The 71,576-nt window shown below is 44.3% G+C and overlaps 1 protein-coding gene and 1 long non-coding RNA gene across 2 annotated transcripts; both read left to right on the top strand.

Annotated features, from left to right (window-relative positions):
- The first annotated feature begins 15,258 nt into the window (after positions 1-15,258).
- On the top strand, positions 15,259-59,754 carry LOC116587166. Its single transcript, XM_032337902.1, has 4 exons — positions 15,259-15,737; positions 20,541-20,786; positions 25,792-26,027; positions 57,067-59,754. Exons 1-4 carry the CDS (start codon positions 15,546-15,548, stop codon positions 57,836-57,838), a joined length of 1,446 nt encoding a protein of 481 aa, XP_032193793.1. The 5' UTR covers positions 15,259-15,545; the 3' UTR covers positions 57,839-59,754.
- Positions 59,755-62,446: 2,692 nt separating this feature from the next.
- On the top strand, positions 62,447-66,971 carry LOC116585957. The gene is made up of 3 exons (XR_004283818.1): positions 62,447-63,193; positions 64,278-64,376; positions 65,901-66,971. It is a non-coding gene; the product is annotated as an uncharacterized LOC116585957 (long non-coding RNA).
- The last annotated feature ends 4,605 nt before the right edge of the window (positions 66,972-71,576 follow it).

The raw sequence follows: 71,576 nt of genomic DNA, 5'->3' as shown, positions 1-71,576 counted from the left end.
ACAGCCATGTTGATGTTCGTGCTGCTTGCTATGCAATGAGTAATAAGCCCTTTATCTCTGGGGAAAAAAATTATCAGACCCATTTTCTACAGATAAGCAAAGGGATTGTCAAAGCAAAGGGACCATCCCAGATGACATGGTCATTTACTGGTGGAGACAGGAGAGCCCAGACTGAGAGTCTATCACAAAACACAGAACACCTGGATAAGCATTTTGAGCGGGAAGGATGGGAGCTGCTCTCATCGTCAAACTTCATTTAGTTCGTTTACATCATTTGCTCTGAAAATATCCACACTGTTGCCCACCCCAGCTACCAGATTACTCTCTAGGACAGCAGTTCTCCAAGTATGATCTCCGGGACCAGGAGCATCAGCATTCTCCGATAAATTGTTAGAAATTCAAGTTCACAGGCTTTAACCCAGACCAGCTGAACCTTTGCAACCTGTGTTTTAACAGGCCTGTGGTGATTCTGATGCATGAGAAAGTTTGCAATATACTGCTCTGTGCACAGTCCTACCCCACCTTCTCCAGCTGGGTTTGAGGGTCACTAAGGGACTCCTGGGTTTATTCCCACACCTGTTTGTGCTGGTGTACTTGTCATTCCATTTACATATTTTCATTAACTATTGGGGCACCTGAGTGGCTCAGTCGTTAAGTGTCTGCCTTAGGCTGAGGTCATGATCCCAGGGTCCGGGGATCAAGACCCGCATCACATTGGACTCCCTGCTCAGCGGAGAGCCTGCTTCTCCCTCTCCCTCTACCCCTCGCCCCCTGCCCGTGCTCTCTTTTATGGTCTCTCTCAAATACATAAGTCAAATCTTTAAAAAAAACTTTAATATTACATTTACCAATGAAATATGAGGGCAAAAAGAGAATTGCTATTTCTATGAAAACGAAACTGAATCTTTGAGAAAGATTCAATGAAGACCCATCACTAAAGAATTGTTTTTGAAAGAGGGAGAAAAGTAGCAAGCACCCACTGATTTGAACTCAGTCTGTGTCATCCATATCTTTAGGTGTTTATTCCACTTCAGATCTGGAGATGATAAAAAATGGATGTGGTTTAGGTAAGAAGTAGGGAGCAGAAAACCAAGCAATGATTCCATACTTTTTTATTTTTTAAATTTGTATTTATTTATTTTAAAAAAAGATTTTATTTATTTATTTGTCAGAGAGAGAGAGAGAGAGGACAAGCAGGGGGAGCTGCAGGCAGAGGGAGAAACAGACTCCCCACTGAGCAGGGAGCCTGATGCAGGACTTGATCCCAGGACCCTAGGATCATGACCTGAGCCCAAGGCATATACTTAACTGACTGAGCCACCCAGGCATTACACTATCTATCTCTCTATCTATCTATCTATCTATCTTTATTTTAAAAGGCTTAAATCTACATCAAAACATTTATAAAGATGTGGTATTGGGATTTAAGTTAAAATGTGTATAGTATAAGTGTTTTTCATAATTTCCCTTATAAATAATGTTTTTCCTCTATTAACTGACTGATTTCTGGCTTGCACTTTGTAGGGTAGAGAGCATCCCTTGGATATAATTTAGACCCTGATATAAAATTACTAGCTAGAGGGAAGAATGAGACCCACAATATCTCCTAACTGCTTTTTCTTTCATTCTTGACTCTCTAAGAAAGAGGCTTGAGTCTCCCCTCTTTGGTTCTCCTCTTCTGCCTCTAAAGCAAGAGGGCACCATGGCTAAAATGCATACCCTTGAGCAGCTCTTCCTAGGGGCATGTTTTGTGAGAATATCCAGGACATGTCCTGGAGTCCATCATTAAGCCCAATGGCTGATCAGTTTGTAGCGTGGGCTTTAGTCAGAAAATTCTTTGTCCTGCCAAAAGGTACAGAAGCTCAAAAGACAGAACAGGCAGAAGGAAGAGGCTTCAGGAAACCCCTCATGCCCCTCACATCTGAGAGAAGCCATTTGTCCCAAGGCTCCTCCTCCAAGAAACTTCCTCACCTCCTTCTCAGTAATCTGGCTGCCATGTTGGCCCACTCCCTACGTTCCTTGAACTCAGGGCGGAAACCTGATTTCCACCCCACCAGTCTCTTCGCTCTCCTGCAAACAGGGATGTGGCATAAAGAGACTTAACCTCTTCGCTGAATGAATGAATTATAAGGGGTACACAGCTGGGGCGGGAGGGGTGCCAGGATGCTCCCTGGTGCTGGAAGAAGCAGAAAAAGCCATCCCGGAAGAGAGAAAAGAAAGGGCGTGCCTAGAGAGAAGCAGAAACGAGTAATCCTGTAAATGGGGCCAGAGTCATCTTAGTTGGTTGACCAACTGAGATTATGAGAAACAGTGACCAACAGAAAGTACTTAGCCCAGACATCTTCAGGAGCCTATTCAAAACAAACATTGGCGATTCTATGGTAATAACTCTGTTGTTGTTTCAAATATGAACTTTAAGCAACTGCAGATAGAGGGAGTTTACTGATTAGGAACAAGAGCCCTGACACAGACAAACATGACTTTCTGGTAAGACATGGGAACAGCCTTAGTATCATTTAAAAAAAAAAAAAAAAAAGATAAGCAGACTTTGGACAACATATTACAGAATAGACATTTAGACTAGAGCAAAACAGAGGCAATTCTCTTAGTCATTCCTAGCAAAGGCAATTTTAAAGCAATTCTTGCTTGATAAAGATATTAGAAATTAATATCAGGAACACTTGAAGTGTTTGTTTTATTGTACGTGATTATGGTTAAATTCGTTCTTATTCTACAGCATGGACTGAGTAGTTTCTCAGAAACCCTGTAGCTATTTTAATGAAAGCTGGAATTAAAGAACCTTCCTGCCCTTCTCACCCCTTCACCCAGAGCACTATGGAGTCAGGACATAGTCATGGGCCTTACCTGCCTAATATGGTCAAAGCTCAGGTGCCCAGAGGGGTAAATGGCCCCACTGGCTGAATATTCTTTTAGTGAGACTTCTCTCTATCTGAGAGTGAAAAACCACTGAAATGACACCACGGTTTCCTCCTGCACCCTTTCCCTTGTGTTCCCTCCTGACCTCATTAAGAAAAGAAAACAGATGGAGAAGGTATGCCGGGAAGGACCCAAAGGAAGAGGGTGAGCCACAGTTCAGAAGAAAACAATGCTGACATTGACTCAGGGAATCTCTGCTTAGGGGCTTGGAGAGGGGCTTTGGGAAGGAGGCAAGAAGGCTGCTGGGGAAGCAAGGATCCTCAGCCAGGATGCATGGAGGCTTGGCCTGGCTGGGAGAGGCGGCTGGGAGGTTCTCTTCTCTCACGCCCCAACCCCACCGCCAGGGGCTTTGAGAAGTAATGGAGGGATTCAAGTGAAAGGGTTGGGAAGAGCTGGGCTGGGGCAGAATCTGATGGAAGGGAAATAAAGGAAGACAGACCATAAAAAGGCAGAGAGAAGGGATTCACTCACGACTGGAAGTGGCTGGGCGGAAGTCAGTAAGAGCCAGGTGCGTGTCTGTGTGTATCCGTGCGTGTGTGTGTGTGTGTGTGTGCGCGCGCGCGCGGGTGTGTATGCATGCATACTTCCACCAAGGAACAGACTTCTAGTGTAATGATTCAAGGGAAACAGCATATCCATTTCACCTTCTTGTTTGCTTTTTAAGAAAATATTTTAAGATTTTATTTATTTATTTGACAGAGAGAGATCACAAGTAGGCAGAGAGAGAGGGGGAAGCAGGCTCCCTGCTGAGCAGAGAGCCCGATGTGGGGCTCCATCCCAGGACCCTGAGATCATGACCTGAGCCGAAGGCAGAGGCTTTAACCCACTGAGCCTCCCAGGTGCCCCTTAAGAAAACATTTTAAAAAGCCTTATAGGATGAGGAGTGTAAAATCTGGTGTTAGACAGACCTGGTTTCAAAAAATGGGCTTTACGCCTAATTAACTGGGTGACTTCAGTAAACTTAGTTGATGTAGTTAACCTCTCTAAACCTCCCTTTATTCAGAGTAAGTCACCTTCGTTCCCAGGGACTAGGACTGCCCTAAGAAAGAAACAAGATAATGAAGGGAAAGCAGCTAGGTCTTGGCACACGTGAAGTGCTATAAATGGGCTCCACCCGCTGACTGATCAGGAAGTGAGTGTGGAGACCTGCTTATGCCAGTTCCTGTTTATACCTTTAATACCTCCCCGCGATTAGAGCTCCCGTTAATGACAGCGTTTACACCAAGATTTGTAACCTCATTCCTGTATTCTGTTTCCTGATGACTTTTCTCCATTTCCAGAGTAGACACGAACACCATGAATGTGTTCTATATGAATCAAGCACATAAAACCTGTAGTCCAGATTGAAACTAGTTACATATCCTATTTTAAGAACAACCTGGTTTTGTGATTTTTTAAAAAAGATTTTATTTATTTATTTGACATACAGAGATCACAAGTAGGCAGAGAGGCAGGCAGAGAGAGAGGAGGAAGCAGGCTCCCTGCTGAGCAGAGAGCCCAATGCGGGCTTGGTCCCAAGACCCTGGGATCATGACCTGAGCTGAAGGCAGAGGCTTTAACCCACTGAGCCACCCAGGCGTCCCTGGTTTTATGATCTTGATATAAATATCTGAGAGGTGCCTGGGTGGTTCAGTACCTGAAGCGTCTGCCTTTGGCTCAGGTCAGGATATGAGGGTCCGGGGATCAAGTCCTGCATGGAGCTCCCTGCTCAGCAGGGAGCCTACTTCTCTCTCTCCCTCTGCCCCTTCCCTCCGCTTGTGTTCTCTCTCTCTTTCTCTTAAATACATAAATAAAATCTTTAAAAATATAGATAAATGTTTGAGTCGATGTCCATTACACAGAGGAACATACATATATGAGTTGTATAATGTAATGACTTTTTCATAAAGATTTTATTTATTTATTTGACAGAGAGAAACACAAGGGGAGAGGGAACACAAGCAGGGGGAGTGGGAGAGGGAGAAGCAGGCTTCTCGCTGAGCAGGGAGCCTGATTCAGGGCTCAATCCCAGGACCCTGGGATCATGACCTGAGCCAAAGTTTAAGGACTGAGCTACACAGGCACCCCTGTAATGATTTTACAAGGGCGGCTACCACCTTTCAGCATGCAACACTGTCACAATACCATTGACTGAATTCCTTATGCTTTAAATGTGATTATTTTAAAATAAATTTGCCAGCATGTGCAAGAAAATAAGTCTCATGATTTTATAATCTCCCTTCTCTTTCCCTGTCTTTCTTAAAAAAAAAAAAAAAAAAAAAAAAAAAAGCAATACTTAACTATTCACATTCCAAAGATTTTTGGTTCTTTTTTAAAATAATCACCCTCCATGGGGCACCTAAGTAACTCAGTCCATTAAGTTTCTGCCTCAATTTTGGCTCAGGTCATGATCTCAAGGTGGTAAGATTGGCCCCCAGTGGGGCTCTGCCCTGGGTATGGAGCTTTTTTGGATTCTCTCTCCCCCTCTCTCTCTCTTGCACTCCCTCTGCCCCTCCCCACCCACACGCATGTTTTCTTGCCCTCCCCCCCCAAAAAAACCCTAAAAAATAAATCATCTCCTTTCTTAAATCTAAAGCTTTTCCATGCCAGTATAGTCAAAAGAATCTGCCACGGGCAGTAACAAAGGGGACACCTAAGAGAATCTTTTGCTTTCTGGAGCACTGGCTCCTTAAGGCTACAGCTTTAAGGTTGAGGGCGGGGGACCACACTGATGTTTGGCATGTGAGTTAAATCCAGGCTTTTCCTCATACGTGTTCCTTGGTTTGCCTTCTGTACCCAACTTTAATTCTCTGTTCTACCTTGCCCAAAGGTTTATAATCCTCTATGCTCCTTGCAGTCCTGTGTCATTTTGTGGTAGGACCTCACAGGGTGACCGAAATTCCTCAGAAAGCGATTGCTGGTTTGGTTTCTGTCCCCAGGGGCTAGTCTACCTACTATAGTATTTATTTTTACATTTAGTCCTTGGAAGCATGGTTTCTTTTTTTTAAAATCTTTTTTTTTTAACTTTATTTATTTATTTGACAGAGAGAGATCACAAGTAGGCAGAGAAGCAGGCAGAAAGAGGAGGAAGCAGGCTCCCTGCTGAGCAGAGAGCCCCATGTGGGGCTCCATCCCAGAACCCTGGGATCATGACCTGAGCCAAAGGCAGAGGCTTAGCTGACTGAGCCACCCAGGCGCCCTGCATGGTTTCTTTTTATAAATAAGTATAAAGTATCATAATGGGTGGGCTCGGGGAAAGCATAGGATTATATAGTAGCATAGATAGGAAAATGTTATCTAGACCTGTACTATATAAAAATAACATATTATCTTCTATTCCTATGCAGTAAGAAAGCCCAGGTGCGATTTCTCTCTGGACTCTAGCCTTTTCTCTATCATCCTCACCTTTGATACACTATCTTGCTGTTGTTTTATTCTCCCTTGTCCTACTTCTGCTGTGAATTTTTCAGACCAAATATGTACATATGCATGGTAGAGGCTAATTCAGAAACTGCATCCTACTCTATTTTTAAAGACCTATTTAAGGAGCTTCTGGCTGGCTCAGTGGGTTGGAGTGAGTGACTCTTGACCTCGGGCTCGTGATTCTTAAAAATATTTTAAAATTATTTATAATTATTTAAATACTTAAAATTTTTAAAAAATAAAATTTTTTTAAAAATAAAAAATAAAAGCCACTTAAAAACCCATTATGGTTTGAGCATTAGGAAAGCTCAACAAATTTACCTCATCTCCAGATGAACATCATGTCCTGGAACCAGGGAGCAAGGAATGAAACCTTAGTTAATTTTCATCACAAATGATGTAACTTCAAAATAAAAGCTTTCCCTAGTCTCCATTGGAATTAAGTTAAATATATAAAATATGAAACATGAACTCAATATTGCATATAGCATTGGTGAAATTCCTGGTGAAAATTTTTCTTCTTCTTGCTTAGTTGGCTGAGAAATCTGTATTTTGGACAGATAGCCACTCACTGCCGTCCGGGCATGGCCAAAAAGCAGAATTTTTTTTTTTCCTGCAGAAAGGTCTGTGTGCAATTTGTCTAATGATATTTATTTTCTGAAGGTGATTATCTGAGCTACATTACATGATCCTTTTGTGCTTTTTCTTGATGGGGATCAGATTCTAAGTCATACAAGTTGAAGAAATTTAATAAGCTTTCATTAGCATAAAGCTAAAAGAAACAGAAGCATGAGTCATTAAATGATCAGAGTTCTTTTTAATTTATGGATATCATATTCTAAAGTGAAATGAATAAGGGCAATTATGAGATGAACTTTCTGAGCACATGTTATCAGAGTAATAAGCAATACTTTCAGAGGGATAGCCCGTCATCATTTTGTCAGGACCTTTGGAGACAAGTCCAAGAGCTCATATATAATCAGCATAAACATTAAAATGCCCAATAACTTAACATGCTATTCATTTGTGTTTTAAAGATTTTATTTATTTATTTGACCGACAGGGATCACAAGTAGGCAGAGAGGCAGGCAGAGAGAGAGGAGGAAACAGGCTGGCTCCCTGCTGAGCAGAGAGCCTGGCGCGGGGCTCAATCCCAGGACCCTGGGATCATGACCTGAGCCGAAGGGAGAGGCTTTAACCCACTGAGCCACCCAGGCGCCCCTATTCATTTGTTTTTAATCACAAGCCCCAGCTCATCCAAATGATTAACTAAAGTATATTTCATTCCTATTTCCTAAAAAGTCAAACGGGTGAAGTGACAAAAATTTAGATTCTGGGCTGCGAGGCTGATCGCCCACGGAATGCAGTAGTGGGATAGCGAATGTCTGGGGCAAATGTCTAGGGTACAGGTGGAGACCTGTTCTTGAAGGAAGCAGGTAATACAGTGAAAGACAGCCCCATTCAGATCGTAAAACGTTTCCCTCAAAGCACGGCATGAAACTCTAAACTTTTCCATTGCTTGATTAAAACCAAACCAGAGATTAATTGGAAATTAATCTGAAAACCAAACCAGAGATTAATTCTTGGGCTCGCCTTATTATAATAGTTGAATTCAGCATCTCTCCGTGTCTTTTAAGGAAATCAGGAAGACAGTGTGGGAAAATGAGGATGCTGATGGCTAGAAAAGCAATGATCAGGATTGGAGAATCCAGGAGGTGCCCCCCCACCCCGATCTGAAATACTTGTTCCTGCTTACCTTTCCTGAGGCTCACCTCCCTTACAGAAGAAAGTGAACAGTCCTACAGGAAGTCCCCACTGTGGTTTGGCTGGTGACCAGAATTCAAACTAAGACAGAGTGAGGTATAGAACCAGAGTAGGGGAAAAATAAGAGCTTTACATTACAGAGAATTGCAAGAATTTACTAACTCACGTCATGTAAACTTCGGAGAATGTTCGTGGAAATGGCTTTGGAAGGAGCTCAGTTTTCCCATACCTTGTATTTCGATGTGGGTGTTGCCGTTCTTTGGGCTGGTTCAGGAAATCGCCTCTGATTCTCAAAGTTTGATGGCTGCACAGGCAACTACAAGCTGGCCATGAACCAATGTATCGAAAGGCAACAAGTTCCTTTGCATGAGGCTGTGGAATGAATTCAAAGACTTCAGAGGACATCCATGTCAGATTTGGTATTTGAAATCATCCCTCCAAACTCCCCTGTCCCCAAAGCAGCCTTAAAGACTGCAGCCCTGCCAGGAAGGATAGATTGGAGAGAAAATAATCTGCACTACTAAAGGATGCCTTACTGGCTGTCCTAGTCAGCTGGGAAGGCTGGTGGGAAAAGCTGAAAGAAAATGGGCTCCCTAAGCTCATGGGGTCAGAAGGGTCCCTGAAGACAGTGCCCTACAGAGTATCATTCTGCTCTGTATACTAGGCAACAGATCGAGCTTGTTAACTGCACCTAAAACCGGGTGTCCTATGCGTAGATTTCACTGTGGTTGATTCATGGCGTCCACAGGGATAAAACCAATAAGCAATATATGAAGTTCTAATTGATTTATGTAGTCACAGCCACCAAGTAGGATCAATGTTAAGAGCGACCTTCATCCACTTCCAGACCTGAATCTGTTCCCAACCCTAGAAAGTCTTGAGTAGGTTGTTGGATATCCTTCGGAAAGTTTCTTTCCGTGATCATATTACTAGCCTCTGTCCTTGGACCTTGGCCATTTTACCTTGGAAACATACACTTGGAATAGTAATTTCAGTTTTGAGGATTATTAAATACTAGCTATCTAACACTCATTCCAAGGTCTCCAAACATCACTGTGATTCATCAGTCAGAGCAGGGGTGTATGGGGTCAAGGGATACAGGGCTTCGATTCAAGTCGGCCTCACCCGAAGCCCAGTTGAGCCCAAGATATATACATTCTTTTTTTTTTTTTAAAGATTTATTCACTTATTTTTAGAGAGAGAGGAAGTGTGAGTGGGAGAGGGGCAGAAGGAGAGGGAGAGAATCTCAAGCAGACTCCCTGCGAAGCATGAGCTTGATGGGGGGGTATGGGAGAGGGAAGTTGGATGCTTGATCTCATGACCCTGAGACCATGACCTGAGCCAAATTCAAGAGTCAGATGCTCAGCCGACTGAGCCACCAAAGCGCTCCTCGAGATACATTCTGCAGTCATTTTCTCAGCTCCTGATTATAGGGCTGGTGTAGCAACAACAATTGATAACATTTCCAGGTTACCTTCTGACCCACGGAAGGAATATTGGCAACATGGCAAGAAGCATCAGATGGAAGTTATCAGAGCTCCTTCTCAATATCAAAATACTAAGTCAAGGGGTGCCTGGGTGGCTCAGTGGGTTAAAGCCTCTGCCTTCGGCTTGGGTCATGATCCTAGTGTCCTGGGATCGAGCCCTGCATTGGCTCTCTGCTCAGCGGAGAGTCTGCTTCCTCCTCTGTCTGCCTCTCTGCCTACTTGTGACCTCTCTCTGTCATATGAATAAAATCTTCAAAAAAAAATTTTTAAAAATACTAAATCAAAATAATACCGAGGAAAATAGGGAAATCCTGGATGATTCCTAGATTTCTAGATAAATAGATGTGACAACAATAGAAGGAGACCATTGCTTAGAGACAGACTAGCCTTCTCTTTTCTGTTTAATGTATTTTATTTTTTATTAAAGATTTTATTTATTTATTTGACAGACAGAGATCACAAGTAGGCAGAGAGGCAGGCAGAGAGAGATGGAGAAGCAGGCTCCCCGCTGAGCAGAGAACCCGATGCGGGGCTTGATTCCAGGACCCTGAGATCATGACCTGAGCCAAAGGCAGAGGCTTTAACCCACTGAGCCGCCCAGGCACCCCTGTTTAATGTATTTTATATAGTAGTATAATACAGAATAGATTGTAGGTTAAAGGCCCATAGACGGTGACCTTATTGAAGGTAGTGTCTGCCTTGTTCGGCAAGACCACGGCCAATGTTATTTTCCAAGTGCCAATGTTAAGCTAAATGTTAAGCTAAAAGACATTGTTTTATTATTAGTTCTTGCCACCCAATTATACAATGTGATATAAAGGACATTGAATGTTGTTAGCCTCGCTAGTTAAGCACAATGCAAATGAACTAAGATTCTCTTCAATTACTTCCTGCCCTAACCACCCATTTGCAACTGTTCCTTTCCATTTGTCAATGTAATTTTATTTCCAACCACGATATTCCTACATATGAAAAAGACGTTCATATCCAATTAAGGGTAAGCCAGTAAACACAGTTGTTTGAAAATGTAATGCTCTATAATCCTAGCATTTTCCAGTAGTTAAAATAAGATTGCCAGGGGCACTTGAGTGGCTCAGTTGGTTAAGCCCCTACCTTCGGCTCAGTTCATGATCCCAGGGTCCTGGGATTGAGTCCTGCATCGGGCTCCCTGCTCAGTGGGGAGCCTGCTTCTTCTCCTTCTGCTGCTCCCCGGGCTTGTGCTCTCTTGCTTGCTCTGTCAAATAGATAAATAAAATCTTTAAAAATAAATAAATAAGATTGCCATGTGTAACAATACAAGAGGGAAGAACTGGGACCTGAATGCTGGGTGCTCTGTATCCAAACACTTACCATTCTTATTCTCCATCCCTCCACCCACCCCTTTCACCAAGATTTATTTAACACCTATTATGTGCCAAATAATGCAGCAGAGAAAAGGCAGTTTTCTGTCTTTTAATGTGCTTATTTTAAAAAGAAGAAACTATAATAAAAATAAAGATGCTTGACTTTTTGGTGTTTCAACCCAGTATTTCCTTCCTCCGTGGGTCAGAAGCCACACTGGAAACGTTGTCAGTTACAACCTTATAACCAGGCACCCAGCACAGTGCCTAGAAACCCAACGTTCTCATTCACAGAATGCCCCCTGACAGTTTTCTCCATGATAATTGCTCTCTGCTCTACTGCCAGGCAGTTCCAGCTTCTTGAACATCACCAGGATGTCGTTGAATTCCTGAGTATTACTATGAAAACTTGAGTAGGGCTTCATTTAGGGAAACATTTCCTTAACCTCAGGAAAAGTCAATGAATCAAATCTCTCTGTCTCTCTCTCTTCCCCAACCCCCTCTCCATATTTGTCCCCCAGCATCTTTTATATGCTACTCAGTCACCCTGGCCAGTAGCTTTTCTCCTCCTCCTGTAGTCAGTCACTCATACAATCTTCCATCCTACACCCTTCCCAACAGGTGCCCCTCAGCCATCAGCCGACATGCTTTGGTTTCTGGTCCCCACCATCTTTTCTCGGGGACACCGTACCGGTCTTTCAGCTGGTGATACTTCACCTTTCTCATCCAGTCTTCATAGGGCAGTCAGATGCTCTTTTTACAATACGACCCGAATCCCAGTAAGGGTCCTAATCCTAATCCTTATTCTCTCATGCTTCAGACTTTTCAGGGTTTCTTTGCTGCCCTGGGAAAACATCCAAATATAATCACATGGCTTTCCAGAAGCTTTGTGATCCATTCACACTAACCACTTTTACCCTAATGTGCTAGGACTGCAAATCCCCCAGGAGAAAGGAACGCGGCGAGTTTTGTGCCTGGGCAGAAATATTACAAAGGCTGCAGCACCCCCTGGCGCCAGCTTCGTGTTGCTGTGGCTAAAGACTAAAAGATGAAGGGGAGTAGGGACTTGCAGAGCCCTGCGTGTGCACAGTGACACCTGTGTGCTTCCATGTAGAAGGCATCTTCCTCCATTCCTTCCCACATATGGGGTAGAAGGCAAAACTGATGTTCTCAAGGAAGGTGGTGTGTGGATGACTGTCTTCAACTTCAATTTTTCGAAACACAAAAACATTTTCCCTGTGTATTTAAAATATCACGCCCTAAGAGTGGGCTCCAAACGTAAAATCTTAACTCTACAATGTGGAGAAACGTCTCCGAAGAGGGGAAAACCTGGCCCTGGCTTCTGTGCTTTCTGATCGCTGACAGTAAGGTGGAGAGGATTTCTGGCCTCCAGGCGGTCTGTCATTGCATCTCCCCTGGGGAGAGACGTCTGAAGACTAGGGGCTTCTGAGTGTCTGCCTTTTTCTTGAGATACACGGGAGACTCGTGTGATTGGCCAACATCAGGGTTTCCTTGCAGGTGAGTTCTTACCAGCAAGTAGGCAGTCACTGGCAGCAACATTATGAAGAGGTCACACCAATTTATTCTATAGATTTAGTGCCGCCTTGGAAAAATTATATGCTGTGTACAATCCTGGCAGATTTGGGAACTCGCAAGAGTCTGGCTGTGCGTCCTTGGGGACAAATCTGTGGCTATCTCTTCAGATAGATTAAGGAACAATAAAGAATAACAGATTAATATCCCCCTCCAAGTCTTTACTAGGGAGCTTTCTGTGGGGAGCTGGGCAAAAGCGCAGGGATCCCTCAGTTTCTGAATTCTCACCATCTGAGAACTGCAGACAATTTTACTCCAAGTTCACTCTAAATCAAAGCTCTCTCTAATGAATCTGCAGGTACCTGCCAACCAAAATATGTATTCTAGGGACGCCTGGGTGGCTCAATCAGTTACACATCTGCCTTCAGCTCACGTCATGATCCCAGGGTCCTGGGATGGAGCCCCACATCAGGCTCCCTGCTCAGTGGGGAGCCTGCTTCTCCCTGTCCCACTCCCCCTTCTTGTGTTCCCTCTCTCTGTATATCGAATAAACAAATCCTTGTTTATGTGGTTTGTTCATTATGGGTATCAGCTCTGGATTATTAATGGCTATGGAATGAATGTTTCTGTGCCCCGCCCCACCACCCCATCAAAAAAATGCTTATGTTGAAGTCCTAACCTCCAAAAGTGATGATATTAGGAAGTCGAGCCTTTGGGAAGTGATTGGGTCTTGAGGGTAAAGGCCACATGAATGAGATCAGTGCTCCCTTGCCCATTCCTTCGTGTGAAGACACAGCGAGAAAGAAGCACAGGCTATATACAGGAAAAGGGTCTATGCCAGAAGGCAACAGGGTGTAACCTTGATTTTGAACTTCCTACCCTCCAGAACTATGAGAAATAAATTTCTGTTGTTTATAAGTTTGTTGTATTTTATTAAAGCAACCCAAAAGACTAGGACATTAAATAAAAATGTCTTCTGAGAAATTGATCCTGCTCTTTAGTTGCTGGCTAACAACATTTCAGGGGTAGAGATCATCTCAAAGTCAAAAGTCACAGATATCGCTAACGTGAGAGTCCTGTAAATACACATGTAAATATAAATATATATACACTATAATTATATAGGGAAAATGTGAAAGAACGTAAAGTTCTGGTTCACCTTAATGCTCACTGTTGGTCAGCAAAAAGAGGAAGGGGAAGGAGAGTAAATAATCAGTGCCAAATGTTTAAAAGATAGGTCACGCACAGGAAATGATCGTTGGTGTCAGTGACCGTGATCGTGACACGAGCAGAAGCATCACATCAAAACTGCATTTCCAGGCACGATTTTGTTCCTGGGGACTGCCTAGCAGGAAGATAAGGAAACGCTAGCCATTTTGAGGAGCTGTTTTATTGGCTGTTTGGGGTTTCGTCCTAGTGTTTCACGCAGCGCTTCTCAGTCACTGACTCAGCCTTAATTGCCAAGTTGAGAAGAATAACTATTCCTTGAGTTTCGACCCAGATAAACCTCCAGCAGGCACCTACTGCCCACTTCTCTGTTCACTAGCCCATTCTCGCTCAAGCCTCACCAGTTGCCAGACCTCCACCAAGACCATAGTCCCTCTTCCCTCCCACCCACAAACCTCCCTGGGGTGGTTAGAAAGTAGCTATTTTTTAATTTCCTCGCTTTATCCAATTTTCTTTTCCTACGTGTTATTACATATCTTCAACAGAGTATGTCCTTTCTTGACCTTGCAGTGCGCCGTTCATTGCCTTGTAAAAGGAAAGCACAATCCATATCCGATACCTTATAGTCTCCTTGAGTGCTGCATACAAACATACTGTTCATGAGCTCAGGAACTGTCAAATAACTGAAAAATAAGTATTTTATTATTTTTTTAATATTTTATTTATTTATTTGACACAGAGAGAGATCACAAGTAGGCAGAGAAGCAGGCAGGAGAGAGGGAGGAAGCAGGCTCCCTGTTGAGCAGAGAGCCCAATGCAGGGGCTCCATACCAGGATCCTGAAATCATGACCTGAGCCGAAGGCAGAGGCTTTAACCCACTGAGCCACCCACCTCACCCTATTTACTTCTCATAAAGCCCTCTACCACCTTCTGCTGATCATCTTTGAGTGCGTGAGCCTCACCATGGTCATTTCTTTAAAAATGGCATAATCCCTAAGATGTGTTCATATGCACAAGAAAATGTATAATTTAAGAAATCAACACGTTTGTTACTATTACCTACAGTTTTTTTTTTTTTAAAGCTCTCCAGTACAAACCAGGCTATGACCATAGGCAAGTTACTCAACTTTTTGGATCCTCAATTTACTCATCACGAAAATAGGTGACATCATACCTGACTGCGCAGAAGGACTTGTGTAATACTCTTGGCACGGTGCCTGATAAGGAGCGCTCAAATGACGTTTATTTTTATTTAACAAAAGCTTATTGAGTGCTTAGAATACCAAAAAGTAAGGTACTCTCTGCAAGTACTGAAGCCCTGTAATAATGCTGTGGGTAAGGCAGTACTGTCTTCATTGTACAGATGTGAACGCTGAAGCAGAGCGGTCGACGTGGTACCTGCGGGCGGCACGCCCCACCTAGACACCGGCGGGACACACCCTTCTCTCTGGCCCCGCCCCGCCACGTTCAGGACGATGGCCCCGCCCCTCGCCTCCGGAGCCGGCGGCCCCGAAGCCGACGTCTCGCGAGCTTCCACGTACACACTCCAACGCCTCTCCGCCTCTGCGCGGGGAGAGCACATCCGGGTTGCTGGAGCAGGTGCCTCAGGCCCCGCCCCCTTTTTCCAGGCGCTCGCCCTACTTCCGGCCATCTCAGGCCTTTTCCGCCGGTGCCGTACCGGCCTTATCTCCGCTCTGTAGGTCGTTCCCGGCGCCAGGCCCCGGTCCCTGCGCACCGCTCGCCGGCACCCAGCGGCTCGCTCCTCCTCCCGAATCTCTCCGAGGCTCGGAGCGACTCTGCCGTGCGTCTTCGCGGGCCGCCCGGGCCGAGGCCTGCGCGCGCGGCGAGTCGGCGCCCACCTGACCCCGCGTCTCCCCGCAGCTCGGTTGAGGCCGCCGCCGCCGTCGCCTCGGGATGCCGGGGCCGGGGTCCGCGCAGCGCTGGGCGGCCGCCGCGGGCCGTTGGGGCTGCAGGCTGCTCGCGCTGCTGCTGCTGGTGCCGGGGCCCGGCGGCGCCTCCGAGATCACCTTCGAGCTGCCGGACAATGCCAAGCAGTGCTTCTACGAGGACATCACGCAGGGCACCAAGTGCACCCTCGAGTTCCAGGTACTCCGTGCTCTCGAAGTCCAGGGGCCTCAGCTCGCGGTTCCGGGGTCGGGGCTGCAGCCTGCTTGCTGCCTCCCTCCTGCCGTGGTTTTTCCGTTCTTTGGCCGAGTCAGGACTCACCCCTAGGTAGCCGGTGCGGGGCATTGGCCTTTCCTGTTCTCAACCTGGCGCGAGAGCCATTTTAGACCAGATAGGAAGATGCGTGGATTCCAGAAATGCTTGTAGCTGTGACTTGCCCTTCCATGCTCAGGTGGCCTGCCTTTCAACGCCCATCGAACTTCCCTCCTTGAAAGACTCTCCTTTCTTAAGAAAAAGTTCTTCCTGTTCTGTGGCGCTCAGTGTCCCGTCCCCTGCTCTCCCTGACCCGCACCTCCACTTTAATCAGATTTGAAGGACTGCCAGTATCTTTTTCCACTGATGTTACTAGGACTCTAGGTGAATTCTGCCCCCTGTCATGGGAAGAGCTCCGTGGGAGGCCTGGTGAGCACCTGCCAAAGGTGTAGAACGAAGAGGTGTGATCAGTGAGAGGCCCCTTTTTGTCTTGGGGATTTTATAGAAAACGGACTTTAATTCACAGAATGTACTTTATTAAGTTTGTTACAATAGTCCTTATTTCTATTTTCCTTGGTAGGCTGACTTAACATACAAGTAGCTGTTGAGTGGTAGGTGCTGGTGATTACAGAAGTGGTTCAAAAAGCTTGGGTCACTGCCATCATGCTTGATTCCCTACCCATCCTACTCTCCCCCCCCCACCCCCATCCTATGCTTTTCTTAGTAATTGCTCATTCATCAACACTCTGCTAAAAAAAAAAAAAAAGACTCTGCTTTAAGAGCAGAAAATAGGAGATTAAATGATCTATCTTTGGGAGCGAAGAGGGCTTCCTTTAGGAAGTGATTTTAAACTCAAGTCTAAAGGATTAGTTGTACATACTCTGGTATGTACCAAGAGTGACTGCGTCTTTGAGGACCACTGAGAGATCCAGTATGGTTAGGAATAAGGAGCCAGAGGAAGGGAGGTCAGGGGCCAGACCATGTGCCTTGCTGGCCTCGTTAAAGATTTTAGTTTTTCTTAAGAGTATGGGAGAGCTCTCAGGGTTTTAAGCAGGCAGTGCTGTGATCCAGGTGTTTGGGGTAGTTATATGGATATTTATTTACTTGTGCAGGTAGAGATATTAGAGTGTTGGAGAGTGGTTGTGGAAGACTGATGCGGAGAGTACTAGAGTGGGCCAGCCTTCTAGGATGGGAGCTGTGGGGAAGGAGGAAAGTGAAGGGATTGGAGAGAAGTTAGTAGGTGAAATCAAGAACTTGGTGGTGATTTGGCTTTTGTGAGTGAAGGGAGGGAGGCTAAGGATCACCCTTTGGTTTGTTTAACTTCATGGACCAGAGCCAGGGGACGGAAAAGAAGATAGCAAGGGTGGCATTATGGAATTGTGAGTGTGTTTCAGGTGTCAGCATCAGACACTGTGCTTGGTGCTGAGAATACTACCACTACTATTCCAGGCTAAAAAAAAAAATTAGATCTTTTATGTAGCAGAATATAGATACAGTTCTTTTTTACTTATAAAGCGGAGGCTTTAGAAGCTTTAAACAGGGTCACAAAACTTAGCCAGGAGCAGAATCAGTATGCAATTCTAGGTTAAATTCTCAACTCCTTTAATAATATACACCACTTCCCAAAGATCAACAAGACTAAAATTGACCTCCGGGAGCTTCCACGGACACATTACCATCAAGCACTGTTAAAAGCAAGAGCGAAAGTGCATGCTTGGTACAGTGCTGGCCAAAGGAGGAGGGATCCTCAAGGGAAAGGTAGCTGAGGGGTTGATGTTTGAGCTGTGTCTAGGAGATACAGAACTTACTCTACCAGATGGCAGAGGGGGAAGGGCATCCTAGGCAGGTAGATTGTGAGACTCAATTCCTGAAATCAGCTTGAGCCCCCACGAAATACAGTGAGTAATAGTGTTGCTTTGTAATTGTGGATCCAGTAGCACTAGTGGTCTGTCCTACCAGTTTGTCAACACTGTTTATGGGTAACAGATCGATGATGAAACACTTGCTGAAACTGCCCTCCTAAAAGGCTGTGTTGTCAAGACTAGTTACTAGGTAGGAATATCTCAATGTGACCAGCAAAATAGGAAAAAAACCCCAGGCAGGCCTCCATTTGGGGTTTACTGGCTCACTGGTACTTTGCACACTTGGGTGCTTCCTCATCTGAGAGTCTGTGTCCGGCTTCAGCCCTCACAGAGGGAGGACGAAGGAACCCACACCTAACTTCCCAAACTCTTTCTGTGAGACAGCTTTTGACTCTCGTAGTTTCTATTTTTCTCCTGTAATAAGCTGTAGATTCGTAAGCATTGCCATTGCGGGTCCTGATTCTTTAACAGACAGGACCTGTTTAACCTGTGGCTGTTCATGCAGGTGTAGAACAGATTGGTTCAGAGACCTTCTGGCCCTCTGCTATTTCTGGAACACAGAATGAGGAAGGGTATAAAAGAGGTGCCAAGGCTACCTTGAAGGAGGTGCAGAGGAGTGTTTGGCATTGTTTGCACTTTCTGGAGGTCACAGGAATTGAGAAAAGGTTTTAAGTGAATGAGGGATGGGGAGGTGGGGAGGTTGCCCCCCCCCACACGTGGGAAGTGGGGAGGCTACTGGCATCTGGGGGTTGGAAACCAGAGAAGCTGCTCAACCTGCTGCGGTGCCCAGGGCCACCCAGTCCCCTCCCATGAAGAATTATCCAGCCCTAAGGGAGCTGAAGCTGAGAATGAACCCCTGGGTTGGAGGGAGGAGAGATCGGGTTGTGGGAAGACCTTTTAGGAAGTTGTGCCTTTAGTCCTGTCTAGGGTAGGCCTTGGATTAGGAATGGAAGAGATGGGATGAATTTGAGAGAGGCAGTAACGACAAGAGATTTCTGTGAGAACTGGACAAGTAGGGACACTTAGTTCGGGATAATTCCCAGTTTCTAATTTCTGTGACCAGACAGATTGTGAAGGGGTACTTTTTAAATCTGAAATAAGATTATTTGTTTTAAAGCTTGGTGGAGGAGAAGTGGCATGATGATCAATTCTGGCCCTGTTCCATTTGTGTACACATTTGATGATCAAATACAGCGGCCACATGTGAACACTTGGATTTATAAAAAACTGCTTCTGCCTTTAGCTCAGGTCATGATCTCAGGTCATGTCGCTCTGCTGAGCAGAGAGCCTGCTTCCCTTCCTCTCTCTGCCTGCCTCTCTGCCTACTTGTGATCTCTGTCTGTCAAATAAATAAATAAAATCTTAAAAAAAAAAAAGTCATGATTTTCACTTGGAGGAAAGGTTGACATTTGGAGGAATGGTAAATGTCTAATTGTTAAGATGCTTTTTATGTCAAAACATTATATCCTTATGTTAATATATGCCTATTTTTGCAGTTCCCTCAGTACACAATTATACTTCATTTAATTATCAAAATGATCTTGTAGTTAGTTCAGTTATCCATCTTGTCTTCTGTGTGACAAAAGGTCACATTAGCAGCTAGGCCTTCTTTGAAGTGCAGAGTTGGATCGCTGTCCTACAAATCTATAAAGTCAATATTAAGCTAACCAAGAGGGGTCAAGCCTGAAAGTACAGGCTTGTACCCACCCCCGTTCCCATCTCGGGTGCTTGGGAGCCCTCAAACGCTTGCCTCATATCTTTCCCACCTTTGCAACTTGCACCCTTTCTTTCCTATGTCCCTCTCTCTATTCCCGCTTATTTCTCCCTCCTATAAGGAGGCCTTTCTCCTCCCTAATCCTTTTCTGACTATGCCCGTCCCATTACCTCGGGAAAAATTTCCCTCCCCTTCTGTGCAACCCCGATGGCCTATAAACTGTAACTGATTAAGCATAAGCCTTTGAAAACAGCTCCAGAATCCTCTTCAGAACATTTCATTTACCTCCCCCACCCCAGCTTTCTTTCCAAATGTGCTTGCTCTAAAATACAGGCTTTCCAGATAAGCAGAAAATTTGTTTGCTTTTGTTTTGTTCTGTTTTGTTTTTGCTTTAATCACAGGTGTACAGACAATATAGTTTAGTCCTTAATGTTTCTTTGGAGAACAAATTCGTAAAATAGTGATAAACTCTTAAATACCCCAGAAGTCTATTCAGTTCATAATGTAGTTCAAAACAAAATATGTATCACATTCCATATAACTGACTTATAGAACCACTTATGAAACAAACCTGTCTGTAATTCGTCAGTAAAATGAGTTGAAGTTCTGTAATAGAAAAATGCTCGGGGTGTCATGCCAGGGGCCGGGCTGCTTTCCTACTTTACTGAATTATCCGTGTGTGTGCTTGGATGGTGCTGAGAGGAAACCACGGGAGATTTGGGAAGGGAGAATATTACGTGACAGTGAGCTTGAGGGACAAGAGTCTGACTTTAGAATTCAGGTTCTGCCTCGGCCTTTTGCTAGATGAGCACTGTTGGGTAGGTTGCTTATCTTAACTCCATTTCTCAGCTTGTCAGATGGAGAGCAAGATCCCTCTCTTGTAGGGTCATTGGGAGAATAGAGTGATTCCCTCCCTTTACTAGAACGTTGCCTGGCTGGTTAGCTAGTCCCTCTCTTGTCATAAGGAAATTTGTTTGGTTTCTATAAAGCTTCAGTTGAACTGACATCTGCCTCCCAAACTCCATCCCCTGCTGGATTGAAAAAAAAAGTAAAATTGCCTGTGGTAGGGAAAATCCTTTGCCAATAGCCTTATTGTCATTTTAACAGGAAATCTGGTTACTTTCTCAAACTCATTAGTTGCAATGATGTCTTCCTTTCCCCCCCTTCTCTCTACAGGTGATTACTGGGGGTCACTATGATGTAGACTGTCGACTAGAAGATCCTGATGGTAACGTGTTATACAAAGAGATGAAGAAACAGTATGATAGCTTTACCTTCACAGCCTCCAAAAATGGGACATACAAATTTTGTTTCAGCAATGAGTTTTCTACTTTCACACACAAAACCGTCTATTTTGATTTTCAAGTTGGAGAAGACCCACCTTTGTTTCCTAGTGAGAACCGAGTCAGTGCTCTTACCCAGGTAAATAAAACGTCAGCAATATAGCGGTGTGTTTAAAGAGGGGGAAGTATAAATTAATATGCCTTAACTTACTGACGAACACAGAAGTTTGAGGCTTTTACATAGTCTTTAAGATCTATCTTAGTTCTTACAGTAGATTAAGCCCTTCACAGAGAACTTTGGACATTTTCGGTGAAAACCACTGTTAAAGGATGTTATGAACTTTTAAGGTGTAAAGAAAATAAACTTTAAAATAGGAGGATCACTTCAGTGGGAAAAGAAGTTTAGGAAGACTGGACAGTGCTCACACATTGTGAAGGCGTGGGGGGATGTGATTTCATTAACTGGAAATAAAATGATGCCTTAATTGATGCATAAATACGCCACAGGCAGTGTTATACCAGTGTTTAGTGTCAATTCACGCTGCTCTTTGAATAGTGTTTGCTGTAACTTAAAGTAAAATATTAAGTAAAGTAAAATATTAGTGGTAAATTTAAATAAAGTAAAATATTAGTGGTAAATCATCTAACAGAAAATAGGTAAAGGGCGCCTGGGTGGCTCAGTTGTTTAAGCAGTCGACTCTCAATTTTGGCTCAGTGTCTCAAGGTCTTGGGATTGAGTCCTGAGTAGGGCTTTGCACTTGGCTCAGGGGTCTGCTTGAGGATATTCTGTCTCCCTCTGCCCCTTCCATCTCTAAAATAAATCAATCGATCTTAAAAAAAAAAATAGTTAAGGAAGATAAAGGTAGATTGGATTTTATTTTGAAGAAGACCTTAAGGAGAGAAAGATAAGGAAAGAAATAGAAAGTCAATGAACAGATGCTGCTCAGGTGATGAGAAGGGCTCTTTAATTTGCAGTTTAAATGTAGTCTGAGCTTAGTTTGTATCTAAAAGATACTCAGTTGGGTATCCGGAGGAATTGTTTACTTTCTACTTGTTAGGACTTTAAACTGGTACTTCATTCTACTTGTTAGGACCTTAAACTGGTATTTCATTCTTCCCAGGTTCTAGTTAGTCTGTTGGCCAAAGTCATAGAGGCAGTTTTGAATAATGTGTAAGAACCTTAATTCCTAAACCTACTGTAAGCATTAACGGGATGTATTTACATGCTCGTGCTTTTAACATTTTAGCATCCCGTAAGAATGGCACTTTGTTTTGTTTTTTAAAGATTATTTATTTATTTGATAGAGAGAGAGAGCACAAGCTGGGGGAGAGGCAGGCAGAGAGAGAAGCAGGCTCCCAGCTAAGTAGGGAGCCTGATGTGGGGCTCAATCCCAGGACCCTGGGATCATGACCCAAGCCAAAGGCAGGTGCTTAACGACTGAGCCACCCAGGCATCCCAGCACTTTGCTTTGTAAAAAGATTTATCTTTGGGGCCCTTGTTTATAACTTAACCTTCATGAATTTTAATTTGTATAGGAAGGTAGCTTGCCCTCAAAGCCTGAATAGATAAATATAAGAAATACGTGGTAATAAAGCAGTTGGTTTTTTTTTTAATAGTATAATGAGGAATTACTTTTTTTTTTTTTTAAAGATTTTATTTATTTATTTGACACAGAGAGAGAGAAATCACAAGCAGGCAGAGAGGCAGGCAGAGGGAGATGGGGAAGCAGGCTTCTTATCGAGCGGAGAGCCCGATGCGGATCTCGATCCCAGGACCCTGGGATCATGACCTGAGCTGAAGGCAGAGGCTTAACCCACTGAGCCACCCAGGCGCCCCAACAATTGGTATTTTTTTTTTTTTTAAGATTTTTTTAATTTATTTGACAGAGATCACAAGTAGACAGAGAGGCAGGCAGAGAGAGAGAGAGGGAAGCAGGCTCCTTGCTGAGCAGAGAGCCCGATGCAGGACTCGATCCCAGGACCCTGAGATCATGACCCAAGCCGAAGGCAGTGGCCTAACCCACTGAGCCACCCAGGCGCCCCAACAATTGGTATTTTTTATCCATTTATTCATCTCACATTTTTTATTTTTTCTTAGTCTTAACTTTCCTCCTTTCAAAGAGCTAATAAGTCCCTCATACAGTAGTGATACTTACAAAGCAGCTGTTCACACCTTAAAGTGAAGAAAAAAAAGCAGCTGTTAAATGCAGAAAAATTATAGAGTTGTTGTAAATTCTTGTTTTTCACCTGTTAGGAAGGCGATGGGTTTGGAGTAGACCGTGATTACGGGTCCCTGCTAAACCACGAGGTGAAAGGCTTGAGGGGAGGTTTACAGTGACTGGATCACACTGACAGCACCTCAACCTAATGACCAATCCCGGATGGAGAGATAACTAGGCATTGTGTGTCTTCTATGTGTCTTTGCATTGAGGACGTACATAGCGTTGTCTGGGAAGTGTTCCTATCCAGAACATTGTGTCTGAATCCCTTCAAGTCTGTTGCTCCAATACCGGTTTACAGGAAAAACAGGATGGAGGAACACCATGAGGATACATGGTCAGCATAATCCAGGATGTTGGAATTGCTGCAGGATGGTGGGTGGACCCATTTCTTCCAACAGACAGGAAGAGTCAGAAGCAGGAAGAGAACCTAAAGATTCAAGTAGACTTAAAAGACACACCAATCAAGTGACTGTGTCCAAGTTGTTTGGATTCCGATTTGGAAACAACTCTTTTGAGATACTTGGGGAAATTTGAACATTAACTTTCAATTGAAACATTTTAAAAACTATTTTTGATTATTTTATGGGCGATAATGCCCCTGGGTTTACAGTTTTCAGGGTTGCCTTTCAGAAATGAGTATAAAGTGTTAGAGTATCACTGAAATGATAACACACAGGGGATTTGCCTTAAGTTAATTAGAGCGGGGAGGAAAATAGGTGAGGAATACTTGTTGGTGAGACAAGATTAGCCGTGGGTTCTTTACTGACATGAGGTTTCATTGGACTGTGCTCTTCTGAATGTGAACTTGAACGTGAATGCTTCTGCTTAGCATTTCCCTTTTTTCCCTACATTTTCTGTCTCAAAAACTATATGAATCCATACAGTTGGTCCCTTAATTTGTGTGATTTTCTTTTATCCAGCACTTCTTAACCCTCACTCCATGTCAGGCTTCAGGGAATCTTTAAACATTCTGAATTTGTGTGAGATCCTTACTTCTATGCATACTTCCAGGGTTAGCCCGCATACCACTCTGACAATGTTTGGAAAGTAGAGATTGTTGGAAGCACATCTGTAGCCCCCTACCACAAATTGGAAGGCATTCGTTTTAGCACATTTTTGCTAGTCTTTGATTCCTCGATGCCTAAACAAGAATAGCAAAGATGTCGGGTATTCTAATAGACACCTGCAATTTGTGAACCACATAATTTCTCACACTTACTAGAACTGTTTTAATGGAATATTTTTATAAATGATTTCTTTCATACTTTGGTAGAACTTAATTAAATGTTTGAATTCTTTTCCAGTGTCTATATTCTTTCATTAAAATTAAGGCAGGAAAAAAATATTCTCAGAATCTCTGGAGAGATTCTGTGGATTTATTAGTAAAAAGAGGGAAGAAGCTGTAAAAGTTATAAACACGTTAGGAGACATGAGTCCAAATAACTTTGTAACGTAGAGGTATTATAGTGACTGAGTTAGCTTAACGATTTTGGGGTCCAAAAGGAGAGAGAGGAGCAGAAAGGAACGTTGGAAGGTTGCTAGGATGAACTTCACTTAGTGGAGAATATTCCAGAATCCAGGAAAGTAGTAATCTTCACCACCTTCCTCCCCATGCTTCCCACACTCAGTGTTCCTCTGACCTCTGTCATAAAAATATTTTTCCTTTGTATGGCTATGCATAATACACGTTCCTTCTGTAGTGATGAGGGAAAAAACCCTCAGATTATTTTAAAAATTCTTAATATATGGTTTGTGATATAGAACAAGTATAATTTAATAATTTAACAATTAATAATATATAATAATAATATAATAATAATTTAATGATTGTATAATTATATACTTGTATATATTATATAATATTAAATAATATATACTAATATAGATAGATAATATATGTTATATAAAATAATATATGATAAACATAAAAATAATAACGTGTGTATTTCTTTTTTTTTTTTTTTTAAGATTTTATGTATTTATTTGACAGAGAGGGATCACAAGTAGACGGACAGGCAGGCAGAGAGAGAGAGAGAGGGAAGTAGGTTCCCTGCTGAGCAGAGAGCCCGATGCGGGACTCGATCCCAGGACCCTGAGATCATGACCTGAGCCGAAGGCAGCGGCTTAACCCACCGAGCCACGCAGGCGCCCCTAAAGTGTGTATTTCATCACTAAAATTAAGTTTTCAGCAGTAGAAGAATACTAAACTCTGCCATATAAAAGAAAGTTCAGACATTCAACCCTTCTCGAAGCAGATCACGTGACGGACGTGTAGAAAGGTGAGGTGCTGTCAGGAGACGGCTTACAGACTATGACATGGTGAGGCTGGAACTTCTTCCTATCAAGAATGGTCCTATAGGTTCCGTGGAATGGCAGGAGGAAGGAGACATATTTAGCAAATGGATAAATTAAAAAACGAAAGACTTTGATGCTCTGACCGATCACTCTCAGACTCAACTTCTTTTAAAATCGTTAACTCTGACTGATTCAATCTATTTTTGTGTCATACTTGGTTTATTTTTGTAGACATTTGGGTTTTGATTTGTCCTCTTACTCATCAAATTTACTGACCTGCCATTCTCATCCTCCTAAGTCTTCCTCATGGAGGAACCTGAACTTGAAATTCTGTCACCACCAACCATAACTGCTAAGTGTTCCTGCTGCTCTTAGCTCAGCGTTCCATCTAGCACCTGAGCGCTGCTACAGCTGTGACTTTCCCAGGTGGCGCAAGCCACCTCCTCCCTGAATCTCCGCCTCAGGAGTTCCCCTTGAGGGGCATGGCCAGGAGGGCGGCATGGCCAGCACCACTGGCCTGCACGAGTGAGCGAGCCAGAGCCACTTCAGTAGCAGCTAATCAGATGAGGAATGGAGATGAAATTAAAAGATGAGTTACACATACTAACTGGAAATCTTTCTCTTTAGATGGAATCTGCCTGTGTCTCCATTCACGAAGCTCTAAAGTCTGTCATCGACTATCAGACTCACTTCCGTTTGAGAGAAGCTCAAGGCCGAAGCCGAGCAGAAGACCTAAATACCAGAGTGGCCTACTGGTCCGTAGGAGAAGCCCTCATTCTCCTGGTGGTCAGCATAGGGCAGGTGTTTCTCCTGAAAAGCTTTTTCTCCGATAAAAGAACCACCACAACTCGAGTCGGATCCTAACTACGGTTTGAGAGTTGACACACCATTGCCACCATAATATTGCTGTCCTCTAATTAATTGTAGGTACCGAAGAACTTAATATTGGCAACATTTTTAAACCTTCCTCATACACTTGTTGGGGGGGGGATGTACCGTGCATATCCCCAAACTGTGGAAAGGACACCTTTTTTTATTTGTAAAGGTAGAAAAACTTTGGAACTTATTTTGGGCTCCCCTCGTTAAATAGTCAGCACCAGTGATCTTTTCTTGGTTGTTTCTATCTACTCTTCGCACACTAAACTTTGGTATTTTGATTCCTTTTAGCCATTTAAAAGTACTTTTCTTATAGGTAGTGGATATTTTAAAAACCTTCAATTTAACGTCTTGTGTGTTGTGGAGGAAGAAAATTACCCTTTAATTGTTTATAGTAAAGTTTTGTTTTTCAGAAAACCAAACGTGATTTACTGTAGCCCAGGACCTATTCTGCACTGTTTAATTTGGGGGTGAGGGGGCCACCATGGAAATGTTAGTTAATATTGATATAATTTTAAATTGATGCATCATGGTATAATTTATTTCTTGCTAGTTTGGGGAAATGTCAGATTTTTGGTTTTTATGTTTATTCTATGACTTACAAGCAGATATGTTCTTTTTTTCATGAAGACATTCTTACCACAGGGAAAATCGTATGTTTCAATAGTGTAACAGTTTATACAGGCCTTAAAAATTAGACTGTTAAACAGGTAGAGTAATTACAGAAAAACAAAAGATTCTATAATGGGAGGCAAATGAAATGAGAAAAGTTTTAGCAAGTTATCGGCACATATTATATTTTCAGTGCTTTTACAGAGACAAAAGGTGGTCTGTTTCATTTTAACATTTTGATTGGCTGGTTTGGGCCCTAATGTGGTTTCAATGTCTGAGTCATTCCTGGCTTAAATTAACAGTTGTAATATTTGTAATGTAAAAGTGCCATATATTTTATCCTGATGGGTGTGATGCACTGAGAAGTCAGTTTCTTTGTGTTTTTTTTTTTTTTCTCTTTCTTTCTTGTTTTGGTTTGGTTTGGTTTTTTGGTTTTTGTCTTGCACATGTAATTTGTACAATCTCTGGTTAGCCACCCCAAGATGATTTAAAACTTTAGAATGCTGTGTGTTTCTTATTTGATAATCTTCATCAGTTGTACTGCATTTAATGAATATTAAACAGTGCATATTCTGTACACTATAGGGTTTAGACTGTGTTTGTATTTTATAATTTGTGTAGACTGAGCTGATCGAAATAAGATTTGTTCAGGTATTCCAGAAGAGAATACGAGACAAATGCGAAACTATAGGTGTTTAAAGCTTTTCTGCTGTTTAAAAAAAAAAAAAATGCAGCTGCTTTTTGCCCTGCCTCCCTCCCCCACCCAAGACTGTGGAGTGCTGAACAAGGCTGTCCTATTGTAGAGACTCTGGTAAGTGACACAAAGCTAGCATACTGATTGAATAGCAGTTCGAGTCACTTATCACTGCGGACTAGAAGTTAATTCCTAATGCTAAGCTGTCTTTAACCGTCTTCGAAAAGCATATATGCTTCTGCATGTAAGAGCAAAATGAATTCACAGTTGTCATGCTTACTAACTTCAGATGCCCACTATGTAGCAAGGGATGAACCCGTTTTCAACCCTTGAATTCTAAAAATTTCTAAAACCAAATAGCAACTCTTTAAACTGTGTATCAGCAACGGAAGTCTAAGATTTTGCAGATTTACCTGTTTGGGGTCTTGCAGTAGATTTGTCCTGCAGCTTTGTAAGTATCCCTCTAGATAGATTTGCACATTTTCAGCACTAGCTTTAATGTGACTGATAAGCATGGGCATATGTCCAATGTCCTTCTCTCTCATTGCCTGTCTGTTCTGTCGCCTTCAGACACTTAACACCATAACGAAGCAGAGCTGGGTACCATCAGTGCCCGGAGTTAGCAAAAGTAATGCAGTCATTTGGTCTGTGCCTATCAAAACCTCATCATACTGGACTACTACCATAAATAACTTCTGATGACACTCTTGAGACCTGTTAAAATTTCTGGAAACGCCCCTGTCACCTGCTGTAGAAGATAGTACAGGCTTAGTCTCATCTGTATATAACTGGTTCAAGTTTGATAGCTGTCGGTACTGAACCGGGTGTGTATAGATAAATTAGAAAATACATCTCTATCCAGACATAAATGTCAAGACCTTTTTTCTTTCTTCCTCCTACTATATAATTTGTAGCTCATCTTTTTTCTTAAATCCTTTCATAACTTGTTGGAACAGTTTGAGTTTCCCAAATATTTATGTTTAGACAGATGGCTCAGAATATATATTTAACATCACTAGCTGTATATATTTTTAAAGTAAAATAAATAATGGAAAAAGACTTGATACACAAGTTTATTACTAAAATTCCAGCTGTGTTAAGATATTACTTTGCTAATAATCTAAACATTCTTTTTTCTATTAAAGAAACAAATGGTTTGTGGTTCACAGCTTTCAACCTGACTTATACGATAATCGACTTTGAAAATACAGTGTACTGAAAAGCAGTTTTATCTTTGAAAGATTTCATTTAAATCTCTGTACATCCATTTTTGCCTCAGTTTGTAAATGTGTAACATTTGTAGTTAAATAAGACAAAGCAGACCCTATGACTCTTGTTTTAAAAAATTAAACAAGTTAATATATAAATAATTCAAAGGGGGTTTTCATTTACTTTTGAAAAGAAAAATTTCTCTAAACAGATGTTGGTTCTCCGGGATTGCACCAATCAATTCTTGTAGAATAAAAAAAAAAACAAAAACTTTCAACAAACTGACTTCACTTGTTTCTGTCAGGATTTGTATTTTTAAAGCTCCTTACAAACTTGCAGCTTGGGCTATAGTTTGTAGCGAGAGTGATTTTTTATTTATTTATTTTTTTTTAAATTAGGCTCCATACCCAGTGTGGAGGCCAGCTCAGGGCTCGATCTCACAACCTTGGGATCATAACCTGAGCTGAAATCAAGAGACACATGCTCAACTGACTGAGCCACCTAGGCACCCAAGAGAGTGATTTTTATTCGGTATTTCATTTAAACATCTCAGGGGCTGGCCAAGAAAGAAAGATAAAGAAGAATACCACCTCTAAACTACCTCCTTTTTAGCCTTTGTGTATTTCTTACTGAAAGTTTGGGTGAAAAGGAATTAAGCCCTCAGTTCCCTAAAAAGCTCTTCATTTGTTTTAAGTAAATTAACTGCAGTTGTTCAAGACCAAGTTTCCTCAAGTTTTTTTCTTCCCCTTCATAATGCAGTCATAGGAGATGTTCTGGTTCCTGGGCAAAATTCAACAAAAGTAGCAGAGAAGGAACAGTAAAACTAGGTTAATACTTACTGAACGCATACCCTGTGTCAGGTGCTATGCTAAGTATTTTACTTGTAGCGACACATTTCATCTTAGCAATAATCCCGTGAACTAAGGATATTCTTCCCATTTCACAGATGAGGAGATGGAGGCAACAATAGGTTAAGGAGCCTTCCTGTATCTCAGTCCTGAGCATCAGTGGTGTGACCCATGGCAGTCCAGCTCCAGAGCCCTCCCCAGCCACTCTGGCACTGCCTTCCACACCCCAGCTAGGGGTAGATCTCAAAAGGTTTCTCTGGCTTAATTACAGTATAGCTCAACAGCGGGTCAGGGCTTTTTGGCTTTGGAGTCAGCCAAGTTCAAATCATGGTTGTGTGACTTCACACAAAGGATTTTATGAACTCCATGTATTTCTGTTTCTTCATCTATTGCTAAGATAATTTCTACTATAATGGGAGGTGTTTGTGAAACACTTAGCATCAGTGCCTATCACATAGAAGTACTTAATAAATAGCTTTATTTTTCTCATTGGTCCAGTTCTAGTCTCTTGATCTTTAGTTTCTAAAGTTCTCACTATAGCCTCTGTTCTGTGGCTCTTAAATGATATGTAACACAAGTGTGAAAGTGTTTATCTACCATGTACTTCATAGTCTGCTAGAAGTTTCAAAAGTGAGTCAGACAGTCAGATGACCAGGAGCTTAACTTAGTTGAAGGAGACAGGATAGCTCTAAGGGCAACCAATTTGCATAAGTAGTGAACCCCGACTTGGAGTCTTAAGACGTTCTAGGATGCTCAAAGTGAAAGAGAACATAACGGATCTAAAGACTTAACTGCCCAAGGAATTTAACTCTTGTCTTCCCACAGGGGAAGCCCATGGTTGTCTAACTAGGCCGGTGATTACATGGATTAATCTCTAATTCAGGGATATGGACTGTTAGCCAGTCTCCGTTGCTACGTATTGAAAACACATGTTAACTTTGTTAGTAATAAACGTGATGTTTGATCTAACTTCTCTGTCATGGTTGCTTCCAAATTTGGGGAGGAAATACAAGGATGTTATCCCTAAAGCACCAAATGTGCTGTTTTTGAGTCCATATCTCTCCATTTTATCCATAATATATCAGAAGTGATCATATTACTTGCTGGAATCAGGATTTACCAGAAATACCACTGGTCTGGTACAATCTCTTAGTGCGGGTAACTACTAGTGATTACTACTTTAATAAAGAAAAGGCAGCACAAGAATTTGAGAATCAATAGTTCAAAGAGTAAAATCCACTCAATCCACCATCCACTTGGGTGTATTTCGGTTACTTTATCGATACGTGCATATATATATATTTTAAAGGGTTGGTATTATATTGCCTGAATAAGATTCTCAACTTAAAATTGTAAAATCTGACATAATACAGAAGTCATTAAATATGTATAATTTAAAGAGAAATAATTTAAAGCATACATTCATATAACCAGTGCTAAGGTTAAATGCAGCATTGCCAGCACTGTAGTCAGCTTCTGTGTGTCATGAACTGACTACATCCTTGACCTTCCCCACTAGGCATAACTAATGTTCTGATGGTAATGAAAATTGTTTTCTTATTTTTCTTTTTATTCTTACCGGTTTTGTGTAGTAGTTCTTTTCAAGCCACTTTTCTTTTTTTAAGACTTTATTTATTTGACAAAGAGATAGAGAGAGTACAAGTAGGCAGAGAGGCAGACAGAAGGAGAGGGAGAAGCAGACTCCTTGCCAAGCAGAGAGCCCGATGCAGGGCTCGACCCCAGGACCCCGAGATTATGACCTGAGCTGAAGGCAGACACCTAACGACCGAGCTGCCTGGGTGCCCGGTGTAGGATCTCTTGAGAATAATACATCCAAGAGTAGAACTGTTTGCATATGGAGTATGTGTATCTTCATCTCTACTAGATGATATCTCACTTTTCCAAAGCGATTGTAATAATCAGTGCTTTGACCAGCAGCAGGGGGAGGTTCTACGTTTGGTATTGTCAGACTTGAAGACTTTCAAACATCTCCTGGACGTGTGTGTGTAAAGGCAACATCTAAGAATTTGAGAAATAATAGGGCAAAGACTACAATCCATCCGTAATCCCACTAACCATTTTAATGTATATTGGTTGCTTTTTTAGATACATGTATATGTTTTTAAAGAAACTGGTATTCTAGGGATGCCTGGGTGGCTCAGTTGGTTAAGCAGCTGCCTTCGGCTCAGGTCATGATCCCAGCGTCCTGGGATCGAGTCCCACATCGGGCTCCTTGCTCGGCAGGGAGACTGCTTCTCCCTCTGCCTCTGCCTGCCATTCTGTCTGCCTGTGCTCGCTCTCTCCCCGTCTCTCTCTCTGATAAATAAATAAAATCTTTAAAAAAAAAAAAAAAAGAAAAGAAACTGGTATTCTACATGGCGTTGCATAATTTGCATTTCCACGGGGTTCATTTGTTTTCTTCTCACAGCTTTGCTTACCATTTGGATTTCCTCTTCTGTCAAGTCCCAGTTGAAATCATTTGCCCATTTTTAAAAAAGGGATTGTTTTTTTTGGTTCACAGGATCCCCTTTTAAATTCAGGAGGCTAAACCTTTGGTTATAACTGTTTCAAATATTTTCTAACAGTCTGTTTATCTTTCTGCACCTAATGGAATGTATCAGCTTTTGTTTTTTTATTGTTGTTGGTTTTGTGTCTTGTTGAAGACATACTTCTTCATCCTGGAGTCACGAATATCTTCTTTTGTACCATTTTCTAAACTAAGTATAATTTTGTTTTTTACTTGAGTCAAGTTTTGCATACAGGCTAAGATATATAACCTTATTCTCATTTTTTTCTTAATTCCTTGCTCATCTTTCTCTGTTTTGATTTGCCGTACCAATTCTGTCATCAATAAATGCCTGTATTTACCGGAGTCTATTTCTGGGCTCTTTGTTCTGTTCCATTGGTCAGTCTGTCCGCACATCAGTAACATATTGCCTTAATTACTAAAGACTTTAAAATTCTTGATGTCTGGTACAACAAGTCTTTATACCTTTTTTCTTCGAGATTTTGGCTGTCATCTTCCTTGGCATTTTTGTACAAAGTTTGGAATTAGCCCAGGTTTCAACTAAACAAACTAATCTGTCACTTTTCTGTATTACTTGTCACCAATATTAACTCAGATTTTCAACTTCCTAGTCTAATATATATTTTAAAATAGAATTCCAGGGGCGCCTGGGTGGCTAAGTGTGTTAAAGCCTCTGCCTTAGGCTCAGGTCATGATCCTAGGGTTCTGGGATAGAGCCCTGCATCGTGCTTTCTGCTCAGCAGGGACCCTGTTTCCTCCTCTCTCTGCCGGCTTGTGATCTCTGTCTGTCAAATAAATAAATAAAATCTTAAAAACAAAACAAAACTAGGATTCCTTTTAAAATGAGACTTTAGCTGTATGTTCATTTTCTGTGCTCTGTGACCAGTGACCCCAAACTTGCCTGTCCCCAGTAGCATACTTCTGTTATTCTCCTAGTGTCTCTGCACACAGCTTAGCTGGGTTCTGTGTTCAGGGGTTCACAAGAATGCCACAGGGAGTCACCTAGCCTGCATTCTCAACTGGAGCTTGGGGTCCTCTTCCACATGCATCAGGTTGCTAACAAAATTCAGTTCCCTGCAGCCCTTCGCCACTAGAGGTTGCCTCTCCATACAAGTGGATCAGTACTTGATAGCATGCCGCTTCCTGGACGGCTAGAGAGACACTGCTTTGAGCCTCTTTCAGAAAAGGCCAGCCAGGATTCACCTGATGAGGTCACAACCACCCAGAAGGCGCTCCCTTTTGACTCAGAGCCAACAAAATAGGGACATTAATGGCATCTCCAAAATCTTTTTTTTTTTTTAAAGATTTTATTTATTTGTCAGAGAGAGCGAGCGAGCACAGGCAGACAGAATGACAGGCAGAGGCAGAGGGAGAAGCAGGCTCCCTGCTGAGCAAGGATCCCGATGCGGGACTCAATCCCAGGACGCCGGGATCATGACCTGAGCCGAAGGCAGCTGCTTAACCAACTGAGCCACCCAGGCGTCCCTCCAAAATCTTTTTACCTTCGCCCAATCTGTTGATAAGAAGAAAGTTGGTAGGTTCTGCCCTCACAAGGGTATGACTATGGGGATGGGGAGGGAGTGCAGAGGCTGTCTCGAATTCTGCCTATCACAGACTCCATTCTGCACGTCTGGTTATCTGTTTTTTAATCATTAATTTCAAAGAATTTTCTGATTTCATTTTTATTTGTATCTATTTGGAACTAGAGGTCTCAATTTCAGGACATAGCAAGCTAAGTGATAAATGCATTGTTTAATAACAATAACATTAACATTGTTTAATAATGATATACATTCTCTGCATGATCAGAATTCTTTGACATTTGTTGACCATTGCCTTATGACTCCATTTACCTCCCTCTCAGTTTATATGTTGTCATATATTTTGTATCTCTTTAAATGTAAGTCATTACTGTTGTTTTGTATAGTCAGTATTCATTTAGGTTTACCCATATATTTGCCATCTTTTTTGCTCTCTGTTTCTTGCTGGGTCTTTGAGCTACCATCTGGAACAATTTAGTGTAGTTTGGCTCGTGGCAGATTAATTTGAATTTTTTTTTAATGTCTTTATTTTTCCTACCCCCCCCACCCCGCCTTTCTTTTAAGATTTTATCTATTTGAGAGAGAGAGAGAGAGTGAGAGAGAAAGCACGAGGGTGAGGGGCAGAGAGAGAAGCAGACTCCTCACTGAGCAGGGACCCCCCAATATGGGGCTCTATCCCAGGACTCTGGGATCATGAACTGACTGAGCCACTCAGGCGCCCCTTTTTCCTTCGCTTTTAAAGGAAATTTTTTTTCTGGGCCTGGAATTCTCTTGGGGGTGAAGATCTTGAAGCTATCTTCCCATTGCCTCTGGCTTCAGTATCATAGCTATGAAGAAGTTAACTATTAGTCTCTTGCTCCATTGAAATTAACGGGATCTTTTTCCTCTGGCTGCTTTCAAGGTTTTTTCTTTGTGTTTACTTTTCTACAGTTTTAGAAACTGTGAAGATTTCATTATATTTTTCCACTTGGATTTTGTTTTGCATCTTGCTATGTGGATTGATACATCAGTTCTGGGAAGTTCTCAACTACAATCTTCTAAATATCGCTTCTGCCCACTATTTTCTCTCCTTGACTTTTGGGGCTCCAAGTAAACATATGTTAGATGTTCTTTGGTGTGTTACCTATATCCTCGTTTTTCTAGATGTTCTACATTTATTTTCTCTGTATCCTACATGGTTTCTTTTGCTGTGACTATAAATCATGAACTCACTTTTCAGCTATATTTAATTGGCCATTGGTCTCATTAAGTTTTGTAAATTGTTTTTATATTTTTTAATTCTGTGTCTGGGTTTTGGTTTTGGTTTTGGTTAGGTTCTTTTTCTTATCTGCTCTGTGACATTTTATGGTCTCCAGTTCCTTGCTGCATTTTAAAGCGAGGATTTTATTTCCATACATTCTCCTTTGTGTCTGATAATTCCAATATCTAAAGCCTGCTGTGGTTCTGTTTCTGCTGTCTCTAGTTCATGCCACGGGTCTTCAGTGCTGTCTTGGCATTGTCTTTAATTGTTTGCTTGGAAACCCTGGCGGGGGAAAGAAAAAAAGGAAAAGAAATAATTTGAGACCTGGGTGATTTCATCTTCCTTGAGAGGTTTTTGTTTCTCTCTGCCAAGTGCCTAAGGTCATTAGCAGTCTGGAACCTCAGGCTTTAGAGTCTCTGTCCCCCTCCAGGTGATCCACTACACTGCACTTTGTACCCCCACTCCAGGTTACAACCCTTGGGCTCCAGTCTTTGGGTGGAGACCAAACCCAACCATTCCCTTTCCACTCTAATTGTTGATGAAAATACACCTCTGCCTCTCCACTAATTCCTTTAGACAGGGCCAAAAGAGCTCTGGCACTGTTTCCTGAGCTCTAATCCTCTTCCTTAATTTGACCTGGTAAATCCTATCTTTTATGTCTTCAAGCAGATGCTTAACTTTTTTCTCATGTTTCATCTTCAGTAAGAACACTGGTCCAAATGACCTCTTTTCTCATTACCACCTCCAGAAATCCAAGATTACACCTGCTCTTAAACAAGACATGTAACCTCTGTTCGTTGATTCTCTACCGCACCCTTGGGTGACTCAAGGAAGGAGTTCCAGGTAACCCCCACCCCAGATGCTATGTACCCATTTATCAGTGAGTGACTCATTTCATTCATTCAACAACTATCTCTTCAGTGCCAAGTATGTTCTGTGTTTTACCCCTAGAAATAGGGATTTGGGGATAGACAAGAACTTACTGTTTTGTTCCAGGAGACGGACAGGTCAGTTTTCACGTGAAAGATTAGTTTATCATGCGGTCAACCCCTTGAAATGATTTACAAGATTTTACGTACATCTTTAATCTTCTAGAGAGTTTGTGGTTTTCATCACATTTTTGAAGGAGTCTATGACTCAAATATTTTAAAGAATCACTGCTTTATGCGCTATTAGAGTAATTTTAGCTTTTTTTGTATTAATAAAAAGGTTTAGGGGTGCCTGGGTGGCTCAGTGGGTCAAAGCCTCTGCCTTCGGCTCAGGTCATGGTCCCAGGGTCCTGGGATTGAGTCCCACATTGGGCTCTCTGCTCAGCAGGGAGGCTGCTTCCTCCTCTCTCTCTGCCTGCCTCTCTGCCTACTTGTGATCTCTGTCAAATAAATAAATCTTTAAAAAATAAATAAAAAATAAAAAGGTTTAGAGTCTAAGCCCAATTTTTTATTTATTCTGCATTGCAAGAATTGGAGGGTTGGGTGTTGATTAGCTTAAGGATAAAACTCCCTACCATTCAGTAGATGCTTGAGGAAATATCTACTGTGGGATAGGCATTGGGGGTTCTGGCATAAATGATAGTTTCTCTGGACATAGACACTAAACAGAAAATTAGAATATCTTACCTAAAAGTAGTAGTTCTCAAACATGGAGATGATGAATCAACTAGTCTACTTGTAAAATACTGACCTTTCTCAGATTCCTTCCCCTGACCCTGAGACTTTGATTCATTAGTTCTGGAATGAGTCTTGGAATCCGCCCCCTCCCGCCCCCTGCAAGGATTCTGATGAAGTGTTATACCACATTCTGAGAAGCATGGTAAACTCTTTTGTAATACTACATGACTGCTCCTCTGTATTCTACATTCAGGCGATCTAATTTATTTTTTCCTCTGAACAGTGCTTTTTCCCCCATGGTACCAGCCAAGAAACCGAAACACAGAACAGTTGAGTCGACTTGCCCACAGTCACATGGTTAGCGCTAGAACCAGGGTTCAAGGGCAGAAAGCTGCAGGGGCAGGCTGGTGTCTCCCCTGTGTGTATGTAGGTAGGCTCCTAGCCATGCAGAGATATGGGAAGAGCTTATCCTGACTCTCATTGGCTCTCGTTTCCAGGGTCTCCCTGTTAAATTTTTGGTTAGTCCGCTGGTCTACTTCTCCCCTCAGGCGAGACCACAACTTCAGGTTGGCGCAGCTGGGGGCTTTCCCCATTCATTTCCTCCCAAGTTTGCAATTTTTATTGCCAGTGCCATTAAGAATGGACTTTTTGCCAACCATTGCAAATCAAGTTAGCTCTCTCCAGCAGTGGAGCTCCTGGCCCAGTGTGGCCCCAACCCAGGTGGGGAGTCTGGGGGGTTTGGGAGATCTGAAAAGCTTCTGGAAAGAATGCAACAGACTCCCACTACTCCTGCTCACAATTTGCAGAGTTTTGAAAAATGAATAAATGATTTTCAGTTTGTTGTTTGCCTTTGGTCAATTTCCAGAATCCTCAAATGATTGCTTGGCAATTTTTTCCAGTTTACTTTTTTTTTTTGGCGTGGCGGGCAGTGGGGGCAGTGAGATTTGACATCTTTACTCTAGATAATCTCTAGAATCCCAGCTGTCCATTTTTTCAGGTCTGGGATTTGATTTTAGCCCACATACCGTCTAATAAATTATCTAATAAATTAGTAATTAGGTGCTGTTTAATCGGTGCTTTCAGAAAACACAAGACTCCTGGCACAGAAACAAAGGACTTGGTTACCCATGGCACAGCAACAAGTACAACCATCAGCATATTTGCAGTGGTTCTTCTTGGTCACACATCCCATGAGGGTGACACGAAGAGGCTTAGGTGGGTGCTACACACGCAGTGGGTTTGGGTCATGTCTGAAGAACATGGAACTTGAGGAACCCACCACTTTTAAAGCAAGCAGTAAGCAAGCCTGTTCTTTGTCTTGGAGGGAGATATCCCCTCATGTCTCAAGGCTGCTCACTATAAACACCAGCCTGGGAAATGGCTCAGTTAAGGAGCAGTCAGGGTCTTCTTGATGAACCCAGCAAGACACCCAGGAACATGAGAGGCAGAGGCACATAACTGTCTCTCCCAGCTCATTTTACCTAGTTTATTGGAATGAAGTTGTTAATAATATCTTAAATCTTTTAAAATTTCTTACAGTTTGTAGTGTAGCAGTGCTTCCTTTTTACTTCTAGTATGATTTGTGCCTTTTTGTCCCTTTTTTTCCCTGAGTAGTTTTACCAGTACTTACTAATTCTATTAGTCTTTTCCAAGAACCATCTTTTACTCTTGTTGATCCTCAGTTACTTTTTTCTATTTCTTTGCCTTCTGGCCTTATTTTCATTATTTACATTTTTTTTCTCCCTTTGAATTTAATTTCCTGTCCCTCCCCCCCCCCAATTTCTTGTTATGGATGAAAGTTGATTCTCTGGCTTTGTTTTTCTTTTTCTTTTTCTTTTTTTTTCATTTTTTTTTAATTGGCTTTGGTTTCTAATACATAATTTTAAGATTAGAAATTCTCCTTTAGGGGCACCTGGGTGGCTCAGTGGGTTGGGGCTTTTGCCTTCTGCTTGGGTCATGATCCCGGGGTCCTGGGATTGAGCCCTGTGTGGGGCTCTCTGCTCAGCAGGGAGCCTGCTTCCCCTTCTCTCTCAGCCTGCCTCTCTACTTGTATGTGCACTCTCTCTCTGTCAAATAAATAAACAAAATCTTTTTTAAAAATCCCCTCTAGTTATATTTTTAGTTATAACCCACAAGGTCTAATATATGGTATTTTTAGTAATATTTAGACCAAAATCTGTATTTCAGTTTTTTAATTTGTTTTGATTTTTCTTTGTTGAGATGTGCTCTGTGGCCAAAAATATGGTCTAGTTTTGTTACCATCTGATTTTGTTACTGTTCCCTGTGTACTTGAATATGTATCCTAAAATTGTATTGGGTGCCATAATCTATGAATGTCAATCAGGTCAAGTTCCTTAATATATTCAAGTCATTTCCATCCTTACCTAGTTATGTGTGGGTATGCTGCGCATACGTTAGATATCCAGGAAAATGGTGCAGTAAGCTAAAGAGGTCAGAGGTTCAAGATCTTGAAAACACAGCATTTAATGCCAAACATTTCAGGGGTGTGAAGCCACAAGAAAAACATTTTACATGTGGGGAGGAGGCATCTCTTCCCTGATTTAATTAGCACTCTTCTCCACTTTGCTCGTATCAGTCATTCATTCACCATGACCAATGACTGGATCTTGAGTTGCCTTACTTGTTGTTACCTCTTGTCTTTCTTTTGGACTAGACTTCAAAATCTCCATGAGGACTGGAACCACGTGTGTCTTCTTGACGCTATATCCCTCCTGCCGGTTACAGAGAAGATACCGGATATTTGTGGCATAAATGACTAGTGCATTTTCTCGAAATGTAAACTTGATAATTTGAGGAGAAAACCAATTAAAATCATAGCCAATTTAACACATTTTCTTAGTATATCACATGAATATTTACAAAGAACAATGCAAATTTGGATCGATTTAAAATATAAAATGGAACACTTCAAGTAAATTTGCCCTTGACACTGGTGACGCAGGGTTGATTTATGCATGCCACGTGGTGGTGAATGGGAAAATAAATGTTTGTCAAACTTGTCATCAGTGGTATTTCAGTAAAAAAACTGAAAAGCAGTGATATGAAGGATTGTCAGGTGAAGTACAAGCAGAGGAAATTTTGGCAGGGAGTGAGGATTGGTGAACTAAGTTGATAGGGTACGAGTAGGATTGGGGTCTTGAGATAGATAGGGTAGAATTAGATAGTTGGCTTTATAAAGCTTTTTATGATTTTTGATTGCATTTTTGTTCTCCGTTCATATTCAGCGGAATTCCATTCTGTTTCGTTTGGGCGGAAGAAACCCTAGAGAGGAAACCAGCTTTTTCCGCAGGGGTTGATGCGCCACACGCATCCCTCCCCAGGGATGTGGCCGACGACAGCACTAGTCAGTGAAGGGGCCCCAAAGGGAAGAAGAAGCCAGGGGGCAGCCTTGAGGACCGGGAGAGCGGCAGGACCTCGGGAAGTGTTTAGCGTTTGGGTAAGCCTGGGGATTCCTTCCTTCAGAGTTTAGGGACTCCAGTCCGGGATGCGCGAAGGCAGCGGCTGCAACCCTCATCCCAACACCCAGATCTGTATGGAGCAGATACACTGGCATCGACCGCACACACCGCCTCCGAGCCAGGACGCCCGGGGACATTAAAAAGCAACAGCAACAGCGCGTGGAGCGTGCCTGTTGGCCTCGGGGACAGTGCCCCCCACGCGACTGCCGTCGCTCCACCACTTCCGGCCCTCTCGTACCTCCACGCAAAGACCCAGGAGGGTTCTTGGGCCAGGTTGCCGCTGGGCCACGCTCTGCGGGCTCGCGTCCTGGCGCCAACCCGCAAGAACGCGCCAGGAGGACACGGGCACCCCGCCCAACCGGCGGCGCGCGGGGGCGGTGGGCGCGGACACCCGAGGGGCAGGGCCTGCGCGCTGGACCTCCCTCCAGGCGGTGCGCGGAAGGGGCGGGCGTGGGCACGCGAGGGGCGGGGCCTGCGCGCCCGACCTGGGCACCCCTCCCTTCAGGCGGTGCGCGGAAGGGGCGGGCGTGGGCACGCGAGGGGCGGGGCCTGCGTGCCGGACCCGGGCACAGCGCCCTCCCCGCGGCGCGCGGGCGCGGTGGGCGTGGGCCCGCGAGGGGCGGGGCCTGTGCGCGGGGCCGCGCGCCCTCAGTCCCGGCGGCGCGCGGGAAGTAGCCGCAGGCGGCGTCTCCCGGTGGGGTGAGGAAGAATAGGGAGTCGCGGGGCGCGGTGGTGGCCGCCGCTGTGCAGGCGAGTAGCGGGCGCCGGGGCGGGAGCGGCGGCGGGGCAGCGGGGCTTGGGGCCGGCGGGCGCTTTTCTCCCTCTGTGGTGAGAGTCCGCGCAGCCCTCTGCTTTGCTTCACAGTTTCCTTCTGACCAGAACACCTGTTTCTGGGGGAAAAAACCTCAGAACAGAAGCAGGCGGCCGAGAAGTCCTGCGCGAGCCTCAGCCGGACCCGCGGAACCCATGCTGACGCTTGCGGTTTGGGTTTTTGTGTTGGCCGGCGTCTTGGCCAGAAGCGGGTTTGGGTAAGAGCACCTCGGACCGGCCGCTGTGAGCCGGTTGTCCGGCCGTGAACGGAAGAGGGGAAAGGACTCTGTCAGGGCAGGAGAGGAGGCCCTTGAACGCTCGGAAGAGCGTGTTGGCCGGACACGGAGCCGAGTAACTGCCTTTTCTGTCTCCCTGATCCCGGCCCGCCTCGCTCGCGCGTCCGCTGTGCCGAACCTGAAGTCACGCTTAGGCGGCGGAGTCACGGGCACCTGGTCTGTGGTCATTTGCTCCTCGCGGTGCTTTTATCTCTTTAACAAGGACCTGCTCCTAAACCTCTTCGTCCTTTAACACCCCCTCGCCCAGACGTCCCCTGCGAGGTCCCAGCCGTCCCTTTATTTAAGAACGAAACAAAAAGCAGCACTCTGTTTGAATGGAAGCCTTGCTCCGCAGCGTCAGGTTCCACTCGCGTTTCCTCCTGCGCCCTCTCCTCGCAGGCTGCCTCCACCACCCTGTGCAGGTGTTCACCTTACTACACCACGCGGGTGGTTGCTCCCTCGTCTTCCATGTTTTTTTTTCTTCAGTTGGCTTCCAGGCCGCCACATTCTCCCGCATTTCCTTCCTTCTCCCCGGCCCCTCCTCCTGCGTCTCTAGGTTTCTGTTTCTTTTCCCAGCCGCTGAAGTTTCCCGGGCGAGCGGCAGCGCCCCGTGCTTGGACATAGCCTCTTTCTAGCCATACTTTGTCCCAAAGCAGTTTCCATCCCAGATCCTCTCTCATGACTGTAAATAACATCCATAAGCTGGTGCCTCCCAGTGTTTCGCTTTCCTTCTGTCCCGAGTTCCAGATGCATATTTCTAGCTGTTTCCTCAACAGCTCTGCTTAGAAGTCTGATGGGTATTCGAATTTAGGATGTCCAGACAGAATCTGGGGGGTACCACACGCACCCAGTCCGCCCTTCTGTTTCTCCCTCATTGACCTTCCTTACCACACTCGAGGTTCCTGCGGTCCTCTTAGCTCAGACCCAACATCCAAGCAGCCAGCCAATTCTGCTAGCTCTGCCTTGAAGAAATATCTCCAATCTGACCACATCTCAGCCGGTCTCCAACAAAAACCACAGTAACCTCTTACCTAGATGACTGTTAAGTCTCTGATTTGGTCTTCCTGCTTCTGCTCTCCTTCCTCTATGGTCTCTGTCCAAACAGCAGTGATTTTTTTTTTTAATTTTATTTATTTATTTGACAGAGAGAGAGAGAGAGAGAGAGAGATCACAAGTCAGCAGAGAGGCAGGCAGAGAGAGGGGAAAGCAGGCTCCCTGCTGAGCAGAGAGCCCAATGTGGGGCTCCATCCCAGGATCCTGAGATGATGACCTGAGCCAAAGGCAGAGGCCTAACCCACTGAGCCACCCAGGAGCCCCAGACAGCAGTGATTTTTAAAAAAATATCATCAGAACTTTCACTTCCCTTCAAAACTTTCTGGTAGCTTCTGATCAAAATCATGAAAACCGGACTCTTGCGTTGACTTCAAAGCCCTGTGTGGTCAAACTTCCAAAAACTTTTCTGATCTTGGCTCTCCCCTTGGTCCTTGCTTACTCCGCTAGTAACCTTGACCTCACTGCTGTTCTTTTTGCCTGCAGTGGGCCTGGGCTGCACCCTCACAGGCTGCCGACCTTCACTCACCTCGCTTCCCTGTTGAAATGCTATCTGGGATTACTGCCTTTTTGCTATTTTAACAGCCCTTTGCTCCTGACCTTTGGTGCCCGTTGTTGTTAGATACTGATTGTTATTCTCTAGTGTTCCACAAAGCCTGGGCCCCTTTAAGCCCTTGTTGGCGTCTAGAGTTCTCTAATATTAAAAATGCACAACCATGTTTGTTTTGAGCCTCATTTTGATAAGACATAGTTTGTTGTTATAGTCAGCATTTTTGTAAAATGTGCTTCCTGATTTGGAGAAGATTTCCCTTTAAATATAGAAAATGAAAGAAAATGTTCACTTTGCCGAAAGGAATGTGCAGTGTTTTTTTTTTTTTTCAATTCCTTCATCTCATTAGGAAATAATAGTTGCTCATTTGGAGGTTTAGTTGCTCATTTGGAGGTTTTTTGAATGGCACCAGGAATAAGTAGTTTTTTTGTTTGTTTAATATTTTATTTATTTCTTTGACAGAGAGAGATCATAAGTAGGCGGAGAGGCAGGGGGAGGGGGAAGCAGGCTCCGTGCTGAGCAGAGAGCCTGATGCGGGACTTGATCCCAGGACCCCAGGATCATGACCTGAGCCAAAGGCAGACGCTTAGCAGACTGAACCACCCAGGTGTCCCAGGAATAGGTAGTTTCAATGGGAAGAAGAAAACGAAGGCACTTGTTCGGGGAATATTATACACGTTTCTGAGTTGTGTGGTGACTAAGTCAGTATCAGAATATCAAGAATTTGAAGTGAAATTCGGGTCTCTTTTTAAGGTATGTGGGGATAGAAGTGAAAAACAATATTTTTATTATTAGGAAAGGCTTTTGGGGGATAAAAGACTGTTTAATGTTTAATGCTTCTTTATCACTTTCCTCCCGAGGAGCTAGTTCTGTGGTGACATCAGTAGCATGTGTACCTACTTTCCCTTCATTTATTTATTTATTAAAAAAAATTTTTTTTTAAAGATTTTATTTATTTGACAGAGACACAGCGAGAGGGAACACAAGCAGTAGGGAGCAGCAGAGGGAGAGTGGGAAACAGATTCCCCACTGAGCAGGGAGCCCGACGTGGGTGGGACTTGATCCGATCCCAGGACCCTGGGATCATGACCTCAGCCCAAGGCAGGCTTTTGACGGACTGAGCCACCCAGCTGTCCCCTTTCCCTTTTAAAAGAGAAGACACAAAAGCTCTCATTTCAGATTTGGGATTTCAGGTGCTTGAATAAATATGTAAAATGGAGGATTAAATAAACATTTCCAATGAGGGCATTCTGAGTATGGAACAAACTGAAGATAAGAATAGGTCAGTTAAGGCAAAGCCAGGAGTGACGTTAAAATCAGAACATCTGTCACAAGCTGCTGTGTTGAGTACTCCTTAGCCTGGAGCTTCCCAGCAGTGGAGAAAGGAGGCCACACAGCTGAAAAGCAGGTGCCCTTGAAGATCCGTGTGTGTATTTTCGTTTTTATACCTCACAGAAACAAAAGTTTTGCGTTTGTTTCCGTTGTTTTATAAGTGATGACACACTGACTTGCTCTAAGGACCTGTTTTCAGAACGAGGGAGGTACATATTCTGCCTTCTGGTGCTTTACCATAAAGTAGAAATTGGAGGGGCCCTGTTTTGATTTAGAATTAGCAATCCTGGACTCTGGGGAAGTTTGTATACACATTCAAAAAACAGAGAGCAGGGATGCCTGGGTGGCTCAGTGGATTAAGCCTCTGCCTTTGGCTCAGGTCATGATCTCAGGGTCCTGGGATCATACCCCGCATTAGGCTTTCTGCTCATAAAATCTTTAAAAAACAAAACAGGAGAGCAGACAGTTAATCATGGAGATGGGCTAAAGCCACCTGGAATGTGCAGATATGGCCCATAAGCAATATATCTGGACATCAAGTTCATATGTCTATTTAAAAGTACAAAACCCTCAAAAACCATTTTTTTGAAGATTTTATTTATTTATGGACACACAGAGATCACAGGTAGGCAGAGAGGCAGGCAGAGAGAGAGGGGGAAGCAGGTTCCCTGCTGAGCAGAGAGCCCGATGTGGATGCTCGATCGCAGGACCCTGAGATCATGACTTGAGCCTAAGGCAGAGGCTTAACCCACTGAGCCACCCAGGTGCCCCCATTTTTTTTTAACTTACTAAAAAACTCCCCCCCGCACTGTTTGCATTATCATTGTAGAAAAAGAGGATATATAGAGAGATGCATATAGATACATGTACATTCACACATCTACCACACACATATAACCAATGATATCTTTTTGATGTACTTTTTTCCCATATGTTTTCTCTACAGCATGTTTCACAAAGCTGATATCATACTATAGGTGCGATCAGACTGTATAGGCTACTTTTGTTCAGTTATAGAAACATTTTCTCCGGTCCTTAAAATTATTTCCAGCAAACTTTTTTTTTAGAGATTTTATTTATTTATTTATTTATTTATTTAGAGAGAGCACGCACAAGCAGGGGGAGGGGCTTTGGGAGAGGGAGCCCTGACTTTTTTCTAATTATGCTTGTCTTTCACCAGTATTTGGACATTTTGATTGTTTACCTCCAGTAGAACTTCAACTAGCCTCTGATACTGCATCCACATTCTCTAATAATAAGAAAATACAGTTCCCAGAGATCCTGTGAGATGGCAAAGCTGGGCTAACCTGAGGAATTGAAAAAAGAGACCATGTGTAGGGAACTGGGGTAACATGGGGAGAGAGACATGAGAGGACGCTGGAGGAAGAAGCCTGATCAAGCAGTGTCTCGCCGTTTGCTGTCTTAGGAAATTCTGTGGGAGATAACTAGGCTTTCAGGTGCTGGTCACTTTGTAGTGCATATAGATATTGAATTATAATCCTGTACATCTGACACTTGCATAATTTTATAAAATTGTTTTTAAGTCTAAGAGCAGTAGGAAGCCCTTGCAGAACTGTGAAGGGGAGTAATGTCATTGACGGGTGTTTTTCATGAAGATCATTGTGGCAGCCAGGCGGGGAAAGGAGCAGGCTGGCTGGGAGAGCGTGTACCAGACCAAGAGGGAAGCAGGATCGTGGAAATGTGTTGATCCAGAGCCAAAGCGGGGTGCAGAAGGACCGTGGGAAGACTTGAGATGTATTTTTGGAGGTGGAATAGATGGATGGGACTTTGGGAACAGCTCAGAGGTGAATGCATGGGAGAGCATCCAAATTCCATAGGAATGGAAGCGGAAGTATCTTGAATGTACTTATTTATATTCACATCATTTTTTTTTTTAAATGCAACATTATGGCTCATTTAAAACAAGGTACGTTTGAATGGGCTAGCTAGTTCCTCATCCTCTTGAGTTAGTAATTTATGTGATAGTGAAGATGATGGTGGTAAAGCGGTCTGTGTTTAGCTCTCCCTCGAAACCTAGAAGGCTACGTTAATCTTATATCTGGAATGCTGTCTTCTTTCGGGGGGTGTTCTTGAATGCTGGCTGTGCCCTAGACCCTGGAGTTACAGCGGAGAATAGGACAGATCTGGGCGTCATCGTGGTAGGGTTTACATTCTAGGGGGAAAAAAATGAGAAACTAAGCAGATACACGTACACGTCATTAACTGTAGTTGTGATCAGCGCATGACACCACAGTACTAGGGGGCTAGGCTCCTATAACACCTTTATCATACAAGCCTGGTACCTAAAATGAAAAATGCGGGCACTGGTTCCCTTTGACCATGAATAAGTATCAATGGGGAATACACGACAGTTAACCTTTTTATTGATGTCGGCTTTTGCCATCCTTACGGATTCTGGGCAACCCCCAAAAGAAGAAAATGAATATGTGACGGCCAATCGTCAATAATGTTATTTCAGTATAAGATCGAGTGCCTTCTGATTCTATTTATTGTATTCCTGAAGTTATTGAATACCTGAGTGGGACTTGAAAAGATTTCCAGTGTAAAGAAGTCAAAGAAAAGTCCACGTGTTCCTCCTCTGGCTGGCATAGGTCTTTTCTTTGGCATCCTGGCACCCTCATGGAGCTCAGCCGTCCCATGCTGTATGTAGTTCCGGGAATTGCTGTAGTTCAGCAAACTTTCTGGAAAGAGCCGAAGAGTAAATATCGTGGGCTTTTATGGGCCATATGGTTTCCCCTGGAATTACTTGGCTCTGCCTTTCTGTGTGAAATTAACCATAGACAGCACATGAGTGAATGTGCAGTTTTCTTTTAATAAAACTTTATTTACAAAAACAGCCATAGGACACATGGGTGGCTCAGTCGGTTAAGCATCTGCCTTTACTTCAGGTCATGATGCCAGGAACCTGGGATCCAGTCCCACATTGGGCTCTCTGCTCAGCAGAGAGTCTGGTTCTCCCTCTGCCTGCTGCTCCCCCTGCTTGTGTGCTCGCTCGCTTGCTCTCTGACAAATAAATAAAATCTTAAAAAAAAAAAAAAAAAAGCCATAGACAATACATCAGTGAATGTGCATGGCTTTCTCCCAATAAAACTTTATTTGCAAAAACAGCTGGCAGGCCGCATTTGGCTGCTGACCTCTGCCGTCATGCCTTGTCTTGAATTTGGATGCTCTGTCCATCACGGCTGGGTTGCATAGAACAGAATCTACTGCAGGTAGTTGAAGCAGAAAGGTATGCATTTGAGGATATTATGGGACTTAGAATATCATGGGGGGAGTTGAAGAACTAGACTCCAGGTTGGGTTTCTAGGAAGACCTCAGAGCAGCACTTAGCAGACTCCGTCTAGCAGAGCTGGGCTTCTGCCACGGATGCTCCTGCCAGATCAGCAAGCTGCTGGCTTGGGAACCTTAACCAGCAGCGCCGCTGCCTTGGGCTCTGCCTCTTTCTGCCCATGGTTAACTCAGACATGTAAGTGCCTCTGATTGGCAGAACTGATGCTATACCTGGGATCTTCCTTTTGGGGGAAGCCTGGGAAATTCAGCTTTTAGCGCTGGTGGTACAGGAGGTACCAGAGATCTGCAGCCAGGAAGTCAGAGTCAATTTCAGATGAGCCAGTTTGCAGGCTCCTGCAGAACACCCCATTGGCGGCTTCACCTCCAGACTCTCCCCCATCTTCACATACTCGTGCTTCTAGAAAGCACCAGCAGCAACAGGATGCTGTCTCCCAGTATAACTCAGCTACCCCTCCTAGAAACAAGGGGCACTCGCTTTCTCCCTGGAAGTCCCATAGGTCATAATATCATCACAGGTGTTATCCCAGGACCCAGCACACTCAGGAGTGAGGTGGCCCGAGGGAGGGTAGGAGAGACCGAGCTGCCCAGTGACCAGGGCACACCCATTTTTGTCATCCTCTCTCTATGAGCAAATCCCCTCCATTTCTGAGCATTCCCAGTTACTCTTCTTCTAACGACGTCTCCTGACCCTGCATTGCCTTGTAGCTGCTGGCTCTTCTTGCCGTCTTAGCAAGGCTTTTTCCCCTTCCCCATGCCCCCACCCACTGTAGACTCCAGAGCACACTGCGGCTCCTTCCGTGAGTTTGCTGTTCCCCTGTTATTGCTTCTGGGGGCCTCGAGGTGCTAAGTACTGTGGGTGCTGACCCCTGTCAGAAGCCCTCTCTTCCTTTGGCTCCCAGTCCCACCCTAGGTCTGACTTCCCTGCCACACTGTTGCCACCCCTCCCCCTCCCACCTGGCTCCTCCTGGTCCAGACGCCCCTTTGGCATCAGCTCTGTCTTCAGCTCTCTGCTCTTCTCCTTCAGCATATTCCCAGGTGCTCAGGATTTCACCTCTGGAGCCCCGGACCTACAAGTGTGAACACCCCCTCCAGGTCACGGGGCAAGCTCCCTGTGTCCCAGACTAGAGGAATGGGTCATGCACCCCCACCCTGCTCCCATCAGTGGATGGCAGCACCACTCACAGGCTACACAGGGCATTGGCTTGGGAGGCATCGGCTTGGGAGGCATCGGCTTCTTGCACTATGAGCCCCCAATGCCTCCCTGTGAACCTTTGTGTGTCCCCTGTCCCTTCCTCAGTGCAGGGCTCTGCGTCATCCCCTGGGTTCCTGCCACAGCCTCTCAGTAGGAGGCTTTCCCAGAGCAGAGCCCCATACAGCGCAGCCTGGTCTCCTGCCCTGCGTGATGTGAGGCCGTCCTGGACAACTCAGACCGTGTCTCGCTTGCTCACCACCTGCCAGGGGCTCTCTGTCTGCCAGTGTGATCACATTCAAAGTCTTTGGGTGCCTGGATGGCTCAGTCGGTTAAGTGTCTGCCTTCCGCTCAGGTCATGATCCCAGTGTCCTAGGATTGAGCCCCACATCAGGCTCTGCACTAGCTGGGAGCCTGCTTCTCCATCTCCCCTTGCCCCTCTGCTCTGCTCATGCTCTCTCAAATAAATAAAATCTTTAAAACAAAAACAAAACAAAAAAAAACCCCACAAGAGTCCTCAACAGAATATGTCAGGCCCCTCACTCACTAATCTTATTTATCATCATCCTTACATCTCACTGGTACCTTCCCCCTTCCCACCCCCACATACCTGAGCCTCAGAAGCACCCAGCAGGGACCAATCCCAACTTCGCTCTGTGGTGCCCCAGTGGTTTTGCAGTTGCTGCCCCTCCCGCCCCGAAGCGTCCACCTCCCTCGGCCTTACACAAGTTTCCTCTGCTGCAGGGATCCCTCCTGAGTGCTTCTGCAGTGCCCCCTGTCCTGGATGGAGCACCAGCACGATGACTGTCACCTTAGCCTGGCTTCATATCCCTGAAACCCAGAGGTCTTGGTGCAGAGTAAGTTTCCCACCACACTTCCTGCTAACGACTTCCTAATTGAACAAGGAACCACTGATATTACGTGTTTTTGCCACGAGGTGGTGCTGTTCAAATGGGAAAGAAGGTGGCTCTCCCGGCTGGAGGGTTCAAGCTCTGGCTGCCTTCGTCCAAAATGCCTTGTTTCAGAGGCAGTGAGTTCCGCAGTAAGCTTTCTCTGGGGTAGATATGCGGAGAGACAGAATTGTATGAGTGCATGCATTTTATCGTCAGATGATTACGGTTCCTTCTTTCACTCACTGCTGTTGGGAGCCTCTCTTCCCATGTGGTCACAGTGTTTCAAAAATACACATGTGAACTCCTCACTCTGGGGCAGCGCATTCTTGAGGAGGGTTCTCAGTTCTGAGTATGCTTTCTACTGAATGTGTATCACTTCTGCGCCGTGGTGAATTCGAAACATTGTCAGTGAAACCATCATAAATTGGGGACCAACTGTATTGCTCTGAAGGTTGTCATCACCCACAGTCCGGGGGGTAATCGGCTTGACTCCCAGGACACCCCTTTACCTGGTAAGCCCATCTAAAAAATACCTTCATGGCAGCATCTGGACTCCTGTTTGAACTACAGCCAGGGCCCAGAACAGAAAATTAACCCTCACCAAAGGCCAAGTGAGAGAAGTCAGCTGAGCAGGAAAGGAAGTTCCCAGTGCGGTTTGCGTTTAGCCAGGGATGGGGTCGAGAGATCTGATGGCAGTAAGCAACCTTGAGGAACCCATCAGCAATTTCTGAGGAAGAGAGGCTGTCCTGGGAGGGGTGTCCCTGGCTGCTGCCTGGAGCTCTCCTCCTGCCTGGAACCTCTGCTGGGGTTCCTACCGGCCCAGCCCTGGGGCTCAGAAAGGATGATAGCCTTGGGGACACAGCCATTTCCCCTTAACTGGTTCCATCCTGTACTGTTCATGTTTCAAAATGATGGGGAGCCTGGGTGGCTCAGTGGGTTAAAGCCTCTGCCTTCGGCTCAGGTCATGATCTCAGGGTCCTGGGATCGAGCCCAGATTGGGCTCTCTGCTCAGCGGGGAGCCTGCTTCCTTTCCTCTCACTCTGCCTGCCTCTCTGCCTGCTTGTGATTTCTATCTGGCAAATAAATATATAAAATCTTTAAAAAAAAGAAATTGTGCGGCTAACGGGCTATATAGCTTCATCATGCTAATTAAAAAAACAACAACAACAACAAAAAAACGAGGTAGAGGTTTGGGGCAGTCCTTAGGAAGTGGTTTGGGTTCCTATTTTACTGAGACTGTTGAAGCAGTCAGAAGGGAACGAATGCGGGTGTCCCTGCCGTACCCATCCGTACCTGTACCTGTATCTGTTTCTTCCACCCTCTCTCATTTTCACTGGGGAAAATGGTCACTTTTCTCCCCAACAAAGGCAACCCCTCTGTTGGCCCACTGGATCCCCCGCTTGCCTATATAAGCCGTCCCTCCAGCAGTTCTTGTCTTTCCAGCGTCGCTGAACTGCCCCTCTCCACTAGCTCTTTCTCTAGGCAAACAACCACCTTTTAAAAAAAAAAAATTTTATTTAGGGGTGCCTAGGTGGCTCAGTCATTAAGCGTCTGCCTTCGGCTCAGGTCATGATTCCGGGGTCCTAGGATTGAACATCAGGCTCCCTGTTCAGCGGGAAGCCTGCTTCTCCCTCTCCCACTCCCCCTGCTTATGGTCCCTCTCTGTCAAATAAACAAAATCTTTAAAAAAAAAAAAAAGGATGCCATGTAGACAAGGAGGAAACACTATGCAGAAGAGGGGTGATCAAGCTCCCTTCTGACAGGTCTGAAGGAATGCTCTCAGTCCCTGTAGATCGATTTGCATTTTCTGGATCTGGATATAAATGGAATCAAAATCTCTTTTTTTTTTTTTTTTTTTCCCAGTCTGGCCTTCTTCATACACCATAATGAGTTTGGGACTTACCCACGTCAGGGCGTTTATCGTTTATCTCTCCTTCCTGTTGCCAAGCAAGGCCTTCCACGGTCTGGACATCACACAGTTTGTTTCTCCCTCCCCCTCTTGGTGGACGTTTCTCATGTCCTCCTCATTTCTATAAACTGGTAATTGTGTCTAAAGACTTGGTCAGAGCTGGGCTAAACATTTTTGGCAAGACTGCGTCATACGTTTTGCTGACTGCTTGGCGAATGGCATCAGAAAATGCACATACTGTCTGGTTGTGATCAGTGAGCCTGAGCATTTGATGGAGGGCGGCGAATCTGTTCTATCTTGGAATTTTGTGTTATGTTCATCGGCTTTTCTATTTCAGGTGCATTGGGTTTTTTTAATTTAACAAAGATCACAAGTAGGCAGAGAGACAGGCAGAGAGAGAGGGGGAAGCGGGCTCCCCGCCGAGCAGAGAGCCCAATGCGGGGCTCGATCCCACGTCCCTGAGATCATGACCTGAGCTGAAGGCAAAGGATTAACCCACTGAGCCACACAGGTGCCCCGATGCTTTGGTTTTTACTCTGTTTTTTTTTTTTTTTCCTCCTAATCTCCATAGCTATGTTTGTTTGTTTGTTTGTTTGTTTTTTCAAATGACTTTTACTGTCATTTTACATTCTCTGATTTTTTCCAAGCCTTTCCACCATATTCTGCTGTTACGGCTTTATCATGTTTATTCCGTTCGTTGCCTTCTCTGTTTTTTCCTAAGGGTGCTGGACCCTCGATTCTTCTACAATCTCTCTCTCCATGTGATTCTGTTATCCCTGCTTTGATATTTCTGTTTCTTTGGTTACTGTCTCTTTACGGTGTCCAAGGACTGTATCCCTTAGAGTGATTGTCTGTGATAAGACGGGCGCACCAAAGGGAAACTGTGCGTCTTCCTTCATCGAAAATGTCCTGCAGGGATGCCTGGCTGACTTGGTTGGAGGAGTGTGCTACCCTTGATCATGGGGTCATGAGGGTCATGAGTTCAAACCCCATGCTGGGTGTGGAGATTAAAAATAAAATCTCACAAAAAAGGAAGGAAAGGAAGGAAGGAGGGAGGGGAAGAAAAGAAAGACTGTCTTGCTCTGAGAAGAATGTCAGCTGAACTGAAAAGCACTTACCTGGTTGATTTATATCCTGGCACAGTCTCCTGCTTTTTGTCCCGGGCTGGCGCCAGACCATCCAGAGATTGGCCGTTGTCCCCAGACAGCACTCGGAGCCATCCCGTCCTAGAGCCTACACACTGTTGGTGTAAATTTTTCCTTATCTTCCTTGTTATGTCTCTAATAACCATAACGGCTGCCAACATGTATGAGAACGGTTCTCGGCCATTTTGATCTTCATAAAAGCCTTCAAGGCAGCAGAATTGTCACCGCTTTATATGTGGTGAAACTAAGGCACAAAAATACCACGTAACTTGGACTAAGTCACACAGTAGTTTTAGAGCAGGGTGCTGGGATTTACATTCAGGCAGTCAGATTCCAGAGCACATAGTCCTTTCCCCCCCCCCCCCCCCCCCCATGAGCCCAGGAAGAGAGAGAGAATCTTTTTATTTTATTTATTTATTTGACAGAGAGAAAAGGCGAGAGAGGGAACACAAGAAGGGGAGTAGAAGAGGGGAGAGCAGGTTCCCCACTGAGCAGGGAGCCAGATGCAGGACTTGATCCCAGGAACCTGGGACCATGACCTGAGCTGAAGGCAGATGCTTTACCAACTGAGCCACCCAGGCACCCAGAGAGAGAATCTCCGCTGAGCGCAGAGCCCAAGTTGGGGCTCTGTCCCACCACCTTGAGATCATGACTTGAGCTGAAACCAAGAGCTGGCTGCTTAACCGATTGAGCCCCCCTGGCGCCCTCCATAGTCTTCATGAAAATAGGTTATTTTTGGCGTTTCCAAGCTATTCTTAATATTCGTTTTCATTTCCTGTAGTCTGTATGGCTACTTGCCAAGAATGCACATTTGTCAGTCTTCTTTTCACCTTACTCCTATTTAATGTGGGGGAATCCTATTGGGACCCTCCTGGGCTAGATACGAGGTGGGTACCTTCTGGATTCTGCTTCCTTCCTTATCTGAGACCTGCTGATCTTCCCTTGAGAACTTCAGCTCAAGAGCTCCACTTTCTTGGGCTGAGTTTTTCCACGGGATTGTTGCCCTGAGAGGATGTCATTGGCTCAGTGGGACTGTTGTCTGTAGCGGTGATCAGTAGTTTCGGTCTTAGAACTTTTCTGGGACAAGGGGTAGAGGTAAGCATGTCATTCTATCAAGTTAAAAACACACACACACACACACACACACACACACACGAAAGTTTCAGTCTTTCAGAGAGTAATTTGGCCTAATCTCTCATTATTGCAAATGCATTTGTCCTTTGATGTGGAAATCCCATCTGGGGAAATTATTCTGCAGATGAAGCTGCACATCGATGGGATGACTTTTATACAAAGCTGTTCTCTGCAGTGTTGTTCGTCCTAGTAGCAGACTGGGAACAGCTCACATAACCAAGAACAGGGGACAATTATGGTACAACCACGAGCTGCAAGATTCTGTTGTAAAGAAGTCATTGCCGCCATGGAAAGCTCTGAGGTTCTAGTTTTTTTTTTTTTTTTTTTTAAGGTCTTATTTATTTACTTGACAGAGAGAGATCACAAGTAGGCAGAGAGGCAGGTGGGGGTGAGGCAGGCTCCCCGCTGAGCAGAGAGCTGGATGCAGGGGCTCAATCCCAGGACCCTGAGATCATGATCTGAGCCAAAGGCAGAGGCTTAACCCACCTAGGTCCTCCTGAGGTCCTAGTCTTAAAGGGAAAAGCAGTGTATCTCTGTCTCCTGTTTTGCAGTGGGTGTGTTTTTTATACATACATATATATCAGTGATATTTTTTATGAAAAGAAAAATATATATATTATAAAGAAACAGTGGAAGGATGTTGAAGGAACTAATCGAAGTGGTCACCGGTAGGAGGCCGTGGGGGTAACAGGTGGCATGGGGAAAGGAGATTTTTCCCTGTGAACATTTTCAAAGTCATTAGGTATTTTAGCCTCTACCTCTTCTTAAAAAGTAAATGAAAATATGTATATACACAGATGTCTTCATTCCCGTGACCAGTGATTTTGTGTGCCGCTCCTCGGCGGCTGCCTTCAGGCTCCTTCCATTTCACAGAAATGTTTTCACTTGCATTTGCCCGTCCCTGATGGGGAGGGGACCTTCCAGAGGCTTCCCAGGCTCCTTCCATCAGCCCTCCATGCCTGCCTTGCACTGTGGGAAAGCCCTCTGGTAGACAGTCAGTGGCTTGGTGGGAGCACAATCCTGTTCTCTCCCATCCTTCCAGCGCTGAGCACCACAGTCCAGGATGGGGACCATTTGTCCATCTAGGAACCACCATGGTGCCAGCGGAGGCTGCCCTCCACCTCACAGCTTTCCACATGTCTTTCCCTTGGCCAGCTCCTTGCTCTCCCCCTCCACATGGAAGGTGGTAGTGAAGTTCTCCAGATGTTGTCACGCACTCTGTTCTCTCTGGGCTGGGTAGGAGGGCTCAGGAGGGGGCTGGAACAGCACTGTCAAAGATTTCTGGAGGCTTTTGCTTTGTTTCTGACCAGTGTTTAAAAAAAATGAGACCTAGGGTCACCTGGGTGGCTCAGTGGGTTATAAAGCCTCTGCCTTCGGCTCAGGTCATGATCCCAGGGTCCTGGGATCGAGTCCCGCATTGGGCTCTCTGCTCCCCAGGGAGCCTGCTTCCCCCTCTCTCTCTGCCTGCCTCTCTGCCTACTTATGATCTCTGTCTGTCAAATAAATAAATAAAATCTTTAAGGAAAAAAAGATAAAAAATGAGACCTAAAGTTGCAGTTCTTTCCTTTTGTTATTTATTTTTTTCATGTCAAGAGATTTCGTTGAGTCTGGCTTGACAGATCATTTTACCCCAGTAGTTTGGGACACTTTTTATGAAGAGCTGTTGTCTTACTCCAAGCGTACTTACCTGCAGTGGCTAGCGAGGAAGGTCATGGTGTTAAGTTGGTTTAACAAACTAATCTCAGTGCATAAGTGAAGATCATTTAAATTCACACCGTAAATGCTTCTGAACACTTTAACAATTCTTTTGAAATTGTGATGTAGTTAACATACAGTGTTGTGTTAGTATAATAGCAATTCAACAATTCTTTACATCGCTCAACAATTTTTTCCTTTTTTAATACAGGAGAAGCTTCTCTCTGCAGCTTTGCAGAGTGACACCTTTTTTTGGTAACACAACAGAGTCAGCAGTGAATCCTAACCAGTGAAGAGAGTCCAAATTCACTCAGTTTTGTTATTCGGGATGTATGTATTAGCATTTTAGAATTATGTCTTCAGGTATCTCTCAGAAGCTGTCATAACAGCTTCTGTAACAGCTTTGGCTGTGAAGTAGAACCTCAAGTATAGACATAACACATTCATCGGGGTAGCCAGGAGGAGCCTCACTGTTCAGAGCAGCAGCAAACCCTTTCTCTCCCTAGGTACGTTAGAAGGAAATGTTCTGTGTTTTTCCTCATCTTTTCTTCCCGTAACAGTTCTTCACCATTTTTGCTGAGCGGTTTTCTTTAACCTTGAATTATATTGGTACTTGTAAGCTTGTGTTATTGATGCCATTATGATCCCAAGCCTAATTCAATTCTTGACTTGAACTCTAGTCTTTGTTCAGGAACAATAAATTTAAAGCCCCTGCCCCCCCCCCTTTTTTTTTTGGAAATAGGAAACCTGTATTTATCTGTTCTGAATTTTCTATCTTTGGATAAAAGAATCCTTTTTGAAACTGCCTGTTTGGGGGTTCTGTTAACAACGTTGCCAACATTACCTGAAGATTTGTTTAAACTAGGTTCACGTGAAGCAGTCTTCTCTCGCAGCTGATCTAATTCTTCCACTCTGACTTCCAAATTTTTTAAATTAATTAAAGGAGGGGCGTCTGGGTGGCTCAGTCAGTTAAGCATCTGAATCTTGATTCCAGTTCAGGTCATAATCAGGGGTTTGTGAGATCGAGCCCTGGTCAGTGTAGAGCCTGCCTGGTAGTCTCTCCCTCTCCCTCACGTGCGTGCGCTCTCTCTCTCTCTCTCTGTGTTACAAAAATAAATAAATAAACAAAATAAAATAATGGAATGAGGATAGACTATAATGATTCTTTGTTGATGTCACTGGAGGAGATCCCTAGCCTTTGTTTCCAGAATCACTCCCAAACCCAGAAGTGAATTTTTCCCAAGGTGAATACTCAGTCTTCTGAACCATTCCCAGGATTAGCTAGAAAAAGGTATTCCTCACTTTTCAGAACCCTTAGTATAATTGCTTCACCAGCCCTGACACCAGTGCCTGACCCCAGCCAGGGAGAAGAGCTCCAAGGCCGTGAACCCCGCATGTCGTTTCGTTTGACGTTTCAGATCTTCTCTTTGTGCTGACTTAGTCACAATGCCAGCTGGTCATCTTATTTGTGTCCTGTTTTGTAATTGTGTTTGATATGAAAATGAGTTGTCTATTTACTACTTGAGTGTTCTGTTGCTCTCAACTTTTCTGTTTCTAGTTTACACAATAACTCGATAATGAAGAAGTTGTATTTAAACTCCATATGGATAGACTGGCATGGGACCGACTTGTCTCCCTCAAATACCAAAGCAGTTGACTTTGTTCTGGAGGTTTCTAATTCCATGTCAGACTTCCAAATGTCTCCTGTTAGCATTACAATGACTCCCTGTTCCACTCCCCCTTGACCATCCGCGGTCATCCTCATGCAACTCACGGAGGGTGATCTTTCCCCAAGATCTGATCGGCATTTTTTTCTTAGGACCTCTATATTACAGTCCCTTGGAGGCTTTCAGGTTGAGTGAAAAAAAAATTTTTTTTTTCCGTTTGTAACATTTGGATGACATTTACAACATTCGTCTGCTGTGTTATTTCTTCTCCTTGTAGAATGAAAAGAAATGTTGAGAAAGAAGTGAAGCTGTCCTCCTTTCCCTCGGATTTTGATGATGGGTGTCGGGAAGTCTAAAACAGACGCCTGCCCTCTCTCTCTCTCCTTGGGGAAAAGCCCCGGGGTGGAAAAGAGTCAGGGACTCCAGGAGTCAGCTTCCAAGAAACCGGACAACCTCCCCATGCACGATCTGGCTGAGCCAAGCCCCACGACCCCGGTCCCGGTGCCCACTGGGGAGCACAAGGGGGCTGAGGGCCAGGGAGACATGTTGGAGGGGGAAGAGAAGGAGGAGGAGGTGGAGGAGGAGGAGGAGGAGGAGGAGGAGTTCCTCAAGTTCGTGATCCTGCATGCGGAGGACGACACAGATGAAGCCCTCAGGGTCCAGAACCTGCTGCAGAATGACTTCGGCATCAAGCCTGGAATCATCTTTGCCGAGATGCCCTCCGGCCGGCAGCATCTGCAGAACTTGGACGACGCTGTGAATGGGTCCGCATGGACCATCTTGCTGCTGACCGAGAACTTCCTAAGAGACACCTGGTGCAAGTTCCAGTTCTACACGTCGCTCATGAACTCCGTGAACAGGCAGCACAAGTACAACTCGGTCATCCCCATGCGGCCCCTCCACAACCCCCTGCCCCGCGAGAGGACCCCCTTCGCTCTGCGGACCATCAACGCTCTGGAGGAGGACAGCCGCGGCTTCCCCACCCAAGTCGAGAGAATCTTTCAGGAGTCCGTGTATCAGATCCAGCAGTCTCTGTGGAAGGACACCCGAAGTAGCATCCGCAGACAGGTCCTCGCCTGAGACGGAGCCCCCAGCACGTGGCTGGCTCTCATCTGGGAAAGCCGACCCCTCATCTCCACATGAGAAATCACAATTCTGGCAAAAAGTTGGCAGAATTTTACAGAAACACAGGAGCTCAAGCACAAGACGTTTCTGCAGGACATTGTATAGACTTTGGAGGTGCTCTTTGATGCCTTGGATAAACTTGAGACTTACAAACTTTGAGAACATTCCTCTCACGGTTTTCCTGGTCCACGCATATCACAAAGGATAGCCTTAGTTCATAGCCCTGGTATCTGTCCTTGAACACAGACTTCTGTGGGAGACGTTGTACAGATACAATGATGCTTTCATTTTGTTGGCAAAGGACGTGCAGGAGAGAAGGTCCCCGGGAGACCTGACCACCCTTCCTCAGACAGAAATGTCACAGCCAGGTTGACTGGTATCATCGCCCAGAAATACAGAGAGCCCGATGAGAACATTCAGAACGTTCAGTATTGATACTTGCGAAACAAAAAGCCAATGCGAGAACGGTGGGGCATTTTACAAGAATCCAGCCAACTGTGTTCTTTCTGTGGACTTTGGGGATTTGGAGACAGTGCCTAGCCCTGACTAGCCACCCATTTGCTGGCGTTGTTGTTAGGGACGCCGGGGAGCCATGTTGTGAGGTCCCCGGAGCCTCAAGCTCTTGTGATGTCATCCGTAACTAGGGCTTTATGTGTGGGGCTTCTGAATAGTTCTGTGTCCCTGACTGTGAGTTCTCCTTTGTCTCTCTTAGGACAGCCTTGAGAAATTCCTCTCACTCCCAGTGCCCTACCAGGAAGTGTTCCTCAGCTCGGTGATCAGAGTAGCCTGACCGCGTGCATGTATGCTGTAGGTTATTCCTAGACTCAGGGTGGAAGCAGGAGACGCATTCTGTGGCCTCCTCTTCTGTGTCCCACACTTCCAGCACACCACACAGGCCCACAAAGCCCTGTCCCTTCCCCTCTTGCCCTCCTGTGCCACCTGTGGCTGAAGGAGAGCCATCAGGTATGGATGGGAGATGGGATGGGGCGGGTGTCACACCAGGTAGCTAGGAAAGCGCCCATGGGGACCTAGCCTAATGGGGACCAGGAGACCTGGTTCCAATCTAGTCTCTGCCTCCAAGGCTGAATGTGACCTTCGCCTCCTTTATCTGTGAAATGAAAGGCTTGGATTGATGGAGCTCTAAAGGGCCTTTGTCCTCTCTCAGAATGTGAACAAGTAGGAACCAGAAAAGGGAACAAGCAAATAATAATAATAATAATAATAATGTTGTAGTGTGATGTGTAAGAAGTTTCAGGAGGCGTGAGATCAGCTCCCAATGAAAGGAAACGCTAATGTGTTTACAGCATAATTGATTTCTGATGCTATCTGTTACACTTTAATAGTCCCAAGAGAATTCCAATACTTGCCTCCTCAGATTCTTTTAAAATACATTTTTTTGTAGGGACTGTTGAGCAAAGATGGTCTGCCTGATTTTTCTTTCTCCTTATCCTCACTTCTGCGTGTCTCCTCCTGGCACTGGGGTCTGCTCACATCTTTCTCCATCCACCTCTTCATAGCCATCACCAAATGTTCCATGAGGAACTTTTCCCATAATCCTGCAAGTTGAGTTAAACCTCCTCCTTCACTAGTACTCCTTGAAGAAGAGATCGTTTTCGTCGTGCCAGGGACATTTTCTTAAAGTCCCTTTCTGTCATAGTTGCTTACTACTTACTTTTCTTTCTCAGTTTTAATGGTGTTCTTTTTTGCCCCCTGTGGTCTGTCTCCAATTTCATACAGTAAAACAGCATCAACCCACCCTTTCTGCTTATTACCAAAGCGGGAGCTGTGGGTGCTGGGTGGTTTTATTAATATATGTGCTGCTGAAATGGGCCCTCGATGGTGTTTTTTAAATAAATGTTTTTACTCATTTCCCTTGACTACCCTTGATTATTTCCAACTCCAGGGAAGATCGTGGGAAAGTATTTTGAAAAAATGGCATTCATCTGTACTTGTCCCTAGAGTACCAGGCACAGCGCCTCCTTCAATCTGGAGTGAAATATATTTTTTGTGACGAAGAAAAATGTGAAGTCCTGAATAACGATGCATGTTGAAATTACCTGCCTTAGAAAGAATTACCAAATAACTAAACCGAGGATGACAAGAAGGCAAGGTGTGGCCTTAGTTGTGTGTTTGTGTGTGTGTACACATCCGTGTAGATGAGATTCATACACACACACGCACACACAAGGAAATTCTCTAACATTCTGCCACACATTGAAGGGTGTCCACGGGGAGGACCCTCTGGGCCTCACTGCCCACCCTGGAACCTCACAGAAGAACCTGAGTTGTGCCTAATGGGTCAGTTGGGATTCTTCCAGCTGTAGGAAACAGAAAACCCAATGCCACATTACCTACACCATTAAGGTAAGGGTCTCTAACTTAACAAGAGGTCCCCTAAGGTATGGTGTCTCTGAGGTGTCCTTAAAAACCCAGGTTCTTGGGTTCCTGGGTGGCTAGATTGGTTAAGCATCCAACTCTTGATTTCGGCTCAGGTCACGATCTCAGGGTCCTGGGATTGAGGCCTGCACCAGGCTCCCTGCTCAGCCCAGGAGCCTGCTTCTCCCTCTGCCTGCTGCTCCCTGCTTGTGCATACCGTCTCTCTCTCTGTCAGATAAATAAATAAAATCTTCAGAAAAATTAAGAACCCCAAGTTTATAAACAACCAAATAGTATTCTACCTTAGAAAGAAATAAAATTCTGATACATGCTCCAACGTTAGAAGAACTTAAAAACATGTGAAGTGGGAAAAATAAAAACGAAAACAAAAACAGGCACAAACATGAAACACAAATACTATTTATATGATTCTGCCCTATGAGGTGCTCTTAGAGCAGGCAAATTCATAGCGACAGGAAGAACAGAGGTGGCCGGGGGTTGGAGGGAAGGAAGAATAGAGAATCATGCCTAATGGGTACAGAGCTTTTATTCGGGGTGATGAAAAGGTTCTGGAAATGGGTTGTACGACATTTTGAATGTACTTACTGCCACTGATCTGTATACTTAAAATGCTGAATTTTATGGGTATTTTACCACAGTAATAAATAAAAATAACCCAGGTTCTTCTTATCCTTTGGTCCTGCCATTCTCAGTGACCCGGCTGAGCCTCCTCAGAGTTGAACCCTGGCTGTTCTGGGGTTAGGCCCCATTGATAAAGCTGGGGGAGCCTCAGTCTCATGAGAGGAAGGGACCGGTTCACCCAAGCAAGGACCCAGGTGTCCTCACTGCATTATTGAAAATGACATGGGGTGATGATAAAAAGCCATCTGACTTCTAGCTGGTTTTACTATTTTTAAAAAAATTTATTTATTGGTTTTACAGAAGGAGAGAGTGAGAGGGTAGGGGGGAGGGACAGAGGCAGAGAGAGAGAGAGAATCCCAGGTGGGCTCAATGCCCAGCGTGGAGCAACCCAAAGATCACAACCTGAGCTGAAACCAAGAGTCAGATGCTTAATGGACTACGCCATTCTGGCGCCCTGGTTTTTTAATTAATTTAATTAATTAATTAATTTTTAAAAAGTTTTTTTATTTTTTAACATTTGTTTCTCTACCTGCATCCGGTGGACCCCTCACCCACCCCCTGAAATACACTGCTGTGGACTCAGACCCCCACCCTTGCCCTCGATAGACTGTGATCTTAAGCGAGACCCCTCACCTTCCTGGGTCTCCGTGTCCTCATCCAAAAACAGAGCTAAGAATCCCTGGCTGGTGGGATTATTTCGAGGATTGAATGAAATAAAGTGCCGGGGAGGGACCTTCCGCTCAGCCATGCTACTACAGTAAGATGGGGGTGGGGTGGGGAGAGGGCAAATAGGATTGCCCACAACCCTACTTCTGGAACCCTGGGAACTCGTAGGGAGCAGATTGTAAAGAAAGAAAGCCAGCCTTGTCTCCACGACATGCACTACGGATCCCATCCCAAACCCTGAGGAGCCCCAGAAGGCAGGAGTGTGTGAGCTATTGCTGGTGGTCGTGCCTGTGGACAGGCTGGTGCCCGGCAGGAGGCCACCCCGAGTGGGGGGGCCCTATGACCGTAGCAGGTGGGAGGAGTAGGGCCATCCGCTCCAAGAGCAGCAAAGCGGGTCTGGGAATGCCAGCCCGGAAGCCAGTTCAGGGCAAGGACCCAGGGCATGCCTCCTACCCTGTGTTCTGTTGCTCCTAACACTCAGGAGAGGTGGATACATTTCCTATACACTTTTCTTTTTATTATTATGTTAGTCACCATACAGTCCATCATCAATGTTTAACGCAGTGTTCCATGAGTCATTGTTTGCATATAACACCCAGTGCTCCATGTAATCCGTGCCCTCCCTAATGCCCATCGCTGGGCTAACCCTTTCCCCTACAACCCTCCCCTCTAAAACCCTCAGTCTGTTTCCCGGAGTCCACAGTCTCTCACCGCTCATCTCCCCTTCTGATTCCCCCCTCCTTCATTTTTTCCTTCCTTCCTTTTGTCCTCCATGCTATTCCTTATGTTCCACAGATAAGTGAAACCATATGATAATTGTGTTTCTCTGCCTGGCTTCACTGAACATAATCCCCTCCAGTTCCATCCATGTTGATGCAAACAATGGGATTTGACTCAGCCATCAGAAAGGATGAATACCCACCATTTCCTATACATTTGAATTTGAGGTGGGTCACCCACTCACCTCCGCTCCCTTCTGGGACTCAGGAACTCCAGTTTTGCCTCCTTCGGGAGTACTGGCTGGGTGAAGCTTAGACTCTTCTCCCTCGGGGTGGGCGGACAGGGTGGTGAGCAAATGACACAGTCCTCTGCTTTGCTCCTTCCTGCCCTGCCCAGGGATTTCTACCCTGTGCTCAAGGCTGCTGGCTGGCCTCAGTGCCTTGCCATTTGGGTCAGAGCTGTTCCCCACTTGAGTCCTTCATTTGTATAGAGCCTTGTGGTGTTGGGGGGGCACCTTCCCGACCTCTCCCAAGGGCCCCCGGCCTCTGTGTATTGGCAAGGGATCCATCCAACTAGTTAACAGGACTTAGGACCACTTCCGAGAGGACTGAAGCTGGCTGCTGATGGTGGGCACCGTAAAGCCTGAAAACACCGAGTCACTTAATCCCCCAACAGTAAAGACTAAATTCACATGCGATTGGTGATTTCGCCACACCACCTCCCTCCGCACAGGACACTGCAGTGATTTTCACAGACTCATCACAGACAAGTCTGAGCTGGGACCCGGAGCTGCAGAGGACATACGGTGGCTCAGCATAAACGGCCAATGTGGGGACATTGCCTCGGTGCAGGTGCAGAAACCCCAAGTCACAATTCACAGTGGAGTCCAGCTCCTTCCGACTTCAGGTAAAGTCTGTGGGCCCACTACGGGGATGGGGCTGGCCCAGGTAGGGCGTGGGAGAAGCCGTGGCCACAGGGCCCCCCCCCCAACCAGGCAGCGAGTGCCTGTATCCCTGCGTCTCCTCTTGCATGTAGCCTGGCCTGCCACCTGCTGCCGGGCTGTCCCAGAACGTCCCAGTTACGTGACTGTCCTGCTGTACTTGCGGGAAGGTCCAAAGGGCAAGCAGGAAATTTCAGAAAGCTGCCACACCCTTGACAGTGAAACCAGAGCCTCTGAAAATGGACTTCGTTAAGCCAGAGACAGACAGGAATGAACTAGCAGCAGAGAATGGATGTTGTCCTTGAACCCGAGGTTTCTTGAGAGTTGCCTCCTGAGTGGAGAGATGCTTTTGATTTTTGAACTTTCCACAGCTGCCTAAGAACAGTATTCTTTTTTAAAAAGAAAAAAATCTATTTATTTAACAGACAGAGATTACAAGTAGGCAGAGAGACAGGCGGAGAGAGAAGAGGAAGCAGGCTTTCCACAGAGCAGAGAACCCAATGTGGGGCTCAATCCCAGGACCCTGGGACCAGGACCTGAGCCAAAGGCAGAGGCTTTAACCCACTGAACCACCCAGGTGCCCCAAGAACAATATTCTTAAATGTGTAGTCTAAGTCCTAATTGATGATCCACATTAATACATGAAGTTAGAGTTGGAGTAAAGGGTACTTGAAGGTGCCATTAATGAGTAACTCAGAGCCCTGAAAATTACTTGATCCAAAGCCCAACAAGTGAAGCTGTGGGGAGAAATAGGAGAGATGCTCCCTTTGCCAGTGAACTGGCTTTCACAACTGTTTACTCCAACATCCATACTCTGTTCACACCTCCTTCCCTTTCTGGCATGAGCAAGAATTGTGGGGGGGGGGTGGTGGTGAATAACGCCTTCATTTGGAGTCTCACTCCTCTCCTTGTCTTCAAATAGAGTTAGCTCTGAGTCACTTTACTCGAGGTGAATAAATAGGAATGCTTTTTTTAGCAAGTAACGGGAACCTGCATTTAAAGAGGTGGTTTCTTCTTCTTTTTTTTTTTTTTTTTGCATAATCTAATTAGGAATGTTCCTGCCAGCTACCTCCTCAAACAGCAGGTTTAAAACAAGGAAATCTCCACCAACTAGCTCCTCCCAGGGGATTTTGTGGCCACGTTGGATGGGTAAGCAGCTTTACAGATTTCTTCACTCTATTATAAATAAAAACATGAATGCAAAATTATCTTGTGATGTTGGTTGCACAGTTGTGCAAGTATACGAAGGCTGCTGAATTGTACACTTTACATGGGTAGATTTTATGGTGTATAAGATACAGCTCAGTAAAGAATGAAGAGCAAACAAACCCACCCACGCACCCACCCCCTCCCCACAAACTGCAACAATAAAATGCTGTAGCCATTTGGAACACAGCTTGGCAGTAGTGAGTGAGATTGAAAATGGGGCCATCTCGTGAACCAGGCGATTTTTCTCCTGGAGCTGTAGGGTTGTACCCTAGAGAAAGTCTCCCACAAGTATTGAAAGAAACACGTATAAGAAAGATGTCTGTTGCAATGTTCTTTTACTAATGAAAGATTGGAAGCAATCAAAGTCTCCCAATGGTGGAAGCATTCAGAGATCTATCATGGTGGGTACCTACAACTGATGACTTTAGAGCATTTAAAATAGCAAAGCTGTATATACCAACTTGGGTTAAGTCCCAAAAACACAGTGCTGCGGAGGGTGCAGCAAACTATAAAATAATATAGACCATCTGATAACTGTGTATATAAAGTCTTAAAACACACAAGGTGGCACTCTTTCTTAACAGATACATACACAGGTGCCAGTATGTTATTTTCTGTGTTTTTCTGTGTGTTGGAAATAGCTAATAATCGTTTTGTTTTTCAGTTAGCAAACACCTGCAGTTGTGTTCAATGCTATAGGAACTTCCTTAAGCAACAATGATTTGAGGAATGAAAAACAGAGAAAGACTTGACAGTTTAGAAAAAGATCTGCTAATAATAGGTTTCATTTTTTTATCACCTACGGTCTCAGGGAATGAACTGACATTACGTGCAATATTCTGTAGTTTCTACATGCCTGATCTGATCGTGTGCAATGTGAGTCCCAGGAAGTTGAGGCTGGAGTAAGTCCTAAGCCCCAGGCTGGAAGACGATGGAGTCCTTAGACTGTCCCATGGTCTGACTCCAAAGCCTGGTTGGTGGTGGTTAGGCTCTGGAATGCTGTTTCTTAGCAGCTCTGCCTGCTTTTTCACCGTGGGAGAGTCTTAGAAGAGAGGTCAGTGCTGCAAAGAAAAAAGGAAAAAACCATAGCAATTTTAAGTTAAACCCTGGTGTGGTGAGGTTGCCCTATTTTTAGTCGTCTTTGCCTACAGTGAATAACTCACGCCTGGGAGTCAGGAAATACGTGTCCTGACTCCATGGAGCCGTCTCTCCTAATGTTTTTCAGTCTTCTGTCTTCGTGAGGCTGAACTTTTGTCCTCAGTTCTGCTTAGGACCCCTGTTTCATTTCGCTTTGCCTCATTTGTTTTCTTTGCGCGCGCTAGAGGTCACTGATGGTAAATGGAACACTGATTTAGAGGAAAGAAGAAGAAAGAGAGGAACAGGATAAGTGGGCCTCATGCTTATTTCAGGAAAATCCATGTTGCAGGATACGTCTAACTGTGGGTTGTTTCTGTGTCCCTTTAGGAAGACGGGGTGGTGCTGCGGTGTCACAAAACATCAACTCAGGGAGCAAACACAGACGTTCACATACACTCCGATCTGTGAGTTTCAAGAGGGTCTCGTTGTAATGCCAATTATTTTTCATGAGTAAATGGTACTACAGATAAAATTCCTACGACCTAGAATGCCGTGTATTTTGATGACAGGTCAGCCCGTGAGGCCACATCATCTAAGTTCATGTTTTAGAGCTGCTGTGGAAAGTAAATGAGTCAACCCAGGTAAAACGCTGGACACAGGGTGAGGCATTCCAGGAAGTCACTTTTGTCCTGATCCGGCCCATGACTTCTGGCTGACTGCTAAGTGATGAGCTAAGCAGTTAGCTCCAGATCTTGGTTGTTGCCCTATTTTTTTTCCCCCCCTTCCAGACCATATGGGTTCACTTTTCTCCAAAAACTTTGCCAAAAAAACAAGGAACAATCCATCTGCCACTTAAACAAGAACAGATTTATTGCTTTTAACTTTAAAAAAAAAAAAAAAGATGTCAAGTGCAAAAAAAAGATGCATTCCCCTCATTGGGGGCCTGACGCAGGCTGCCATGTCCGGTGGCTGATGCTGTCCCAATATCCATTCATTGGATCGAAGCCAAGGGAGAGAACCTAGGGGTTTTGCCCTAAAGTGGGAGGTGACAAAAAGGATCAGTAGTCGCTGGCCCCAGGGACTCTAATATCTACTTTGTTTCACTGGATTTTATATTTGCTGAAGGCCTGGAAGGCTCCCAGCCCTTCATCCATGGGTCAGGCGAACTTTGTTATAGTAGGGTCTGCAGTGCTAGTGACCAGTAACCCTGCACCTGCCCCAGCTGCCAGGGACATTCAAGCATTGCTCATAAGATGGACAATGGATAAGTCAGACTGCCTGACAGTTGGGGACTTAGGAGAACATCATTTTCCTTTTGCCAAGATCATCTTCGGGCTGCCTTGTTAGGACCCAAGCTATTTTCTATGGTCACAGAGACCTACTTTACTTAAAAAGTTTAGTTTCGTTCCATTTAATTTTCTAAACAGATAATACGTTCAGATGTTTCAAAATTCAAAGAGTAGAGTGAAGCAATCTCATTTGCATTCTTTTTTTTTTTTAAGATTTTATTTATTTATTTGACAGAGATCACAAGTAGGCAGAGAGGCAGGCGGGGGCCGGGGCGGGGGGGAAGCAGGCTCTCTGCTGAGCAGAGAACCTGATGTGGGGCTCCATTCCAGGACCCTGAGATCATGACCTGAGCCGAAGGCAGAGGCCTAACTCACTGAGCCAACCAGGCGCCCCTCATTTCTATTCTTGAAGCCAACTAATATTAACCAGCTCCAGCCCCGTGTGAGTTCTCCCAAAGGTATACTATGCATACACCACTATCACGTGTACATCGCTGCATATATTACACATGTACCTCTCCATCACTGTCAATCAGTCCATCTCAGAAGCTATCCCTTTATCGATACAGGAAGAGCTTCCGCGTTTCATTCTTTTTTTGACTATCTAATATTTCGTTGTTTCAATGGATCAGAGTTTATTTAAGCCAGTTCCTATTATGAGCTTTTAGATTGTTTCCAGTCTCTTGCTCTTCTCATGCTCCTATGACAACCTTATACCTGTGAAATTTTGCACATGTATGAATGGGTATATCAGAGAGACAAAAGCCTAGTAGTAGGCTTGCTGAGTTAATGAGCATGTGCGTGTGAAATTTTAATAGATGCTGCCAAAGTTCTCTTCACGAAAGCTGCATCAACTTACATTCCCACCAACGTTTTATGAGAGAGTCGGTTTCCCCAGGTCCTTCTGAGAGGGTCAAGAAACTGTGATCTTTGTCCATCCAATCGGTTTTAAAAAAAATAGATCTCAAAAGTACTATCTTATCCTGAAGTGTTAATTGTGTTTGTTTGTCTGTTTGTTTTTAAAGATTTTTATTTATTCATTTGACAGAAATCACAAGTAGGCAGAGAGGCAGGCAGAGAGAGAGGGGGAAGCAGGCTCCCCGCTGAGCAGAGAGCCTTGATGTGGGGCTCAGTCCCAGGACCCTGAGATCATGACCTGAGCCGAAGGCAGAGGCTTTAACTCACTGAGCCACCCAGGTGCCCCTTAATTGTGGTTTTTAAGAAAGAAAACATGGGTAAGAGTCTGAGTGTTCCATTTTTTGTGAACTGTGTACACTCTTTGCCCACATTTCTCTTGGATTATTGGTCTTTCATATGGCTTTGTATAAGCCCTTCATGTGTTGGATAAGTTAGCCCTTGTCTGTGATTGAAGTTGAAAATATTTTTCTCAGTGTAGTTTTGACTTTGCTTTGGGTAGTTTTTCCCCATGTAAACATTTTGTATTTGTAAGTGATAGAATTCATCAATTTTTTCCTTTATTTATTCCTTTATTTTTTTCCTGAGTATTCTTTCCCTCGGGTTTGTTTGTTTGTTTTCATTTTTAGGAAGCTCTCCCCCATGTGAAGATATTAAAATTAAAATTATCTTCCTTTGGCATCTGGCTGGCTCAGCCAGAAAAGCATGTGATTCTTGATTTCGGGGTTGTAAGTTCGAGCCCCATGTTGGGTGCAGAGATGACCTAAAGATAAAATCTTTAAGAAATAAATAAATAAAATAACATTATCATCTGGTTTCATCTAGCCCCTTTATGGGTTTCTCATCCACATGGAAGTCTTTGACCCTTGTGCAATTTTTTTGGTGTTATGCGTGAAATGTTGGTATAATAACTTTTATTCCAATTGCTCTAAACATCCTCTGTCTCTCCCCAATAGGTTTATTTTGATTTTTCATTTATATTTTTAAGGTTTTTATTTATTTTATTTTTATTTTTATTTTTTTTAAAGATTTTATTTATTTGACAGAGAGAGATCACAAGTAGAAAGAGAGAGGAAGGAGCAGGCTCCCTGCCCAGCAGAGAGCCCGATGCAGGACTCAATCCCAGGACCCTGAGATCATGACCCGAGCTGAAGGCAGAGGCTTAACCCACTGAGCCACCCAGGCAGCCCCAAGATTTTATTTTTAAGTCACCTCTACACCCAACTTGGGGCTTGAACCTACAGCCCTGAGGTCCAGAGTCATGCACTCCACCAACTGAGCCAGCCAGGTGCCCCCACCCTCTCGGATAGTTTTAAACACCATCCCTTCACCTCGTAAGTGTTCATGGATGTATTTTGGGCTTCTTCCCAGACTCCATAGTGTTTTCCGTTAATCTGTCCATTTATTCACGCCTACTCGTCTCACTGTTTCAATCATGGTCAGTTTATAATATGTTTCAGCATCTGAGAAATGCTCTTCATTTTCAGAATTTTCTTCTCCTCTTCTCCTCTACTTGCATATTTACTCTTAAAACATTAGTTTTAATAGATTAATGTTAAAATATGCTTATAATCCTGCAAAAGTTCTTTTGTTACTTTTATGAGGACCACATTACATTTATGGCTTAGTTTAAGGATATTTGATATCTTGAAGATGGGTGTCTTACCCTTAACATTTTATGCCAAAGAGCAACGAGGGGGGCACCTGGGTGGCTCAGTCGTGGAGCTGCTGCCTTCGGCTCAGGTCATGATCTCAGGGTCCTGGGATCGAGTCCCACATCGGGCTCCCTGCTCAGCAGGAAGTCTGCTTTTCCCTTGCCCTCTGCCCCTGCTTGTGTTCCCTCTGTCGCTGTCTCTCTCTCTGTCAAATAGATGAGTAATAATTTAAAAAGCCCTTAAAAACAACAACAAAAAGGTAGCAACGTAGATGTGCCATCCTGGGAACTTTTAACAAAAACTCCAACCAAGGTTTTGTGTACATTGTATATGTCAGAATTTAAAACAGGTCTTGGACTGGTGCACCAAAAATTTTACTTTAGGACTTGGGAAAAACTTTTTAAATCTGCGTTTTGTGATTATGTCTCTAAAATTAATAGTAATAACTTTAAATTTAAAAATATGAATTAAGAGGTGCCTGGGTGGCTTAGTCGGTTAAGTGTCCAACTTGATTTTTGGTTCAGGTTATGAGCTCAGGGTCATGAGATCAAACTGTGTGTTGAGATCAAAGCCTGTATTGAGCTCAGAGCCTGCTTAAGATTTTCTCCCTTCCTCCTTCCCCTAGCTCACTCGTTCTCTCTCTAAAAAAGAAAATTAATAAAAAGCAATAAATATATGTATTAAAAAACTCAAAAATGCCCATTCTAGTAATTATGTTCCAAAGCAAGCAAATCATTAGAGATCTATAGAAAACATTGTGTATACTGAGTATAAAAAGATTTATTATAGTATTTTTGTAATAACAAAAATTGCAAATTATGTAAATGCACAGCAGTAGAGATTTGATTAAATTATGGTAATTCTTGTCTTGAAGTACCATTCCACGATTCAAAATTTTTTCTTCTCATAAATATTTATTAACATAAAAATCCCAGTTATAAGCTTAAGTGGAAAAGCAAAAAACCAAAGTATATTTAGTATGGCCCTAATTTGCTTTAAAAAGTTGACTGTGGGGGGAAAAAAAGTTGACTGAGTATGTATTATATACACTTTGAAAAAAGACAAGAGTTTAGTAAACCAAAATGTTAGCATGAGCCGCCTACAAGGTTGGAGGATGGGCAATTTTAATTTTTTCTTGGTGTTTTGTTGTATTTTCCAACTTTTTTCTAGGAAGCAATAGACTTTTATACATGATGTAATTGTACATGGAAATCTTACAATCTGCATGCATCACAAGGTTGCAGTAGATACTGGTCATAGGAGGTATATTGGTGATTGAAATATTTTCTGAAGTTGGAGCAGCCTACAAATGCTAATGTCCCTCCATATTATTTATGATAGACCTGCCCTGCCTGAAGGAAATCTTATTGAAATCATGGTGCCATTAATTAATGGCTGATATGTATAAATCATAGCTTTAAATAGGGTGGCTAGCAGGAAAAAGTTTTTTCCCAGGAAACACTGTAATAAAAGTAAATGTGCATAATTAAAATGAAGAACAGCCCTTCAACAATTTTATTTGCCAGTAGCTTGACCATGTGTTTGTTACAAACCACAACAACAAAGAAAGAGAAATCAGTTATTTTTTTTAAAGGATTTTATTTATCTATTTGACAGAAAAAGCACAAGTAGGGGGAGCAGCAGAGAGAGAGGGACAAGGAGACTCCCTGCTGAGCAGGGAGTCCAATGCAGGACTTGATCCCAGAGCTCTGGGATCATGATCTGAGCCGAAAGCAGATGCTTAACCCACTGAGCCACCCAGGCGCCGTGAGAAATCAATTATAGTTAGAGTTTTATTGTCCAAAGAAATAATTTTAACCGTCCGCAAGTCAACAAGAGGAAAAAGAAGCTAAAACTGTGCTTTTGAGGGGGATTGTGAGCAGGGGAGGATGGCAGGATGGCTGCCTGATTTCCACTACCTCTGAAATCTCTCACACGCAGAGGAGCATCCGCGTTCCACAGTGCGTCTCCCTGCTCTCACGGTGAGTGCTGTACACTGTGGGCTCCGCGTCCTGTGCTGAGGAATTACGGTTACTGTCCTCAGATAACAGGGAAATACGAGAACTGGAATGCAACATTCAGAAATGCACATTTCTCTTAAGTTTGGTTTTATTTGAAATAGTTCTACAATGCATTTTCCTCTTAGTCTCAAAGTCTTTTACTGCCGAGTTTCTAAATGTTCTTCCTAATTTTTCTAAGAATTT

Source organism: Mustela erminea, chromosome 3 (genome assembly GCF_009829155.1).
Source record: "Mustela erminea isolate mMusErm1 chromosome 3, mMusErm1.Pri, whole genome shotgun sequence".
Classification (NCBI taxonomy): Eukaryota; Metazoa; Chordata; class Mammalia; order Carnivora; family Mustelidae; genus Mustela; species Mustela erminea.
The sequence above is the reverse complement of the archived record's forward strand: the minus strand, read 5'-3'. Positions and strand labels throughout refer to the sequence as shown.

Coding starts and splice junctions, on each gene's coding strand:
- LOC116587166 (XM_032337902.1), top strand. CDS start 15,546: ATGCCGGGGCCGGGGTCCGCGCAGCGCTGGGCGGCCGCCGCGGGCCGT. Junction 15,738..20,540: donor AGTGCACCCTCGAGTTCCAG/GTACTCCGTGCT, acceptor TTCTCTCTACAG/GTGATTACTGGGGGTCACTA. Junction 26,028..57,066: donor ACAACTCGAGTCGGATCCTA/ACTACGGTTTGA, acceptor AAAGAAGTGAAG/CTGTCCTCCTTTCCCTCGGA.